At 39.4% G+C, this 57,136-nt stretch overlaps 1 protein-coding gene across 1 annotated transcript; it reads right to left on the minus strand.

Moving 5' to 3' along the window:
• Positions 1-1,110: 1,110 nt before the first annotated feature.
• ttc38 (tetratricopeptide repeat domain 38) lies at positions 1,111-47,968 on the minus strand. The gene is made up of 14 exons (XM_072552238.1): positions 47,836-47,968; positions 40,404-40,481; positions 35,775-35,856; positions 34,018-34,189; positions 31,384-31,557; positions 27,273-27,348; positions 24,397-24,516; positions 22,915-22,974; positions 19,180-19,218; positions 17,720-17,801; positions 14,268-14,433; positions 9,160-9,319; positions 6,741-6,814; positions 1,111-2,951 (listed from the first exon to the last, which is right to left on the minus strand). The coding sequence occupies exons 1-14, from the start codon at positions 47,863-47,865 to the stop codon at positions 2,858-2,860; spliced, it is 1,407 nt and encodes a 468-aa protein (XP_072408339.1). The 5' UTR covers positions 47,866-47,968; the 3' UTR covers positions 1,111-2,857.
• Positions 47,969-57,136: the final 9,168 nt, after the last annotated feature.

A 57,136-nucleotide genomic window follows, 5' to 3' on the forward strand; every position in this document is an offset into this window, starting at 1 on the left:
TATCTTGCTGCAAATGCTGCATGTATTTAGTAGTGTCCTTAATTTTGTCCTTTTGATATTAAATCCACATTGAAAGCATTTTTGATGTCAAACATTGTCTCTCCTATATTTTAATATCCCTAGCAGTTTTTCTATTTCTGGTAACTTCACTTTCATTAAACTTGGTTACCCATCAAGTTCCCAATCTCCTGACAGGCTAGTTTAACCTGTTCCAACTACACCATCAAATCTGTGTTTACTTCTGGATTCTCTGAAGCTCAAGCTGTGATGGATTGTGTGCTTGTGGCCCTCAAAGCTCCACTGGGCTAATCCGATCCTGCAAGTGTGAGACTGCTATCCTGGGAGTAATGACTCTCAGCTACCAGAGCCATTACAGAGTAGACTTTTTGAAGATAGGGAATACTGGGTGAAGATATGCCTGGTGAGAAAAGCATGAACATAGGCTGAGATGCATTACAATCATATCCTACATTTTACCAGGGCTATTACTGGATAGACCGTCCTGGCAAGGATCCTGAAACAAACACATCTAGCACAATAGTCCAGAAAAGGGAAAAATATTCTCATCTTTTGCAACTTCAGTGCCCAATATGGACACTGCCTTCTTCAAAGAGTGCTGTCATAAAACATGGAGTTGTCACCACTCCTGTACTACTGTGCTTTTAAATGGCCAACAGTGACCAACTTTAAGCTCACAATAGTCCACTCCTGTTCACATCACCCCCACACATGTAACTGAGCACGGAGGCTCCATTCCCAGCTCTCATTGGCCAGCCTTCTCATCAGGAAGCCAGTAATTTCTGGTTCACACTTGAATCTCCATGCTGATACAGGGAAGGGAAAATAAATGAGAATACTGCACACTTCCCATTCTATCTCCTTCATCCTGTCAGCCACCATTAAATTCATTCAACTGGGTTTCTCTCCCCATGGCAACCAGATTGTATGTGAAAACTGTGCCCACCTATTGAAACCATTGTACATTAAAATGTGTTGAATGAATGCTTTGTGGCAAAGCCTGAAGATGAATACTAACATCAGTTAGGAGCAAGTTGGATCTAAATCCAAAATTCGACAGTTAAAAAGCAAGTGCTTTAACTACAGTGAGTTTTTAAAAATAGGTTTAATGAGGAAGGGTTAGCAAAAATCATGATTTCCAAAAGGAATATAATTTTGATCAATTGTACAAAAACAAACTTACACATGAAAAAGTTTTCATAGATATTCTTCATTCATATTTATGTCAAAGCAAATTGGTTATAAAGCTAGAACTTCTGACAGCATATAAAATGACACATTTGTATTGGTGTTTGTAGAATTAACATGATAGGAATTCTAAACAATAAGAATCAGAATACATTTAAAATGTGATACAAAATATTTCAAGATCTTTATAGTCATAGAGTCAGACAGCCTGGAAACAGACCCTTCAGTCCATGCCAACCATAATCCGAAACTAGTCCCACCCATGTTTGGCCTGTATCCCTCCAAATGTTTCTTCTTCATGTACTTATCCAAGTATCTTTTAAGCGTAATAACCCTCATGATTTTACAAACCTCTACAGAGTCACCCTTATAGGTCATGTCGCGGTTATACAGGACATAGGTGAGGCCACTTGTAGAATACTGCGTACACTTCTTGTCACCCTTCTAATAGGAAGGATGTTGTTAAACTTGAGAGGGTGCAGAAAAGATTTACAAGGGTGTTCCTAGGACAGGAGGGTTTGAGTTAGAGGGAGAGGCTGAATAGGCTGGATCTTTCTTCACTGCAGTGTCAGAGGCTGTGGGGTGACATTATAGATGTCTATAAAATCACAGGGTGCCTGGATAGCTTGAATAGCCAAGGTCTTTTTCCTGGATGTGGGGAATCCAAAATGAGAGAGCATATTTTTAAGATGAGAGGGGAAAAATTTTAAAAGAACCTGAGGAGTAACTTTTTCACACAAAAGATGGTGCATGTAGGACATGATCTGCCAGAGGAAATGGCGGAAGTTGGTGCAACTACAACATTTAAAAGGCATCTGGATGGGCATATGATTAGGAAGTGTTTAGAGGGATATGGGCCAAATGCTGGCTAATGAGACCAGGTCAGATCAGGATATCTGGTCGGCATGGATGAGTTGGATCGAAGAATCTGTTTCTGTGCTGTATGACTGTATGAATAAGATACAAGAGGCATGATTTTATCCTATGCTTATAATAGTCCCCAGAACAAATAGCAGCAAACTGAAACTTATTTTTGAGCTGAACAGCAAAAGTAAAAAATAAAGGAGCCAAGCAGAATTTAATTTTGAAATTGGACACAGAGGACGAATGAAAAATACAATTAAATTCTTGATAGGAACTGGAGAAATACTCTGAATGCATCCATACTGGAAGGGGTCCAGATAGAGGAGTGATGTAAACAAAGAAATGCTAGACTGGAATCTTAGTTTTTGGAACAGGATCTTGCTGAGCAGTTACAGGCCCAGAAATACATTGAAAGCACAAAATCGATAGAGTGAATCACAGGCTTGAGTCAATATCATATTTTACACTCAAAAGGGGAGCATAAGTACGAAGCTTTCATGCTGAATCTGCAACATTACTCAAGGAGATGAAATGTGTAATTAATAATCTAATGGCAAATTATTTTTAAAATCCATAATTGGGTTGTCTTACCACTGTTCTCATAGAAGTGTTTTGTTTTTAACATCCATATTCTATCCATTCTCCTTCCCATCGTTTTTCCATGATACCCTCCTCCTGTTCCAATCACTCCCTCCCTTAATTATAATCCCTATAATTATTAGCAAATGGCTATTAAAGCAAGTTAAAGTAATTATCCCATTTGTATTGAATATGTCTTAATCTTGATTCAGTCCACATTATGCAGTGCTGTGGCTTTGCGAATCAGCCTTTCAGTCATTGGGGAGTTTGGTCGAAAAGCATCTCGCTCCAGGACGAGGCATCTATTGGTGAAAGAAAAACATTAAAAACCTAGAAAATTACAAGAAAGTAGTCATGAAGTTTAGAGGGAATAAATACAGATCCAAATTCTACTTCATGTGAATGCTCTGAAATTGAATAATTAAATAATAATGCACTTAGCATACTCATCTGAACTGCACCAACACCTCTGCTAAATCATTAAGACAATTTCAAGCTTGTTAAGTATTCAATGCTACTTCCCCCAGATGAATTTCAGAATTCATTTGTTTAATCCCCTGCATTTTCTGATAGTAGTGTGGTTTTCAGGATGATAATTCTAGTTTTTATATTCTTGAAATATTCTTGATGGTGAGCTCCTTAGACATATGTATACCCACAGTCCTGTAAGGAAAAGGATTACAGGATTTCTGTTGATCACCAGTGAATATAGTTTCAAATCAGGATAGTGAGGCAAGATGGGGAACTTTTAGGCTGTGGTGTTCCTCTGCTTGTGTTACCCTTACCTTCTACATGGTAGAGATCCCAAGTTTGGAAGTTGCCCTTTATAGATAGTGGACAGGCTTTGAGAAGTCAGAAGTGAAGTTACTCAAAGCAGAATTCCTCGCATCTTGCAGCCTTAGTGCACCATTGATTATTGTGATTTCCGGGTAATAGGGAATAGCAAAGTGAACTGTGTTTTTAGTAACAGATTACACAGGTTGTTTTTGGTGTTATAAAATAACTCCAGCCTCACTGACAAGCATATTTTCAAATAAACCTAAAACATACAACATATTTATTATTGTATGAGAAATTGTTTATAAAATGGTGTTTCATAATTTGTTGATTGCTTGGAAAACAGTAAGAGTTATTGCTAAGTAAACTAGAAAATTTTAATAGCATTCCTACTCCCAAAGGAGCAACTAATTCCAAATCATGGCTGACACTAGATCCATACTGAGCCATGGCAGGAGACTCCCAGGATAAGAGAAGAAATATTTTAGGGGTGATGTCCTCAAGATAGCTTGAAGAGATTAAACATCCCCTCCGATTCTTGTGACCAACTAAAATGGAGACAGTTCATTCAGTAAGATACTGAATTCATTAAAAGACTTTGTTGGGAGCTGCAGAGGCAAAGGTGTCAAGGGAACACACAAACCTCATCTGTCTGACCTCACAAGCACCACTTTCCCTGCATGTGACAGAGTCTGCAGATTGAGCACATTGAATTTACCAGACATCTCAGAATCCATTGGATGAGAGTGGAAGCCAGTCGTGCTCAACCTGAACCACTGCCTAAGAAGTCTAACAAATCCAGATAATAAATGTTACAAACCTGATGGTAATGGGTCTGAATTTTCACTGGTCTTGCACATTACGTTAGGCAAGTGTAAAGTGAAAACCTTGAGATATAAGCTAGGCCTTATTTGTGTTCCAGTCACTGCTCCAAGTTCCAGAGAGCCTTTGGAGGAAAACATCTGCCAGTTTCAAACAAGGTGATCTCTGATGGAGGAGTAAGTGCCAGAAGGAGACTCCTCGTTCGAGAATTCAAGCTGGTCTGCACTCTTAAGAGAGAAGGTGTAGTATTATGCCAAGCAGCAACAAAGCAACTTACCTGGGGGGGTCCAAGGCACTGCATTTTATTAAAGGGCCAATTTGAGCAGAGTATCGTTCTCTGAGCCATACTGCCAGTGGATAGCTGGTAAGAGCCACATTTTCTAACTACCATCTATATGCCAGATCGGTTTCTTTTAGAGATGCATGTCCCGGGTTCAAAAATCAAAGTTATCAATAAGTAAATTGTGATATTCTTCAGGCTGTTAGTCCTGTAGATTTTCATGATTAACATACAAGTAAATGAGTCAAGATTGTGGTGGTGCTGGAAAAACACAGCAGATCAGGCAGCATCCGAGGAGCAGGAAAATCGACGTTTCAGGCAAAAGCCCTTCAAGTAAATGAGTTGAGCAAGATGAACAAGAATGGATGAGATGCAAAGGAATGTTACTTTTCTGTGGTATCTGACTTTATCTTAAAGTGAGAAAAGATAATGCATTAAAAAGCTAATCAGTTGACTATTCTTTTTTAATTGATGGTGCTTCATTTGTCAGGTTAGGGTAATTGAAAGGTGAATCCATATAATAAACAAAAGCATAAAATTGCATTTACTTAGCACCCTTTCCAACCACAGGAAATCCAAGAATGCTTTACTGTCACTGAAACACTTTTGAAATGTAGCTAATTCTGTAATTTAGGAAACAGTACTTTGCATAAAGCAAGATCCCAAGGAGTAAGTAGCTCCTTGACCAAAAAATACCTAAAGTAGAGGTAAATCCCATGCCCCTTCCCCTAAAGCCAGCCAGGAAACCACCAGAGTTTACATTGTGAACTCCTGACATGGTAGAGAACTCAACTGGTTTCAGGTTGAGAGGATTTTCTGACACCTTTCCTGCCACAGACAAGGGAGCATGCCAGTGCGACAATGATTTTAAGAACGTGACAATTCTGTAATATGATTCAATATAATGTTGATTGACCCAGTTTGCACATTGCAATTTTTCAGTCCATCGTGCCTGCACTGTCTCTTTAGGAGACCTAACCAATCCTTCTCGTTCTCTTGTTGTATCCCACAACTCTGAAAATATTGTGGGAGAACACTCAGATGTTTTTGTGATGTTGATTGATGAATAATTCTTGACTTCGTATCAGGGATAATGCCTCTTCACTTCTAAGTACTGTCATGGAATCTTTAACATCCACATGAGCAAACAGCTAACATTTCAATCAACACCTTAAGTTGGTTGAAATCTAGTAATTTGACCAATCGAATCACATCACAGCACTTACACTTGCCTTTAAATAAGATATAATTTCGGGTCTCAGCTATTTCCTTGATATATTTTGAAGGGGTTTGGTCTGGTCTATACAATATGTCTGAAAAGGTTATATAAAAATCATTTCTTTGATTTAGTCGTGATCCAATAATAACTAGACAAAGCTATTTTCAATGAAGAGAAAGGGTAAATGAAGCAGCTTCAGTAGTAACTTTGAACAGGAAATTTCATATAAACTTGAGATGGAAATATTTTCAGAGTTGTGGGATACAACAAGAGAATGAGAAGGATTGGATAAGTCTCCTAAAGAGACAATGCAGGCACAATGGATTGAAAAATTGTGCAATGTACAAACTGGGTCAATCGTCATTATAATGAATCATATCACAGAATTGTCACGTTCTTGAAATCATTGTCGCACTGGCATGCTACTTTGTCTGTGGCAAGAAAGGTGTCAGAAAATCCTCTCAACCAGAAACCAGTTGAGTTCTCTACCATGTCAGGAGGTCACAATGTCAACTCTGGTGGCTTCCTGGCTGGCTTAATGGGAAGGGGCATGGGATTTACCTCTACTTTAGGTACTTTTGGTCAAGGAGCTACTTACTCCTTTGCGGCAATAACTGCTCACACAGCAAGGGTGCTGTCTGCCCTCACCAATCCACACAGCCTAGGGATGTCCAACTGACCCCAGCGTCCACAGACCCCACCTTTACCTAGCTGTGAGATCACACAACAATCACCTTGTCTTTCTCCACCTGCAGCTCCAGCAGTGACCACCAATTCTGGTTGCACCTTTTGATTGGTCAGCAGCCTTTGAGGACAGGTAACCATCTTTCAAAGGGACAAGAATTAATTGGCAGGTAATTGGCTGTTGTTGACCAGTTGCAGCCCATGTCCTAGTGAATCAGTAAGTTTACACCCCCATCTTTTCTTCTACACCCTCCCAGTTTTCAAGCCCGATACCAGAAGCCTATTGCCTCCATTAAATCTGGCACATACCTGGCTAGTTTTTGGTGATCTCTGCTGTCTGATTTTAAAGCAGCATGGATTAATAGCAGGTTAAAGACATCTCTCTGCAAAAAACAAAATTGTTTAAAAGAAATTAGATAATCTGCAGTCAAAAAAATCCAATTATCACAAATTTGTTCAAATTATATGACACAATACCATAACATATTCAGAGTTCAACAGCAGGAATTTAGTTTGAAGGTGGTAGCATGAATGCATTGTGCATTTAATGGAGACACCCTCTTGTAATGCTTTTTTAAGCCTTTCTTTGCAGCCGATCCTTCACAGTGGTGGGAGCAATCTCTCTCCATAGTGGCCAAATGCTCCTGCAGTTGCACCTGGCAAATACCTGGTGGGACTCTAAGCCTGCCTAGAGGACGAGATCTTCAGTTTAGCTATTTTGCATCAACCTGTTCAGATGTGCTATGATACCTCTTAAGCAGATGGGACTTGAACTCAGGTTTCCTGGCTCAGAGTGAGGAGCACTACCATATGCCACGAGTCCCTACTTGAAAATGATCTTCACAAAGCTAAACTGGTCCTTGCCACCTACAGTAACCTGGAGGCATTTTTAAGTGGGTTTAATAGGCCTAATTGACTGCACTGCGTACAGGCTGGTGGCCTAGCCCCGCCACTCTCTCAATCCCACAAATTAGAAAATGTGGTTGATGGCCAATAGCCCTGCTTTAGCAGCTGTCGGTTCCTTCCTGGTTTCAGCATGAATTAAAAACCAAGCTCCTGTCTCCAAAGGCAAGGAAGGGAATAAATAATACACAAAAATTCATGCATCTAATGCAGTAAAAATAAATTGAGTAAAAAGACCCCCACATCCTTCAATTTAGCTTGTTCAAAGAAATCTGACACAAAATTATTAATGTTATTATTTTTATTCTGACCAACCTCCTGCTAAGGAAGTTTGGTTTGTGAAATGCGTTGAAAATAATGGTGTGCAATACACCATCTGAAAGTGTGGTGAAGGCAAGTTCAATTGAGGCATTCAAGAGGGCATTGGATGATTATTTGAATATAAATAGTGTAGAAGGGAATGTTGAAAAAGCAGCACATTGGCGCTAGGTAACGTTGCTCGTTTGATGAGTGAATGGAGGCAAGATGGGTCAAATAGCCTCCTCCTGCACTGTAACACCTCTGTGAAGTAAAGGCCACTCCACAATGAGCATAAAATTCCAGCTAATGTAAAATTCTATCATCTAGTGGTAAATCTTACCTATATGATCCCTTTAGTACATAGCTGTGAAGTAGACCTGTCTCAGTGTACAGTACAGTATTTAAAACACCCTGATTGCTTCCTTAATATACTGATCCAGAAAACAATTATTATTTACATTTCATGAATGCATCATCTGTTCTTTTCATTGTAGGTTTTGCTTCCCAGTGCAGTGAAAATTGAAATCCCCCATTATTATTTTATCCTTATTAGACACACCTCTTCTGAATGCAGTGGATGTTTGTATTTGGATTTTCAAACATTGCCAAATGACAACTTTATTTATAAAATTAAAGGGGAGTAGCATAGTAGAGTCATAGAGATGTACAGCACGGAAACAGATCCTTCGGTTCAATCATCTATGCTGACCAGATATTGTAATCTAATCTGGTCTAATTTGCCAGCATGTGGTCCATATCCTTCTAAACCTCTCCTATTATTATACCCATCAAGATGCCTTTTAAATGTTGTTATTGTACCACCCTCCACCACTTCTTCTGGCTGTTCATTCCATACATGCACCATCCTCTGCATGAAAAAGTTGCCCCTTAGGTCCCTTTTAAATCTTGCCCTTCTCACCCTAAACCTATGCCCTCTCGTTCTGGACTCCCCCACTCTGGGGAAAAGACCTTGTTTATTTACCCTATCCTTGCCCCTCATGATTTTATAAACCTCTGCAAGCTTACCCCTCAGCCTCTGATGCTCCAGGGAAAATAGCCCCAGCCTCTCCCTATAGATCAAGCCCTCCAATCCTGGCAACATCCTTGTAAATCTTTTCTGAACCTTTTCAAGTTTCACAACATCCTTCCTATAGAAGGGAGACCAGAATTGCACCCAATATTCTATTTGGTTTAATCCACTTCGCAAAATCACACAAAAACTCTAAGACAAATCTATAATTCTTTCCTCCCCATCTGTGGATAATAGGAACAATTGGAGCTTTCAGGATTGAGATCAGTAAATTCTTGTTAGGTAGCTGCATCAAAAGATTTGGAACAAAGGCATCTAAGCAATGTTGATAATGAGCTGTCACATTATCAAATGATGGAGTAGGCTCAAAGCATAAATGGTCTATTCCTGTGCCATATATTGCCATCACTTAAACATGTTTTCAGAGCGGTTGAGATTGATGTGTAATCTGATTTCAGCTGATGTTGATTATTCTGAAAATATACCAGAAAATACCTGTGCATTACTGCCTCCAATGTTCTGAATCTGGTAACGAACTGGATTTAACAGATCCACAGTGCGACTGTAATTTCCATTCGCAAACTCTGCTATTGCCTGACAGATAGGAAGTCCCAAATCTTTACCAATTTGGTATTGATAGTTTTCACCAGGAGTTCTGAAAAAAAAATTCTACAATTAGTGGTCTGATGCATATGGCTCACTGCATTTTGTCTCATGTGAATTCATAATTTTCATTAAAATGTCAATTAGCACTTTTTCCAGAAATGGATTTAAGCAGCTTTTTATTGTAGATGAGCATCATCCAATGGAAATACACAGCCTAATGTGAGACTTCACCAAAGGCTTTCTTCACAAGCAAAACAAATTTGGTATCTACGTGAACTTTGCACCAATCTGATATTACTAGGAAGAAATGTTTTTCTCAAAGAAGTTACTATTTTCACTATTTTTAAGTTATAATTTGTTACTCTGTATCAGAGAATTAACATCACATTGATTCAAGTTTGGGAAACAAAACAGGCACGTTTGTAAAACTTTACAAGCAGGAGGGCTGCCCTGGTAAACATTCAAAAACAAAACTGTGGTTTGAACATCTCAGACAAAAATAAGCATTCCTTCTTTTGCTGCATTCAAATACATAGTGTTGTAAACTTGCATTTTTTAAAAAAATTTTGGTTTTTACAAAACTGGGGATTGAAATGATTAGGACCTACTTTAAACTTTGTATTTAAAAGGGTGGCTGTATGTTTTGAAAGCAAGTTATCTGACACCCATGCCAGGCATTATGTGAAGGATTGCATGAACAATAATTGATGGTTGAGTTATGGACGATTTGAAGCCAAGGGGTGTACAGACGCAGCTTTTGCTGGCAACAACATGATCAGTCTATGGACTGCGATAGGGTTAAATTTAGCATTATCGACCACAGAGACCTTTCTGCCTGCCAATAAATTTGTGATTGGTTCTCAGGTAACTGACCAGCCTGCAGCTGGGAACAAGTTACAGAGAGAGAGAGAGAGAGAGAGAGAGACAAGTATTCAGTTCTTCCCCAGCTCAGAAGCAGTCTCTCCGTTCTCACCAGTCAAAACTCACTATAAACCTGAAGAAAACAAGTTAATCTTTCCTACAATAGTTGCTGTAAGTTATGCCTTTTAATTGATAAGTAGGATTTTTTTTATAAGTTGACTGCCTTGTGTCTCTTACCAACCAGTGAACACATCCAGAGAAAGATGACAGAAGTAATATGCTGGCCAGCAGAAGAGTCATAAAGATCATCTTAACAACAAAACCCAGGAACAAAGACTATCAAAACTATCTTTCCAGTTTGGCCCTTCTGCCCATAACCCAATTTATCCTGTCTGTGTGTAAGGGGGAATTTCCAAGGTGATGAGAGTTTTAATTGGTGGTATTATAAGCTGATGATTTAAAATCATTTACATATAGCTAGAGTCTAATTATTGCAATAAATAATTATTCTTGTTCAGTTACAGAAATCTTGTCCATGCTTTGCATTAATCTGGGTCTGAAAGTCAGTTAAAATGGGGAACTTTACATTTTGTACAATTTTTAACTTTTCTGATGACTCCAGGAAATTTAACAATGCTTGAACATTTGTCTGGAAGTGAATTAAAAACAGGCGATGAAGATTTGGATGTGGTATTGGTCAGTAATACTGGTGAAGTAAAACACTCTGTTCTGTACTGCACTTAAGAATTATTTGGTAAGGCAGAGTTGTCCCTAACAATTTTAAGCAGACTTGGCAGGTGAGCTAGAGGTTGGATTTCCGGACACAGTTAGGAAGGCAGGTACTAGTTGGGCACTTGGGTTTAGAGGAAATACAAAAGAGACCAAGTAACCCAAGTAACCCAATGATTCCCAATATTGTTACCTTCAAAGTTTCAGACAATTAAAAATGTAATATCATTGCTGTATTGCCCCCTTAATGACACATCAATCACAATTAGAATCAAATTAGTTTTTCATTTCTTAATTGAATAAAGCGTTATGAACTTAATCACTAAAGTTAGTTGCCAATGTTATAAATAGATCAGACAATTAGTGCACCTGAGGGGCACAGTACAAAATGACTTTTACCTGCTGGTGTTGTAACAAAGCCATGCTTTATATCAAAACAACACTATCTATTTACTTGCTGAAAATCATTGATTTAGTTTTAGAAGACCAAAGCAGCATTCTGGAGACTTTAAAACAACAGCTATTAGGGATGGCTGGATGTTTACATGATTGTACCTCAGAAATTCTAGTGCCATTAAGATGGAGCCAGCCTGTCTTGAAAACTGCAGAGACAAAGTCCTTGAAAGAATGTGATTTGACTATCTCCTAACCAATTCATAAAGTAGTCAATCATTGAGATATGCAACTGGGCAAGACAGAGTATTAGGTGAAATCACCTCAGACAATGAATTCTGGCCAAAAAAGAAATTCATCCACCCATAATCTAATGTAAGTAATGGTCATGGAATCCATTAGCCCTGATCATATTCAGATAACTTGTCAGTTGGAGAGTTATACAGTATAGAAACAGACCAACTTGTCCATGCTGACCAGCTATCCCATTTGCCAGCATTTGGCCCATATCCATCTCAACCCCTCCTTTTCATATACCCTCCGGTTGCCTTTGAAACGTTGTAATCGTACCCACCTCTGGCAGCTCGTTCCATACACACATCACCCTTTGAATGAAAAAATGCCATTCAGATCCCTTTTAAATCTTAAACCTATACCCTCTAGTTTTGGACTCCCCTATCCTGGAAAAAAATACATTTTGACAGGCTCTAAAAAAACCTAACTAATCCATCCTTACAGTAACTTATGTGTGAATCTGAGTGCATGTATGTGTAGAGTACTAGATTACATTTATTAGATTGGGTGAAATCTGATAAGTATTATTCTCTTTCTTTTACTAAAACTTAACAAAGAAACCTGTCTCTGTATCTCTTTTACAGTCACAGTATTTAATAGTTAGAAATTGGCTGAATTGACAACCACATCCTTAGAAAAATAGTTTGTGGCCAAATTTGGGGTGGCATGGTGGCTCACTGGTTAGTCCTGCTGCCTCACTGCACCAGGGACCTGGGTTTGATTCCGGCTTTGCAGTGACCGTGCAGAGTTTGCACATTCTCTCTGTGTCTGTGTGGGTTTCCTGCGGGCACTCCAGCTTCCTCCCACAGTCCAAAGATGTGCAGATTAGGTGGACTGGTCATGTTAAATTGCCCATATAGTGTCCAGGGATCGTGTAGGTTAGGTGGATTAGTAATGGAAAATATAGTGTTACAGGGTAGAGCAGTGGATCTGTGTGGAATGCTCTTCTGAGCATTGGTATGGACTCGATGGACCGAATGGCCTGCTTCCACACTAAAGGGATTTTATGAAGGGTAGCCATTCTACTCTTTCTCACCTGCTAGTAACAACATTCTGGAGTCAAATCTAATTGTTTATATGAGGCATCTCACTACAAAATATCCTTTGTTGCGCATAACAGTAGCTCACTGAATGCAAATCTTTGGTTTTTCTTAGTAAAAGCCTTTCTTAATTTATTACAATTTCTCAACTATTTTCCTGATTATATCTTTCTTTTAGAAGCAGTTAATCAGTTTCTTGTGTAGATGGAATCATATAGCTTACACAATTATCTGTCCTGGAAAATTATTTGTCTATGTAGGTTTAACAATTTGAGATCTCACAGTTTGACCCTGTATTCCTACTCTTGATACCCATAATTGCTAAATCTGACACTTTATTGTAAGTTGCAGGGTCTAACTTTAAGTGGAAATAGTAATGTTCTAACAGGAAGAAAAATCCCACGGGCTGAGCTATTATCCATGTTTATTTTGAAATATTAAAGATAATGAGCAAACTAAGAGGAAAAGCAGTATGATTGTGCAAAGGCAATTGACAGATGAGAAGATTAGAGATAATTTATCAAAAAAAACAAACAATAAAGAAAGGAAAGTTAGAATAAGAGAAAAAGCTAGTTAGGAAGCTAAAAACAAATAATCAAGTTTCTATAAATATTTACAGAAGAGTTAAAAAGTGGGCATTGGTCCCATAGAAAGTGAGACTGGAGAACTGACACTGCAAACTAAGGCAAAGTCAGATAAATTGAACAGAGGAGTCAATGTGTCCCTGTGCATGAAAGGTTAGCATGCAGATATAGCAATTAATCAAGAAAGCTACTAATATATTGCCATTTATGATGAAGGAAGTAGCGAAGTTATGCTTCAGTTACACAGGGTACTGGTAAGACTTCATCTGAAGCACTGTGCATAGCATCGGTCAACTTATTTCAGGGAATATATAAATGCATTAATACCTTGAATAGATGGATTGTCATTGAAGGATTGATTAGACTGGCTAGGCTTGCATTCGCTGAAGTTTAGACAAGTGATTTGAATAAATCACATAAGATCTTGCAGGATCTTGACAGGTACATATGAGAGGTTCTTTCCTCTTGTTAGAGAATTTAGACCAAGGATCACTATTCAAAAAATTAGGAGTCAACCAGTTAAAAAGGAGATGAGACAAAATGTTTCTTTCTCAGAGGGTCTTGAGTCTTTGGAACTCACTTTCTGAAAGGTGGTGGAAACAGAGTCATTGAATATTTTTAAAGCAAAGGTGAATAGATACATGTTAAGCAAAGGAAGTTAAAGATCATCAGATAGGCAAAAGTGCAGATTTGAGGGAGCTGTTGGGTGAGCCATGATCCTTCCAAATGCAAAGCAAACTTGACATGCTGGATGGCTTACTCCTGTTCTTGCATTTAGTTTTCTAAAATGCTTTAAATTCTGACCCTCACAGTAACTATGTTAGATGATTACATTCCAGCATTTTGGTATTCAATTCTGTCCCTTGCTTTGAGTTGAAACAATTATTTCTATTCAAAATGTAAGAACAACAATAGACAATGTGCAAGAAGGGTTCATTTTCAGTGAATTACTTATAAATAGGTAAGATTTTCAGTAATATCACAATGTATCAACAGATTGGCATCCAGAGTCTGCAGTATGGAAATAACTCCCTTGAGAGAACCTATTCTCAAGCCTTTAAATGGCTGGAAGTGTCTGATATACAGGCATGCTTACTTGGAGAGTTCTTGCAGTGATGTGATGACCTCATTTGCAGTGTTAATCTCTTTAGCTCCAAACAGTGACATCAGTATATGGGCATCATTGAAGATAAGAATCTGGTCTTTGGCATGATCCTTGGTAACTCTAGCAAGTTTCTTCCATTGATTGTCAACATTAACACCTGTGGAAGACTGTACTGTCAGTGGAACAGGGGATTTGGCTTGTTCTTTCAGTCTTCATAATTGTAATTAATTACATGATCATCAACACAATAATACATGATTTAACTATGTAATCAGCAGTACAATAACATGTGAATAATTTTTTAAAAACATGTGAATAACAGAAACAAAAAAAAACACCCATTTAAACATGCTGTTCACTTCTGGGTGGAAGTGCTAGGTCTCACTTTAGACTCTCTACACAATCTGCAACACATTTCCCAATTTGAACAATACACTCTGCTGTCTTTCACATCTTTTCATATCCTGATTGTTTAAAGATCTTCATCAGGTCCCTTCCTAACTTCCCTTCTAAAATCTTCTCCTTTCCATCCTGACTCTTTACATTAATAATCTCTTTGTCTTTGGCGATTCTAATCCAACCCAACTAATTTCAAGATTTTACAATACATTACAATACAATACAGCACAGAAACAGGCACACCAAGCCTGTGCTAATTCCTAATCCTTATTTAGACTCACAACATAGTGCCAATGAGCAGTTTTCTTCCCTCTGTTTGCCTTCCATTCATCTATCAAGATACGGTTAAACATTGCTAATGTGCCTGCTTCCACCATCTCCACTGACAGTGCATTCCAGGCACCCACCACCCTCTGTCAAAACTTTTCCCTGCACTTTTGCCATAAACGTTGCCCCTTGTACCTTGAATAATGCCCTCTTGTAGTGGACTTTTCCGCCCTGGATTATCTACCCCATCTATGCTTATCATAATTTTGTAGACCTCTAACAGGTTTCTTCTCAGTCTCCATCTTTCCAGTGAAAACAGTTTATCTAATCTCTACTCATAACTAAAACCCTCCACACCAGACAACATTCTGGTAAACCTTCTCTGCAGCATCTCTAAAGCATCCACGTCCTTCTGGTAGTGTGGTTATCAGAACTGCATGCAATATCCCAAATGTGGCCTAATAGCTGTAACATAACTTGCCAACTTTTATATTCGATGCCCCGACTGATGAAAACAAGTATGCTGTATGCCTTCTTGATCACCTGTGTTGCTACTTTCAGGGATCTGTGGACCTGTACACCCAGATCCCCCTGCTTAGGGCTCTGCCATTTATTGTATAACTGACAACTGAATTTGATCTTCCAAAATGCATCATTGCACACTAATCAGGATTAAACTTCATCTGCCCTTTCTCTGCCATCTATTTATATCCCGCTGCATCCTTTGTCAATTCTCCTCATTATCTGCAACTTTGCCATTTTGGGTTTCATGTCCAAACTAATCAGACTATCTACATTTTTTGACCAACAATACAATTTTTGATTATTTTTAAATTTTCTTCTCCCAACTATCCTTTTATTTTTTTCTTTTGCCAGTGGACAAAATCTTTTCGTCTTAATTCCTTCCACCACAATTTGTGACTTCTAATTCTCTTACCTTGAGCACAGCATCCCCTTTCTGTCACCTAAATCAAATTGTTCTATGATTGCTTTTCTTGAACTCAATGTTGTCCACACAGCTTCCAACATTGTACACAGTACTAAAAGCACCTCCAGGAATGCAAACCAATCTGCTGAATTTTTGCTCTGTTTGGGATAATACCTAAATGTGCAATCCCAACTCAGGAAAGTGCCCTGGAACTTTGGAAGTTTGGAGGTGTGACAATGTAAACTTCAGAACTTTAATAACTTTATGGATTGGAAGAAACAGCAATAGTTCTTTCTGGAATAAATTGTTTCCCAAGATGAAACGAGGAACTGTTATGAAGGAATTAAAAGCAATTTGCTAATTAACCTTCCCTGGGGAAAAAGGAGTCAAAGTATCACAAACAAGCTGTTTCCTGTAAGACAGGAGTTTTACTGCTAGATAATTAGCTGTCTCGTGACAAATGGGCAATTAAGATTGCCTACAGAAGGAATGCCCTGAAGAATTTAACGAGTTAATTGCTGGACAGGCTATTTTAAAAGCTAACACTGAATATTACAAGGAACAGTAGAGCTACTTCTGAAAAGAAGGCAACTTACAGACTTGTGGTCTCCATAAATGTAATCAATACTCGGGATGAAATAATCTAAAAGATCGTCAATAATGTCATACTACAAACTTGAAAGAGACAGAAAATTGTATAAGAATTCAACTCCAGAAATCTTCAGCAGCTTCGAAGAACAATACTGCACAAGGATCCAAACTGGACACTTCCAGAATGACACAGTTGTTTGGAATCATGGCTAAATTCCACCATTAATTGGATAATAGCCAAGTTCAGTTGTGAGGCTTAACTTGCTTATTTGAGGGGTCTTATTTTGGTGTGACATACAGTAATGTTTACATCATTGTTTCAGTATTTGATTGTGAGATTTCTTAATATGTGGCCAAATTAAAAGTAACTTGCGATTTACCCACAACAGAGGTAATTTTTGGCAGATGAACATGGGAGTCATGGCCTCCCATTCTTGAAAGAGTCAGGAGTTTTTTTTACTTTCTGTCTCTCCACACATCTGTGGTTTCTCATTGCTCATACCATATTCTTCTCTCAGATGTAAACATGACAATCACTCACAGCTAACTATAAAATAATGTGCATTATTTATTTGAAGATCAGGCTACATTCAGATTAAGTTCACTAGGATCTTATTACAACTAACTCCCTTTATTGCTCCTTCAGACTACTCAAAAAGCCATTGGCCTAATTCATCATATCTGCCAACATGTGCAATGGTTGACAGCAGTTAAAGAGATATTTCTTTAAAGATGTATGTCATTATATTGCAACTTTGCTCAGGTCAACTTACGCTATAGCAGTTTTCATGTCCTTTCTACAATGGAGTTGAAAGTTGGGGCAATGTATCTATACTGCACAGAGTTCTCTACCCTTTGATTTAAAATAGACCAACAAAGGTTGCAATACAATTAAACCAGTAACAGGATTAACAAAAAGAGATGAAAATAACTTTCAATTTCATTAGAATAGCCAAAATTACAGAGTAAATATTAGAAAGTCTGACCAAGCCATTTATCAGTGGTGGTGTTTATAGCCAAAGAGACAGACAGTCTAAAAAGGAAATTTAGGTCTTCAGGCACAATTACCAATGATAGGGCAAAGTTGTTTTTTGTGTGGAAAGTGTTGCATGCACAGAGTCAGTCAAACAGGAAGTGTTATAAAGTGCTGGACGAATTATAGACATCAGCACAAGCAACATATCCCATGAATGGACTTCATGAAAAAGATATAAATACTGTATTTAATTTGAAGCTTTGAGCAAGGGATAGCATTTACCTTCCATTTGGAGTCGATACAACATGGAACTTGTGTCTATGATATCCAGCATTGATGCAGTTTCAAAACAGCTTTTGGAAACCTGTACAAAGTACAGACAAAACAACATCAAGAAATCATAGCTAAATACATGCAGCGGAGAGAAATAATAAACTAATATACTTGTAGTTACATTATCATTTCCACATCAAAACATTAGCTGTTTCACACAATAAATTATATTTTGAATTATAGAGGCTGTTTTATAAATATTGGAACAGATATTCTTTGCCTATTTCATCCCCTAAAATAGACAATTCACTTCCATCAGGTGGTACCAAGAAGTAGGGGAAGTGATGGAGGGATAGACCACATCCCAATTTATTTTACCTAATTTAAAGAATGATGGGTTTGTTTTCCTCTAAGTGCTCTCTGGTTGGGCGTAGTGCCTAAAATCAGAAGGGAAATGTAAATTCAGCAGTGAGCATGAAGGATTCCCAAGGGCCTTCTCTCCTTCTGCTGGTATTTGAATGGTTCATGTACTTCAATTGATCCTGAGACAGGAATCAAGGGAGTTATGCAGAGGATTACACAAGAGTATCCATCTGGTTGCTAGCAAACATCATCCCTGAGATCCATGTAAATCCTGCCTGACCATCCAACTTCCCCACTTCGTTATCACCCAAACACTAGGGCTACTCCTATTATAAGTGTACATGTTATTACATCACTAAGAAAGCTTTGGGAAAACTTTGGACAATGCACTGAGGATGGAGGACTGACTTAACTGGCCCAGTTGACACTATGTTTAATGGAACAATAAGAAAAAGCAATTACGAAACAGGCTTTTCAAATAATTGTTCTCTTTAAAACAAATCAATCCTGCTTCAAACAGTAACATTCAGCTCATAGTAGCGTTAGGTACAATGAGTAAATGGAATGGAAACTGAAATAACTTGCAATAATACTACACTTGCATAATATACAACAAGTATTAACATGCAAACACTATTCTCCAGATAGTGGTATAGTAATACAACATCTGTAAAATATCCTCTAACTGTGTTTCAAGCACAATGTGTACATTAAATGCTAAAGTATTCAGCAAACACTAATACCACACTAATCCTTGAAACGAAATGAACTAGAAAGCCTACACGTCTCGTAAAATGGTTTTCTGTTATGAATCAATGGATCCTGTTGTAGCTCAGTGAGTAGTTCTCTTGTCTCTTGTCAGAAAGCCCTGGGTTAAAGCCTTACTCCCAAATGTATTGGCTTTGAAAAAAAACCAAGCCACAAATGTAACGAAGCCAAGTGAATAGGTCTAAATAAATGGGGAGGATTAGTGGGAGGAAGTGTACTGACATATCAAATTCAAAACAAGATGATGATTCGTGTGAAGGTGATCAACCAGCATTGTGGCAACCTGATGTAGCATGGTGAAGGAAGGCTCAACTATTTGAACTACAGTTTGTACTCACACGAGCATCGTAAACTGAGAGTGCTGAATCATAATCACCCTGTGTGAAAAGAACACAATCAATAAGACTTACCTAAGAATTACAGCATAAACACAACATAATCACTGCTCATATCAAACACTCCAAGATAAGATATTGTACCACCCAGAACAAATAAAATACAATTCAGTTGCACGATGAATCTTGTTCCATTAGGCTTCAAGAACACATTTAAAATTCAGCTTCAGAAAGCAGTCCATATTTAATCAGTGCAGCATTTCTATTTCTTATGTCCCTTTATGAGGGCTGCAAGTACTGGATAGTGCTTTCGTCACTCACGAAGGAATATGGGACAGTCTGGATCAACTGGTGCAGACTGACATAAATTCATTTTATGTTGATGAATTTCATTGAATGCATTGACTTTTGCACTATTGTATTAACTCCAGACCAGACAGACTGTTTATGGATATCAGCTAGGTCACTTAGGACAGAGAATGGTGAGCCTTTGGAATTGTCTTGCACAGAATGTGATTAAGGATCAAGAGGGAACTCGATATAATTCTAGGGCAAAAGGGATCAGAGGTTATGGAGAGAAAGCAGGGACAGGCTCCTGAATGAGATGATCTACCATCATTATACTGAATGCTGGAGCTGCCTCCAAGAACCAAATGGTCTACACCTGCTCATACTTTCTATGTTTCTATACAACACTAAGACATATCGATGACAGTCCAATATAAATGAACTTACCTCACCTTTGGTAGCCATTACTATAATTACTATTATAACAGGAGCAGCAGAAAGCATAGCACCTATGTGCAAGTCTGATATGTTACAGCAGTATAAATAATTTGGAATTGTTAATAACATCTGTCTCAACAGCAATCCAATCTTTGTGGTATATGTTACAGAGGCTAAAATAGAGAGGAACACTCAAATCTAAACATACTGGCAGAGGACTATGACCCAAGAGACCACATCAACCTTTGTCAATCCCTATTTTTCTCCTGCTCCATCAGGAGGAGTTTGGACTCAGCTGACACAGATCACAACATTAAAGGTATTTTGCTCATTTCTTTCCATCATTGTAATTAATAGCTAGAAAGTTCATATTTGTCTCCATTTTGTGTACATGAACCCCTGCCAATGGACAAGGGTCCTGCAAAACCTGTCCTCAAGTGAAACTGACTTTATAATTCATCATAAATTTGAATGAACAAACTGGATTCCCATAACCATTCCAGTCTTCAATATGCTACATTGATTTTAACATAAAGGAAAGGCTGGGAATTTTGTGATGAGTAACTCACTTCTTGAATTCTCATAGCCTGTCCTCCAACAAGGCATGAGTCAAGACTTTGTTAGAATGCACTCCACCAGTTTGGATAATGCAACTCCAACAAATCAAGAAGCTTGACAGTCCAGGACAATGCAGCCTGTTTGATCAGCAGCCACTAAACTTTGACATTCACTCCCTCAATAACCAATGCGCAGTGACAGTAGTGTGTACTATCTACAAGAAGCACTGCAGAAATTCACCAAGATGCCTTAGACAGCACCTTTTTCATACCTAGAAGGGCAGTGAACACATTAGAACACCACCACCTGCAAGTTCTCCAAACCACACGCCATCCTTCTGACATGGAACTGTAACATTGTACCTAGACCACATGCACTGTAGTGGTTCAGAAAGGTTGTCTACCACCATCTTCTCAAGGATATAAGCATGGACAATAAAAGCTGGCACAGCCAGAGAAGCTGGGAATGATTACAAAAGTCATTGTGGCACAGTGGCTCAGTGATTAGCACTGTTGCCTCACAGCACCAGGGACCTTGGTTCGATTCCAGCCTTGGGTGACAGTCTGTTTGGAGTTTGCATATTCTCCCTGTGTCTGCATAGGCTTCCTCTGGATGCTCTGATTTCCTCCCACAATCCAAAGATATGTAGGTTTGCTGAATTACCCATAGTGTTCAGAGATTTGTAGGTTAGCTGCATTAGGCAGAGTTAAATGTAGAGGAATGCGTTTGGGTGGGAGGCTCTTCGGAGGATTGGTGTGGACTTGTTGGGCTGAAGGGCCTGTTCCCACACTGTGGGGATTCTAAGAAAAATATTAGGCTTGGAATTAGTAAACAGCATATTGTCTATTCTGCTTTTATTTCAAATTGGCTCCTCTTCAGATGTTTGTTTAAAATCGTTTTGAGTTCAAGGTCTGAGAGCAGGCCACTTCCACAGAGATCAGAGCTAGGACAGTGTATTACAGAGGATTACAGAGGCAACATGTCTGATTGTCTTTGAATACTTCATGTTGAAGCATTTTTTCCACTTGGTTTTATAAATTCCATTCCAGCACACAAAATGCTGACATTCCAGCAGGCGTGTGACTCAAATTAGGTCTGCTCTAAAGTTAAGACTTCTATAGGAGGGTCCGTGGAGCGTCTGCCCATTCCAAATACGGGCAATCTCAAATTGGAGGCTGAATAGAGCCTTAAGGTGGTGATTTCTTTTGTCACTGACCTCTTTAGCATCTCTCAAACCCTTCCCCATAAAATTCTTCAAAATGGCAAGCCCCATGCCCAAGCACATTAGACTCCTAGCGGGAGTTCTAACTAAAATATTCTAATAACTCTGTCCCCAGATTGACACTGTTCAAGCACAACCACTTCATTAGGCAGAAGATTAAGCATGCTTAAACTTATTTGACAATCAATTCAGCAAAGTCCACTGCATGAACTAATTCTCTCTTGTTATTTAACTTACCAAGATATTTTCAAACAGTTAGATCAGTTCTGCATCTGTCACTAATATATAAACTTTACTGAAGTAAAATCCAGCATGGAGAAAGTACAGCATCCTTTAGTCCTACAAGGCAGCAACATATGTATGCTGGAAAATCAGGCTGTGGATGTTAACTTTTATTTTAATTTATTAATTCAATGTAGATTTAGCTGACTGGGCCAGCACCTATTTGCCCACACCTACTGGTTCTTGAGAAAATGGTGGTGAGCTGCTTTTTTTGAACTGCTGCAGTCCATCTCCTGTAGTTAGATCTACAATGCTGTTATGGAGAGAATGCTGGGATGTTTACCCAGTGACACTGGAAGAACAGTAATATATTTCCAAGCAGTGTGTGCCTTGAAGAGGATTTTGCAGGTGGTGGTGTTCTCATGTATCTGCTACTCTGTCCTTCTAGATGGAGATGGTCACGGGTTTGGTAGGTGCTGTCTAATGAGCTGTCGAGTGGGGTGTATTCCATTCTGACTTGTGCTTTGCAGATGTTATCAGGCTTTGTGGAGTCAGGAGATGAATTACTTGTGCAGGATTCCTAATCTCTTACTTGTCTGAAAGCCACAGTCCTTTATATGACTAGTCCAGATCAGTTTCTGATTAATGGTAACCCCAGGATATTGATAATGGGGAATTCAGTGATTAAATACCATTAATTGTCAAGGAGTGATGGTTAGATTCTTTCTTGTTGGAGATATTCAAGCTTGGTATTTGTGTGGTGCAAATACTACCTGCCACTCTTCACCGAAGTCTAGATATTGTTCAGGTCTTTTGAATTTTGACATGGACTGCTTCAGTATCTGAGGAGTCAAAGAAGGTGCTGAGTATTGTGCAATCACCAGCAACCATTCCCACTTCTGACCTTCTGATGGGGAGGAAGATCATTGGTGAAGCAGCTAAAGAAGGCATGGCAATTAACAAATAAATACAAACGTAGGAAGCATCAAGTGTCCAAATCAACAACAAACCTTTTCAATGTGGTATAGTGCCCAATGCCAGTAATTATGACAGGCAAGCATATCAGAACCCTGTGAACAGATTGAAAAGACAACTGTGAAAACATTCCCATTGATATTTTATGCTTAGCCCTTACCACGATTCCCTCATAGCAGACAGTTCATCATTTCCCAACTAAGAAATGTTTCGAAGAACAGTCATAGTGGACTTGAAATGTTCATTCTGTTCCTATGTCCAGAACTGCTACGTTCATCCAGCACCTTCTGGTTTTATTTCTGATTTCCAGCATCACAGTGTTTTGCTTTTATACAGAATTCTCCATTGCCCTGGTAGCACAAACCTCCAGCTAACCTAGTAGAGTCATAAAGTCATACAGCATGGAAACTGACCCTTCGGTCCAACTCATTCATGCCGACCACTTTTCCAAACTAAATTAATCCCACTTGTCTACATTTGTCCTATACCCCTTCTAAGCCTTTCCTATTCATGTTTCTATCTAAATGTTTTTTAAGTGTTGTAATTGTACCTGCATCTACCACTTCCTCTGGCAGTTCATTCCACATATGAACCACTGTCTGTGTGAAAAAGTTGCCCCTCAAGTCCCCTTTAAATCTTTCTCTTCTCACCTTAAAAATATGCCCCCTAATTTTGAACTCCCCTGCCCCCCCGCCCCCACACCTTTGCTATTCACCTTACAATGTGCTCATGATTTTTAAACCTCAAAAGGCCATCCCTCAATCTCCTACCCTTCAGTGAAAAAAGCCTCAGCCTACCCACCCTCTCCTTATAACTCAAACCTTCCAGTCCCAGCGATATCCTGGTAAATCTTTTCTTAACCCTCTCCAATTTAATAATATCCTTCCGATAGCAGGGCAACCAGATCTGTACACAGTACTCCAAAAATGGCCTCCCCAATGCCCTGTACAACCTCAACATGACATCCCAACTCCTTTACTCAGTGCTCTGAGCAATAAAAGCAAGCGTACCAAATGCCTTCTTAACCACCCTGTTTACCTGTAATGTAACTTTGAAGGAACAATGTACCCGAACCCCTAGGTTTCCAGCAGTTATTCTTCAAGACTCATTGACTTAATCACAGATATTCTGTTTCTCAATTATCCCTGTTAATTATTGGGCTAATAACAGATACGACGTAGGCAAATGCTGTCACTCAATCTGACCCTATGAATTCAAATATACACCATTCATTAGAAAAAAAAAGCAAATGTGAGAACAACATTCCTTCCCTACATTTTCTCCAAGACACCAGAAACTAAGGTTGAAAAAGATAATGAGAAACCTACTTCCCAAACTTCTGCTAGGAAGTGTATATCAAACCCAGTGATTATGGTTTTCCATCTCTACAACGTATCAGAAATGTATGGAATTCATTCCCATGGCTCTCTGTGTTGCTGTACTAGCTGCTGACCTAATTTATATCTTTTCACGGGGCTTGATCAGGAACCATGCATTTTTGGTTTTCTTAGGTTTACCTTCCAGTTGTTTTCTGTCTCTTTCATAAACTTTAATCCATTGTTCACATCTGCACGCATCTCATACACATGTGCCAGGGAATGTGCAGACCAAGCATCACATGGATTCAGAACCAAGCCCTGATAAAAAGGACAAAGAGCAAGGGGGTAAAGAGAGTCAAAATTTACATTATGGAAAAAAAAATACAAATCATGCCCTTGAATTGGCGAGACACAATTGCACTTGGGTTTCCATCTTACATTTGTGAGTGCTATGGGAGTACACTTGATGATGAAATAGGCAAGCCTCCCCATTACTCACAGACAATCTTATATATTCCATATTCCTGTAAAATCTGGAGACTGTCTCCTGCCACAGAGAGGGTTGGAGATACTACACCATCTCCCCGAACCAGCCCCATTTTGTCCCTTTAAATGAAAAGGCAAAATAGGTGAACATCAACTTTTAAACAAATGTTAATCTATAGGGATCCATATCATTCTTATAATCTGGAACAGAAATTGGAAAGAAGGGGGATGAAAGTAAGCTATTTACCATCCCATAACAGAGCTCCTTGCTGAGTCCAAGCTTTCTGCATCTCTTTTATCGTAAACAGGTATGAAAAATGTTCCATTTATACACTTCATTAAAATGTTATACACTTACTTCCTGTGGTTTTCAGATATATTTCTATTCTTATTTTAGTCTAGAGGGAATTCTTGAGAAGGAAAGCATTTTTATTGAAAACAGCACCATTAAAGTGATGTGCAAAAGAAGCAACAATAATGAGAAATAAGTCTTTTTCTCACAGTGAGTTGTTAGGATATGAAGTGCATGGTCTGGAAATGTGGTGGTGGCTGTTTTAAGGAAGAATTTCAAGAGGGCACTGGATGATTATGTGGGTAGTAGTAGTGTACAAGGATACAGAGGGAAATGTAGAACTTCAGTACTTGGTAATTGAATCAGTCCAAGCACAATGGGCCAAATAGCCTCCATCTGCATCATAATAATTCTATGATTTGCCATTTAAATTAAATCAGTTTCCAATTTAATGTAGAAAAGTTTATTCAAATGTTGTGCCTTGTAGGTAGTGCAATCCCCTTTCAAATAAAACAGTTCTTCTGAGATACTGAAAGCAACATTGGCCATTGGAATGGCATGTGGGGAAACTGGCCAACTGAACTGTGTGGTGGAAATTGGGCAAGGCCAGACAGACAGATGTGCAAACCAGTTAATAGGTGTTAGTAAGACAGTGCAACTGAGATATTAAGTCAGGAAGCTTGCAGCATTCACTGTCAAATTGAACAAGCCAGACAGATATGCAAGTCATTCACCTTGATTGACTATTGAATGGATGGTTAATGAGTCAATCTTACAAGGTTTCGGATGGAATAATAGATCTGAGTTTCAGTATAACTGTTTTTGAGACAACTCAGTTCCTAGAGGTGGCTCAGTCAATATGGAAATTACTATATCCAATTTTGGCTTTTGTAACACCCTTCCTGAGACAGAAACGCAATTTACACTGAGTAACTAAATTATGCTAATTACACTGTTACATCAAATTGCTGCTAAGCCACCGTACTCAGAAATGACCTGAATAACTAGTCATAGAATTGTAGAGATATACAGCATGGAATCAAACTCTTCAGTCCAACTTGTCCATGCCGACCAGATATCCCAAATTAATCTAGTCCCATTTGCCAGCATTTTGTCTATATCCTTCTAAACTCTTTCTACTCATATGCCCATCCAGATGCCTGTTAACTATTGGAATTTTACCAGCCTCCACCACTTCCTCTGGCAGCTTATTCCATACACACCACCCTCTGCGTGAAAAAGTTGCTCCTGGGGTCCCTTTTAAATCTTCCCCTCACAGCCTATGCCGTTTAGTTTGGGACTCCCCCACCTATGCTCATGATTTTATCAATCTCTATAATGTCATCCCTCAGCCTCCGATGCTCCAAGGAAAATAACCCTGCCTATACAGCCTCTCCCTATAACTCAAACCCTCCAACCCTGGCAACATCCTTGTAAATATTTTCTGAACCCTTTCAAGTTTCACAACATCCTTCCTATAGGAGGGAGACCAGAATTGCGCACAATACTCGAGTTAAAAGAAGCCACTCAAATCAGAGGGGGATCTCACATACTCCAGAGAACATCAGAACCAAAAAGCAGGAACCTTGGGAGCAAGAAGTACAGCCTCAAGTCCAGTTTGACCAGTTGTAATCCGGATAGAATAGCTTTTTTTATCATTATTTGCTTCCAAAGCCAATTTTAAACTAGTGTGGGCATAGACATTTCAGAACTGTAAAGTTACTCAGGAAGTTAGAGGGAAAGACGAGTTTTGTAAAATTGTATATATAATATATATATATATATCCATCTTGTGTTTCAGCAACAATAAACCACCATTTTATTATTAGTGTAAAACGAGTCACACCAAGTAAGCAAGTAGATCAGACTATATGAAAACAAAGCTTAAATCCTTAAGGACGTAAAGGATTCCCCTTCAAATTTGCATGAACATTATTTCTCAAAGTTACATCCTCCTTTCCTCATTATGTGTCACTCAAACTCATTCATTCCTACTATCTCTGACTGTCCAACCACTCATGACTCTTCTGATAGTGTACTGGTCAATACATGCAGACGTCTACAGATCTTTTTGAATCAGGTCAGGTTTGGTGTCTACTGAAAGTTATGCTAGGATTTTGCACTAGAGAAATCTTCTTCTTCTATGCCCCATAAATTATTCTGTTAACTCTTTGCATGGAACACAATAAACCAATTTTACCACAATGGATCATCACCCATGTGGTGAATATGCTGTGGTCCTTTAAACAAATGCTGTATTCTTTTCTCTCTATCAAATAGTTTAGTTATCACTTACCTCTTTGGCAGTTTTCTCTGCCAGATCATAGAAGTTAGTTTCCACCAGCCCAAATGAGTACATCCCTTTCAAGTAACTAAAGAGGTTGAGAACACAAGGTTATTAATACAAATCAGTGGCCTTTATTGCTGACTTTTAATAAATGATTAATATGCTCTACCATGGTTGCTCTTCAGTTTACTTCAAGTAATGCATGTGTAAATGAAAATGCTGATGCAACTTCCCCCTTAGTTCACTCACTGCTAAAACATTTACCAGTGCTATTTTTACCTGGGGACTTGATTAGTCTAATACACTCCCAGCGCGATTCCAAAATTCTACCCTCAGGAAATCGGAGGTCACTCAAAACTCTGCTGGTTGTATCCTACTACACAACAAGTCCTGTTTTGGTCATGTGATCTAGTATATGGACAGCACAGTGGCTCAGTGGTTAGCACTGCTACCTCACAGTGCCCGGGACCCGGGTTCAATTCCAGCCTCGGACAACTGTCTGTGTGGAGTTTTCACATTCTCCCTGTGTCTGTGTGGGTTCCCTCCGGGTGCTCCGGTTTCCTCCAACAATCCAAAGGTGTGCAGGTCAGGTGAATTGGTCATGCTAAGTTGTCCATAGTGTCCAGGGATGTGTAGGTTAGGTACATTAATCAGGGGTAAATGTAGAGTAACTGGGTTAGGGAATGGGTCTGGCTGGGTTACTCTTCGGAGGGTCAGTGCAGACTTGTTAGGCCAAATGGCCTGTTTCCAAACTGGAGGGATTCTATGATATCCATCTGTTAACTTATAAAATTTTTTCTTATAACTTTCCCGTAAAAATGCCTTAGGACCTATGTTAAGGGCACTTTATTAATTCAAATTAACTGTTGTGATTCACATACATGAAATCTGGAAACATCTGTCCTACTTACAATAGATAGTTTGAGCTCAGCAAAACCTGAGATAGTTGCAGTTTTGTTTTGTGTCTTTTCAACAGACGTTTGAGCAAACTACACACCAGTGAGTTTGGCTACCACATGCACAGGCACATCAAAAGGGGAATAATTGTAATAAAGTCTTCTTGAATGTTTCTCATGAAAAATCAACATATGCACTTTACCAAACAGTGAGTGGTTGTGTAATTTGGTAGTTTACCTGCAGACACTCCTTGAGCATCAATTTATTTATTTTTGACACCAAGATAATGTCATAAAGATCCTATCCTGTAACATAGAGTCATAGAGGTATACAGCATGGAAACAGACCCTTCAGCCCAAGTTCTCCATGCCGACCAGGTTTCCTATATTAAACTAGTCCCATTTGCCTACAATTGGCCCATACACCTCTGAACCATTCCAATCCATGTACCATTCAAGTGTCTTTTAAATGCTGTAATTGTACTTGTCTGTATCACTTCCTCTGGCACTGGTAACAAGATTGGAATATTTACACAGATGAAATCATCCTTTTTGTTATTTAGCATCAGAAAGTGAGAAATACCAATTTCTAAAGAAATGGTTCCTACTTACTCCATTTAAAAAAATAGTAAACTAACTGGAGGTGTCAGTAAGTTCAGTTGGTTAGTTTAACAGATTGTACTTCAGAATAACAGCAACAGTGTGACTTTGATTATCGTTCCATCCAAAGATGTGTTTTCAAACAGTGGACAGATGAATAAAAGAAATACCTATTTCAATTAAAACGAAATGATTCAAATTTATGGATTATGGATGGTGAATAGAGGTAGCTATTAATGTAAAGAAGGAACAGAATAGGAACATAGGAACAGGACTTAGCCATTGTTGTGGTTCTGTTCGCCGAGCTGGGAATTTGTCTTGCAAACGTTTCGTCCCCTGTCTAAGTGACATCCTCAGTGCTTGGGAGCCTCCTGTGAAGCGCTTCTGTGCTGTTTCTTCCAGCATTTATAGTGGCCTGTCTCTGCCGCTTCCGGTTGTCAGTTCGAGCTGTCCGCTGTAGTGGCCGGTATATTGGGTCCAGGTCGATGTGTTTCTTGATAGAGTCTGTGGATGAGTGCCATGCCTCTAGGAATTCCCTGGCTGTTCTCTGTTTGGCTTGCCCTATAATGGTAGTGTTGTCCCAGTTGAATTCATGTTGCTTGTCATCTGTGTGTGTGGCTACTAAGGATAGCTGGTTGTGTCGTTTCGTGGCTAGTTGGTGTTCGTGTATACGGATCGTTAACTGTCTTCCTGTTTGTCCGATGTAGTGTTTTGTGCAGTCCTTGCATGGGATTTTGTACACTACATTAGTTTTGCTCATGTTGGTTATCGGGTCCTTTGTTCTGGTGAGTTGTTGTCTGAGCGTGGCTGTTGGTTTGTGTGCTGTTATGAGTCCTAGTGGTCGCAGTAGTCTGGCTGTCATTTCAGAAATGCTCCTGATGTATGGTAGTGTGGCTAGTCCTTTGGGTTGCGGCATGTCCTCGTTCCGTTGTCTCTCCCTTAGGCATCTGTTGATGAAATTGCGAGGGTATCCGTTTTTGGCGAATACTTTGTATAGGTGTTCCTCTTCCTCTTTTTGTAGTTCTGGTGTGCTGCAGTGTGTTGTGGCCCTTTTGAATAGTGTCCTAATGCAACTTCGTTTGTGTGTGTTGGGGTGGTTGCTTTCATAGTTTAGGACTTGGTCTGTGTGTGTGGCTTTCCTGTAAACCTTTGTGGTGAATTCTCCGTTCAGTGTTCTCTATACCATCACGTCTAGGAATGGGAGTTGGTTGTTCTTTTCTTCCTCTCTAGTGAATCGGATTACTGTGAGTGTGGCGTTGATGATCCAGTGTGTGTTCTCTATTTCTGTGTTTTTAATTATTACAAAGGTGTCATCCACGTATCTGACCCAGAGTTTGGGTTGAAGTTGTGGTAAGACTGTTTGTTCTAACCTTTGCATTACTGCTTCTGCAATGAGTCCAGAGATCGGTGAGCCCATGGGTGTTCCGTTGATTTGTTCGTATATTTGGTTATTGAATGTGAAGTGTGTTGTGAGGCACAAGTCCAGTAGTTTAAGTATGCCGTCTTTGTTGATAGGTTCAACGTCCTGTTGTCTGTTATGTCTGTCCAGCAGGTTGGCTATTGTTTCTTTGGCTAGGGTTTTGTCGATGGAGGTGAACAGTGCCGTTACATCGAATGAGACCATAGTTTCTTCCTTGTCTATGTGTATATTTCTGATGATGTCCAAGAATTCCTGTGTCGATTATATAGATTGTCTGGATCTGCTGATCAGGTGTTTCAGTTTCTGCTGTATTCTTTGGCCAGTTTGTGTGATGGTGTCCCTGGTAGTGATACTATGGGTCTGAGTGGGATGTCTGGTTTGTGCACTTTGGGTAGTCCATAGAATCTGGGGGTGTTGTTGCTTTCAGGTTTCATTCTTTGTAGGTCAGACCTGGTTATCTGTCCGTTTTTTTGTAGATTCCTCAGTGTGTTGTTTATCCTATTGGTGAGCTGTGGGGTGGGGTCAAACTCCCTCTTTTGGTAGGTGTTGGTATCTGCAAGTAGTTGTTGTGCTTTTTGAACTTAGCCATTCAACAAAACTCCTCAACCCTGCCTAATTCTTTTTCCAATCGAGGGTTGAACAGAAGGAGGGCAGAACCTGAAGAAAACATTCAGTGGGTCAGACAATGTGAGGAAGGAAGGAAAGTTGGTACTTCAGGCCAACTATCAAGATAGCTGCAAGATCAACTCCGTAGTATTCTTCTTCTCAAATATTGCCCGACCCACTGAGTGCTTCTTGCACTTTTTGCTCTTTTTCAGATTTCCAGCATCAGCTGAATTTTGCTTTTGGTTTAGAGCCTGAAGATAACCCAAATTAATTAAGAAGTTGAAGATGAACCATCAGTTAGAGTCCAGACAGTCATAAGTTTGTGCACTTGTAGACAACTTTAATGGAATATATTTGACAGTTTGATTGATTGACTTCTGTGTGTTAATACTGATGACTGCTGCAGAACAACAAAGACTATCTACCTTTGGGGAGGCTGAAGCATGAATGATTGAATTTCAAATCTAGTCTCAAACGTTGGAGATATATCCACATCCTTTCTCCCAGTAACATCAATGCACATGGATGAGTAATTCCTAAAAACAAAGCTACAGAATATTTTTTGACAATATTTTCTGATACATGATGGAATACGTACCCATAAAGTGGCATTTGTGGTGTCCAATGAGGAAGGGCCCGTGCAAGACAATCTCTTAACTGTTGTGCGAGACCCAGATAAAAGTAGGTATCATGAGCCAGCTTCAATGCCAATATATCGGTTGGCTGATCCAATAAAATCTCTTCCCACACCTTACATGCCTTTGGAAGAGCCCTAAAGAATTTAAAAGGAGGTAAGCTTAAACATCATTACGATCTTTTATCGAGATAAATTCAGGATATTAAAGACAGTTTGAATTGGATAATACCTCACTTAAAACTTGACAAATGCACTAGTTTTCACAAATGTTGTCCCAAATACTTAAATGTGTGAAATATTAAGAAATGCAATTTTATCCATATTAATTTTCCCAACAAAAACTTGAAAGAACTTTCCAATTCATACATCTCTCACTAAACATTAATTAAACAATGATTGAACCTCAAGAAGGGGAGTAGAGACAACCCTGGCAATTATAAACCAGTGAGCCTTACTTCAGTTGTTGGTAAAATGTTGGAAAAGGTTATAAGAGATAGGATTTATAATCATCTAGAAAAGAATAATTTGATTAGGGAAAGTCAGCACGATTTTGTGAAGGGTAGGTCGTGCCTCACAAACCTTATTGAGTTCTTTGAGAAGGTGACCAAACAGGTAGATGAGGGTAAACCAGTTGATGTGGTGTATATGGATTTCAGCAAGGCGTTCGATAAGGTTCCCCACAGTAGGCTATTGTACAAAATGCGGAGGAATGGGATTGTGGGAGATATAGCAGTTTGGATGAGTAATTGACTTGCTGAAAGAAGACAGAGGGTGGTGGTTGATGGGAAATACTAATCCTGGAGTCCAGTTACTAGTGGTGTATCAAAAGGGTCAGTGTTGGGTCCACTGCTGTTCATCATTTTTATAAATGACCTGGATGAGGGCGTAGAAGGGTGGGTTAGTAAAGGTCGGTGGATTTGTGGATAGTGACAAAGGATGTTGTAGGTTACAGAGAGACATAGATAAGCTGCAGAGCTGGGCTGAGAGGTGGCAAATGGAGTTTAATGCAGACAAGTGTGAGGTGATACACTTTGGTCGGAGTAACCGAATGCAAAGTACTGGGCTAATGGTAAGATTCTTGGTAGTGTAGATGAGCAGAGAGATCTCCATGTCCATGTACACAGATCCTTGAAAGTTGCCACCCAGGTTGACAGGATTGTTATGAAGGCATACAGTGTTTTAGCTTTTATTAATAGAGGGATTGAGTTCCGGAACCACGAGGTTATGCTGTAGCTGTACAAAACTCTGGTGCGGCCACACTTGGTGTATTGTGTACAGTTCTGGTCACCGCATTATAAGACGGATGTGGAAGCTTTGGAGACTGTGCAGAGGAGATTTACTAGGATATTTCCTGGTATGGAGGGGAGGTCTTATGAGGAAAGGCTGAGGGACTTGAGGCTGTTCTTGTTAGAGAGAAGAAGGTTGAGAGGTGACTTAATAGAGACATATAAAATAATCAGAGGGTTGGATAGGGAGAGCCTTTTTCCAAGTATGGTGACAATGAGCACGAGGGGGCATAGCTTTAAATTGAGGGGTGATAGATATCAGACAGATGACAGAGAGTAGATTAGATTAGATTACTTACAGTGTGGAAACAGGCCCTTCGGCCCAACAAGTCCACACCGACCCGCCGAAGCGTACCCACCCATACCCCTACATCTACCCCTTACCTAACACTACGGGCAATTTAGCATGGCCAATTCACCTGACCTGCACATCTTTGGACTGTGGGAGGAAACCGGAGCACCCGGAGGAAACCCACGCAGACACGGGGAGAACATGCAAACTCCACACAGTCAGTCGCCTGAGGCGGGAATTGAACCCGGGTCTCCGGCGCTGTGAGGCAGCAGTGCTAACCACTGTGCCACCGTGCCGCCCAAGTAGTAAGAGTATGCAATGCTTTGCCTGCAACGGTAGTAGATTCGCCAACTTTAAGTGCATTTAAGTCGTCATTGGACAAGCATATGGACATACATGGAATAGTGTAGGTTAGATGGGCTTCAGATTGGTATGACAGGTCGGTGCAACATCGAGAGCCGAAGGGCCTGTACTTCGCTGTAACGTTCTATGTTCTATAATATTTTACTTCAGCAATTACTGGCCTACAGGAATCAACCACTTAATTGCAGCTACATCTATCATCATCTATTATAATTGATATCAAATGATAGGACAATAGGACACTCCTGTTAGTATAAAGAAAGAAATCATTTCACTTTCCAATGAACAGCTGCTGACTCTATTTTAAATCATATTTGATTTACATTTTATTAAGCTCTACGTGATTATCCTTTAACAAGATGCAAAGGAATTACTGATTTGCCCAAAATAAAACTTAATATGTTACAAGCTGAACTTTTCATAACTATTTTATTTTTATGATGGTCGGACTGGCCGTGGAAAATTGCCTGATGCTGATGGTTGTGGGTGGTATAAATTATGCTATTTTATGAAAATCACTCTCTGTATAAAGCTGATTAGCCTTTTGAATAACTGGACTAATAAAAATGAGCACTAATAACTGATAGTCATGAGCTCAAAAGAATATCCTCAATGTAATTAAATTGAAATCATACCTTACATAACTCTTCTTACCCTTTTGAAAACAGATCCAGTGCTTCTACGTGGAGACGTTCCCGTTCAGTGATCCCTTGTGTCTTTGCAAGTCCAACCATCTTCTTGACTGCAGTATCCAGGTCTTTATCCAGCCGAATAGAGTTCCCTGTACCAGTCAGTTCTATTCCATTTATGAGGACATGCCCCATTACTGGAAGAGAAAGGAGGGATAGGACAATGAGTTGGATTTTCCCCTCCCCAAAACTAACTGAATGCATTTCAGGAGGTCCAAACTGGAGACATGCAAAGCAACAACTTTATACTTTGATTTTATTTATTTATTGTCACCTGTATTTTGTTACAAAATACAGTGAAAAGTGTTGTATAGTGTCACCACTCTTCAGCGCTATCTCAAAATACAGAAAAATAAACCAAAACATAGAAAAGCAGAAACATAAAGAAATAAAATTCAATCTTACAGTCCTGCTTGTTAGGTGCTCAGTCATGGGGTTGGTTATCAGTTGATTTCTGATGGACACTATTTTCCTTAAGGCAGGAACCAAGACAGCTTATACCCTAATACTCATTTAATATGAAGTCACAGCAACCAAGTAAATGACTGCAACAAATCCAATTTGCCCTGACATCAGTATTTTTGTCAAACTGGGTTGCTGCCTGAGAACTGTGGAAACTATGCCCAGCAAGTTGATGCATGAAGTTTAGGGAAAGTCTGGAGAGGGAGCAAGGAACTTTTTCACAGAAATGTTTAAAAGCTTAACAACTTTAAATGTTGCAATGAATTAATTTTTGATGATTTATATATATATTATTAATGGTAATGCTTGATCATAGGACTCTGTCTGAAAAAGCTACATGATTATTGATCAGGATTCTCTGAATGTTCCCATGCATTTGAGTACTTTACCTCTTCTGGGTTCAACACTATTGAGTCTGGTTTAAATGGGTAATTTGAACACAGTGGTTTGAGATTTACAGTGGTTTAAAGTTTTAAAGAGATCTTTAAAGTGATTTAATGAGATATTCTCAGACTTAAGAAAAGACTGAACAATTGCTCAATATTTCTGACTGAAACTTGAGCATTTAGAAAAGAAACAGGTTTCTAGACAGCTAGGCAGGGAACTGCAATTAATCCAATGTATTGACTTTGTTGAGTTCATTTATTCAGCTGCGTAATGTAATCCCATTATGTACAAAATGACTGAATTACAGTAAACTATAAATGGATTTAGCTCAACAGGTGTTCTTTATGTATCTATGGTTTTGTTTAATTAATAGCCTTATGAAAAAGCTATAGGAATTATTGTTTTGAATATCTGTTTGTATATTTTAACAGATTAACGAGTATTTGAGATGAGAGAATGTTGTTTTTCAAGAGGAGATTCAATGGCTGTATGGTTGACTGATAATTATATGTTGTTTAAAGTAGAATGTATAAGTATTCTATTTCTCACCTCCTGTGAGGAGGCTTTCTGGTAAAAATTCAGGCCTGGAGTTCAATTTGTATTGTTTACTAGGCAAACCTCATGAAGTCTCACAAACTTACAGCCACAAAGTGAATGAGACCTTGCCAACCTTCAGACCTTTATAAAGCTAATTACTCATCCAGATCTATTATTTTTAAGTCTTTGCTTGGTACAGCATCGGAATGTCACAATCATAATATTTACTCATTGGATTGTCTTGTAATATCTCCCTTAAAGTTTTCACCCCATAACCTCAATCTCTCTCAAAAAGCTTGGGACTTAATGAGTAAAGTAAATTAATTCTTTACTTACCAAAATCCGGATCTGCAGCTTGCAACCGAGTTTTACAACCCTCAATTCCTCCAAGACTTGGGTCGTTAGTCCAAGACACCCACTGGGGAATAAGTGGTGAAATACTTATTTATACATACCAATCATTGACAACAATACTTCTGTGGCACAACAGTTAATATTGGGCTAGATCAGGACCAAAGTATTCGAATAGTTATGGAATCAATGCAATTCCTTTTTAATCAGTTCTTGGTTGGACTTTATTTTTTGGGACAGTTGGACATGAGTGGTGCACAGTTTAGGAGTATTCAGGAATACTCTCTCCTGAACTGGTTGGTGCCATTCCAACACTCAAGAAGCCTGATACCAATGAGGACAAAGCCGATCACTCGATTGGCAATCCATCTATCACCTTCAGCATTCACTTTCTTCACTGCTGACACAGTGGCAACGGTATATATCATGTACAAGATGCACTACAGTAACTCATCAAGGCTCCTTCAAAAGCACTTGCATGAATGAACTAGTTAATTAGCTTTAAGTTGCCACTTACACCTACAAAAGGTACCTAGGTAGGCCTTCCAATGCCACAATGGATGGCATCAAGAAGGATAAAGGCAGCAGATGCTTGCGAATATTACCATCTGCAAATATCCCTCCAAGTGACACAACATTCTAATGCAGAACTATCACACTGAACCTTTATGGTCATTGGATTTTAAAAAAGCTTTTCTAACAGTATTGTGGCTATCCCTACACTCCAAGGGCTGCAGTGGTTCAAGAAGGCAACTCATCACCACCTTAGTCAGGGCAATTAGTGATTTGCAATACCCACATATACTGAATAATTATATTTTAAATGTTCTTTAATGAAATCCTCAAACTGCCTCAACTTGTGGCATGCCAGCTCTGGGCTTACACTCACAGACACATTTTGAAGCTAGATGTATGTGCTAACATGAAACTTTTTTGTGAATAATGGCTTGCTGCTAACCACAAGGCCACAAAGGCCCTGTTGCTCCAGTAACATTGACAGCAATCCATTAGTGTCTGGTACTAAACTAGGCCCCAGTTCAAAAGTTATATTCTTCCACAAAAAAGGCATCCTTCAGAAGAAGCGTTGCCACTAGATGAAACCACAATTGTTTGATGCTTTTAATTCTGCTTCACTGCTTATTTAAATTAACCCTCTCTCAATCTCCAGGGGATTAAACTGCATTTCGGACATTGGCTTAGATTTCTTCATGGGATGACACTCTCTTCTTAACACTGTTGCAAAAGTCAGAATCCCTGCTTTTATTTGTAAATTCTGCTGTGATCTCCCACGTGTTAATAATTGCATCAATACTGGATCATTCTGACTGTTTTTGCTTACAGCTTAATTGCCTTTGCTCAATTGCCTTTGCTGGCTAATCCACCCAATCTGCTCACCTCACTGGCCTTGTGGAAATGAAGGCCTGTTGTGTGTCATACCCATTGTGGTAAGCAATGAAAAACTTTTCTGTCCTGTGCTGCTTCTTGCCATCCCTTTCAGATGGTCTTTATTTATTTCAGTTTCCTCAAAGTGACCCTATTTTTATTTCATTTTTCAAAATTTTTGAGAGAGAAGCACTCATTTTATTTTTGTTGTTTATTGTGATCTTTATTTAATGAATGGTGCTGATACATAAGAATTCTTTCAGGTGGTTAACTTACATTTATATTTATGTAACTTTGTTAATTGACTTCTGATTAGTTTAATTAATATATCTCAGGAAGGAAAGTGACCATAAGAAAAAGGCCTGCGAGTGAGTGGCCAATGACAAAAAGATTTGAAAATTTTTTGAGGAAATAAGCGATGTACAAAGTCATTGCAGGAGTGAAGAACCAAAACACTACAGTACTTTGTATAGAAGAAAGAACTACACCTACTGGAAACTGAAACAAATATAGAAAATGCTGGGAAATCTCAGCAAGTCTGGCAGCATCCATGGAGAGAAATCAGAGTTAACATTTCAGGTCCTTTAGTACACTGTTTTAATTTATTCAATTCCCCAAGAGGTATCATTGCAGGTGATGGCAGCAATCTATGACCAAGCCACTCCAGAATATGTGAAAAATTGAGTATTGGCCACATTATTTTTCCACTTCATCATCCCAGGTTTGACAGTTTAGCTGAACAGAGGATTCACAGTCAAAGGAGATAGAGCAGTCAAAATCTGAGATTGGATGAACAGCTCTGTCTCTCTCGCATTTACTGTTCCTCCATTTACAACAAAGTAGTCCGTTCCCCTCTCACAGACTGACACAAGAATGCTGTTTTTTTTATCAGTCCTGTACAAGCACCAGGATATACTTTTAAAATCATGGATTTCTGAAACACCAATGTTGCAAAAGGCAGAGACTTCTCACCCCAATGAATGTCAACTTCTCTCAAAATTGTATTTTCTCCCATTTCTCCCATTCTGTATAAGATTGCTAAAAAGTAATAAATTAGCTCCTTTCACAACTTCATTTTTATCAGCCTTGTTTTATAAAAAAAATTTGTACTTACAGTCATAGAAATATACAGCATGGAAACAGACCCTTTGGTCCAAAGTGTCCATGCTGATCCTAAATAAATCTAGTCCCTTTTGCCAGCATTTGGCCCATATAGAGTCATAGTGATGTACAGCATGGAAACAGACCCCTCAGTCCAACCCGTCCTTGCTGACCAGATATCCCAACCCAATCTACTCCCACCTGCCAGCACTTGGCCCGTATCCCTCCAAAGCCTTCCTATTCATATACCCATACAAATGTCTCTTAAATGTTGCAAGTGTACCAGCCTCCACCACTTCCTCTGGCAGCTCATTCCATACACGTTGCACCCTCTGTGTGAAAAGGTTGCCCCATAGGTCTCTTTTATATCTTTTCCCTCTTTCCCTAAACCTATGCCCTCTAGTTCTGGACTCCCTGACCCCAGGGAAAAGACTTTGCCCATTTACCCTATCCATGCGCCTCATAATTTTGTAAACCTCTAGAAGGCCACCCCTCAGTCTCTGATGCTCCAGGGAAAAGATCCCCAGCCTGTTCAGCCTCTCCCTATAGGTCAAATCCTCCAACCCTGGCAACATCCTTGTAAATTTTTTCTGAACTCTTTCAAGTTTCACAACATCTTTCCAATAGGAAGGAGACCAGAATTGCACACAATATTCCAACAGTGGCCTGCCCATTCTCTAAACCCACCCATCCAGATGCCTTTTAAATGTTGTAATTGTACCAGCCTCCACCACTTCCTCTGGCAACTCATTCTGTACTCCCACTACTCTCTGTGAAAAAGTTGCCCCCTCAGTTCCCTTTTAAATGTCTCCTCTCTCACTGTAAACCTATGCCCTCTAGTTTTGGACTTCACTACTCTGGGGAAAATGCCTTATCTATTTACCCTCCATCCCCCTCATGATTATATAAACCTCTGTAAGGTCACTCCTCAGCCCCCGATGCTCCAGGGAAAACAGCCCCAGCCTGTTCAGCCTCTCCCTATAGCTCAAACCCTCCAACCCTGGCAACATCCTTGTAAATCTTTTCTGAACTTTTTCAAGTTTCGCAACATTCTTCCTAGAGAGGGAGACCAGAGTTGCACGCAGTATTCCAGAAATGGCCTAAGAAATGTTCTGTACAACCACAATATGACCTCCCAACTCTTATACTCAGTGCACTGACCAATAAAGGTAAGCATATCAAATGTAATCTTCACTATTCTATCCAACGATGACTCTACTTTCAAGGAAATGTGAGCTTGTATTCCAAGGTCTCTTTGTTCAGCAACATTCCCAGGACTTTACCATTACGTGTATAAGTCCTGCCTTGATTTGCCTTTCCAAAATACAGTACCACACATTTATCCAAAAGAAACTCCATCTGCCAATCCTTGGCCTCAGCTCTGATGAAGAGTTATCTAGACTTGAAATGTTAACTTGCTCTCTCTCCATGGATGTTGCCTGACCGACCGTGATTTCCAGCATTTCTTTGTTTTCAGTGCATATTCCAGCATCTGCAATAAATTGCTCCTAAATGGCAAGTATTGGAGACTATTCAGTCCCTTTATCCACTTTGTCATTCCACTAGATCACTGCTGATCTGATTTTGACCTCAACTCCACATTCTCATTTATCCTTGATAATTACTGACTCCCTTGAATTCTACTCAGCTCTTCTGACAATCCTCCTTGTCTCTTAATTGTAGTTTTTCTTCCCTCTTAAGCTTATTCTACTTTCTTGCTTCTCTGCACTGCTCACTCCAGTGTACCTCCATCCTCCAACCAACTCTATTAGACCATTTCATTTTTCATATAATGTTCCAATTTCAATCATCAGCCTGAACGTTCCCTGATTACTGTATTAAAAATGAATATGTGAATTTTGCTACACAATATGGATTAGATGTACTGAACAAAAAGTATAATCACTGATGGGATGAGGTGGGTCTAAACGGGGATCGGGAGCAGAATGTGGGCACTCATGTGAAGCACAAATACCAGCATTAATCAGTCAGCCAAATGGACAATTTCTATGCTGTAAATTTTGTTTAATTTTGAGTTTTGAAACTCCAGTTTTGATTACTTTTGAGTGTGGGAGTGCAAAAGATAATAGTCAATGGATTTAATACATTTTATTAAGGCTGAAGCCTTACCTGTGACAGAAAAGCATCATACATTTTGCAAGCCTCATTGCTGGTTGTGGAAAGGGGCAGACCAATATCCTGCCAGGCCTGGGAACAAATCAAAGTATGACATTACTAAATCAATTTTATTGCAAATATGAAGCAAAACTGTTTTGCAAAATAGGCAAAACTAAACATTGAGATGTCTGTGTACACAACAGTCGGCACCTGGAACAAATACAGAAAATGCCAGAACCAGTCAACAGATCAGGCAACACACGTAGGGAAAAGGGAGTTAATATTTCAGGTCAATGACTCTTCATCAGACTGGTGAAAGATAGAAATATAATACTATTTTATTCATGGAATGTGGCTAGGTCTCCTTTGAGCTAGTGAAGAAGGGGAGGGGAAAGATAAACTGAAGGAGAGGCCAGTGATAGGGTGAAGTGCAGCAGAGATTAAATTACAAAATGTTCAATGATACAAAAGCCTAAAGGACTTGTGATGTAAAGAAACAAATATTATATCCAGGTGATGTGTAAATGTTTCATAACAGCCACCCACATGCAATGGGAAAGCAATAAAGAAAAAGAGGAAACTTAACCAAAAAACAATAAACTTACTGGGGGCAGAGGCTATGATTTAAAATTGTTGAATGCAACATTAAGTCCAGAAGGATGTAGAGTGTCGAGCCAAAAGGTAATGTACTGTTCATCAAGTTGATGATGACCTTCATTGGAACATTGTATCAGGTCAAAGATTGAAAGGTTTGAATGGGAACAGTTTGGTTTAAAATGAGGATTTTATGCAGTATACATTTTAGTTTAAAATTCAGTTATTCTGGTATTTTAAGAAACTCTTTACAAACACATGTATTCTGCCAGCCAATCAAGGCCAAGACACCATTTCATGAATAACGCAGACACAATTTTAATTACCCCACATTTAATGCCATTCACCAAGCAAATTATAAATAGCAAAAGCCAGCAAAAGTATCAGAAGGCGCATTGAAATTTTGCAGTGATTAAAGAATAAGTGATTAGTAATCATTGGTGAAGGAAGAGTGATTTCTTACATTCTTCTGATATCCTTGTAGTAACTGTCAGTGTTTAAAAGTGGAATAATAAATGTGGTGTGGAAAATGGTGAGGCAAAATACATCCTAAATCTTATAAGTTAAACGAGTCCTTGGGTTTTAAACTGCAGAATTTATGAGTAACAGCTTATTCTTTTAAGATAAGAAGCACATTATGACACACCTCATTGACACCTGTTTAAAGCAACATCTGCAAATAGAATATCAAACTTTGAAAACAGAACATAATGGGGGTGGGTGCGCTTCGGCGGGTAGGTGTGGACTTGTTGGGCCGAAGGGCCTGTTTCCACGCTGTAAGTAATCTAATCTAATCTAAAATAAAATATTACAGCACAGCAACAGGCCCTTCGGCCTACCATGTCTGTGCTGATCATGATGTTATTCTAAATTAATCCCATCTGCCTGCACATTGTCCATTTGTCTCTTTTCCCTAGTAATCAAGTGTCGCCTAAATGCCTCTTGAATGCTGTTATCCGCTTCTGCCACCTCCCCTGACAGCATGTTTCAGGTGCCTACTACCCTCTGAGTGAAAATCTTGCTTCAAACATCTCTTCTGAATTTGTCTCCCTCATCTTAACCACATGTCATCAGTATTTGACATTTCCACCCTGGGAAGATGACTTGGACTATCCACCCTGTCAATGCCTCTCATAATTTTATATACTCCTACCCAGTTGCCCCTCGGCCTATCTATCAAAAACAAATCCAATTTTGTCCAATCTCTTCTTATAGCTAATACATTCCAATCCAGTTGACATCCTGATAATCTTCTTATGCACCATCTCCACATCCTTCTTATAGGCTGGCAACCAGAACTGCACTTAGTACTCCAAATGTGGCATAACTTAAGTTTTATAAAGCTATGACATGACTTGCCAATTTTTATACTCAAAGCCTTCCTTAACATCTTATCCACATGTGTTTCCACTTTCTGTATATTAGTATTGCTTATGGTCCTGCCATTTACTTTATATTTTCCTGTTGTATTTGGCCTTCCAAAATGCATCATCTCACATCTATTCAGATTAAACTTCAGGTGGCAAGGGTGCAAAATGGACTCTGAATGAGGGATTTCAATGTCCACCATCAAGAGTGGCTTGACAGCAGCATTACTGATTGAAGTGGTTGGGTCCTAAAGGATATAACTGCTAGACTGGGTCTGCGGCAGAGGTAAAGGAACCAACAAGATGATAAATGATACCTGACCTCATCCTTACTAATCTGCTGGCTGCAGTAGAATCTGTCCATGACAGTATAGGTATAAGTGACACCACACTGTCCTTGTGGAGATGAAGTTCCGCCTTCACATTGAGAATAACTTCCATCGTGTTGTATGGCACTATCACCGTGCTAAATGGGACAGACTTTGAACCTATCTAGCAGCTCAAGACTGGGCATCCAAGAGGCTGTGTGAACCATCAATAGCAGCAAAACAGTACTCCAGCATAATCTACAACCTTGTAGCCTGACATATCCCCCAGTCAACCATTACTATCAAGCCAGGAGGTCAACCCTGGTACAATGGAGAGTGCAGGAGGGCATGCCAGGAGCAGCATGAGGCATACCTAAAAATGAGGTGTTAACCTGGTGAAGCTACCAAACAGGGCTGCTTGCATGCTAAACGGCATAAACAGCAAGTGATAGACAGAGCTAAGCAATCCCACAATCAACGGATCAGATCTAAGCTTTGCAGTCTTCCACATCCAGTTGTGAATGGTAATGGACAATTAAACAACTCACTGGAGGAGGAGGCTCCACAAATGTAATGTTCCATGTTCCACATTCTAAATCCAATCCAGCCTATTACCCCCCAATCAGTCTACTCTCTGTCATCAGTAAAGTGATGGAAGGAGTCATCAACAGGGCTATCAAGCAGCACCTGCTCAGGCAACAACCTGCTCAGTGATGCCCAGGGTCACTCAGCTCCTGACCTCATTACAGTCTTGGTTCAAACATGGTCAAAACAGCTGAATTCCAGAGGTGAAGTGAGAGTGACAGCCCTTGACATCGAGGCTGCATTTAACCGAGTATGGCATCAAGGCGCCCTGATAATACTGGAATCAGTGGGTATCGGGGCAAACATTCCACTGGTTAGAGTCATACCTGGCACAAAGGAAGATGGTTGTGGTTGTGGAGGGTCAGTCATCTCAGCTCCAGGATATCTCTGCAGGAGTCCCTCAGGGTAGTGTCCTAGGCCAAACAATCACCAGCTGCTTCATCAATGACCTTCTCTCTGTCATAAGGTCAGAAGTGGGTATGTTCACCGATGATTCAGTGTTCAGCACCATTTGCGACTCCTCAGATACTGAAGCAGTCCATGCTCAAATGCAACAAGATATGGACAATATCCAGGCTTGGGCTGATAAGTGGCAAGAAACATCTGCACTACACAAATGCCAGATAATGACCATCACCAATAAGAGACAATCTAGCTACCACCCATGACATTCAACAGTATTACCATCACTGAATTCCCCACTGTCAACATCCTTAGGGTTACCATTGACCAGAAACTCAACTGGACTCACCACATAGACACAGTGGCTACAACAGCAGGTCAGAGACCAGGGTTACTGTGGCAAGTAACCCACCTCCTGACACCCCAAAGTCTATCCACCATGGACAAGGCACAAGTCAGGAGTGTGATGGAATACACCCCACTTGCCTAAATGGGTGCAGCTCCAACAACACTCAAGAAGCTTGACACCATCCAGGACAAAGCAACTCACTTGGTTGGCACCACATCTACAAACATTCAATCCCTCCACCACCAGCACTCAGTAGCAGCAGTATGTACAATCTACAAGATGCACTACAGAAATTCACCAAAGATCCTTAGACAGCACCTTCCAAACCCACAACCACTTACACCTAAAAGGACTAGGGCAGCAGGTACTTTGGATAACCCATTCCTATTTGCACCTTCTCAAGGGCAAATAGGGATGGGCTATCAATGCTGACCAGCCAGTGATGTCCCAGTCCCAAAAATGAATTTAAATAAAGTTATCTCGGGACTGTGACTTGAAAGAAGTTCTGGGATTTGCATGTTAATTACTCAAAGTCTGTATCCCCATTCTAAGTAATTAAAAACCTAACAGCAATCTAGGTTTGTTCAATATTTCACATCAGTTGTATGACACTTTGATCTTTTACTATAAATTCTGTGTCCTATGATCCTGCCCCAATAGCTACCTGACGAAGAAGCAAGCACTCTGAAAACTTGTACTTCCAAATAAACCTGGTGCTGTGTGATTTTTAACTTTGTAAGTAAGATTACTCTTCCTACTACTAGTTGGTGTTATTTTTCAGGAACTTAGTGTATGATAAATAAGAACACAGAACAGAGCCCTAAATACTGAAACTATGGGCGTGGTTACCTTCTCATGGCCAGAGGTTCTCTATAGTTTTTGCTTCTGAGATGTCCCATGTTACAAAAAGTTCACAGGCCACCCCTGACACAACACAACAATTTTTAAAAAAATTAATAGATTGCATTTTTGATGAAAAGAATGATGCTTGATACACTTATTTGGGGGTTCTACACTTGCAAGGTATAAGAAGAATTATTTTAGAAGGGACAAGCTCAGAATATCACAGACTATAGACAATATGAGAAACCATATATCCATAAATGGGTAGATGACAATGCTGACCATCCAGTTTAAAGTTCAATCTTCAGAAAGTCCTTAGAATTGACTGGAATGGAAGGTTAACAGGAAAATGAGTTAATGAGCCATAGGGTACCTTCAAAGAGGTGATCCGGGTACAGTCACAGCATATTTACTCAAATGGGAAAGGTAATAACAAACAGATCCAGAGTTTCCTGAATGATAAAGAAGATAGATATTAAGGTGAAGAAGAAAAGGTGTGCTTTTGACAGCATATGAGAGAGGGTCTGTGTGAGTGTGTGTGTCTGTAGGAGAGTGTGTGTGTGTGTGGCTGATAACCAAGGTCAGTACCCATGAGGATGGCCTCAACCTGGACACTGGATTCATGTCACACTACAGGTGACCCTGTTGCACTATACACACACACACACACAGACAGACGGACACATACAGTCACTCCCTCACACACCCTCTCACAGACTTATACCCCTTTACACTCAAATACACTCTCTCACAGACATTCATAACCCCCTGCGCCCACACACACACACACACACACACACACACATATAAGTTTGTGGGGTGAATTTGCACTTGCAGAATTACATTTTACTTTGCTCAAAAACTGCATGAATCCATGTAAGATTCTGTAAATCCGTTTTTTAGATTAGAATCAGTCTGATCATTGTGGCACAGACAGCCTCACAGGGAGCTTAACCCTTCAATACATTATCTGGGCTGACATGACACCAATTGTTAAAGTTCACTTGGAAATGTAACTTTTTAAAAAAAAAATTGTGATTTACATGTGAAAGAACTGATACTGACATGGTCATTCTAAAAGATGAGAGACTTAAACAATTCGGGTCTTTTTCAATATATAATTTCAGTTACATCACACTGGAAGCTTTTCCTATAAATTCTGCGTCTTACAATCTTATTCTCCACAACTACCTGATGAAAGAGCAGCGCTCCAAAAGCTAGTACTTCCAAATAAACCTGATGGACTATAACCTGGTATTGTGTGATTTTTCTATATTAGTGATCTGGGTCTTGGTATGCAGGGCGAATTGTAGGAGCAGAAAGACTGAAGTGTATATGCACAGATCACTGAAAGTAGCAGGACAGGTAGAGAAAGTATCAAGTAAACACACAGTATTTATTGTTTTATTAAAATGAGTGTGGAGTAGAAAAACAAGGGGAGGATGTTGAAACTGTATATGACACTTGTTAGATCTCAGCTGGAATACTCTGGACAGTTTCGGTTACAACATTTTAAGAGCTGCGGGCAATGAGTTCATAGAGAGAAGGAACTGTCCTGAAAATCATACAAACTACAGAGCTTGTGGAAAAGACATGCAGAATAATGAACCAAGACAGTAAATACATTATCAGAGCCAGAACAACAGGGAAGAAGTTTTGAACTGAACAATGTCTGAAAGTGAATTTACTGGTCTGAATTGTAAATTGGGAAAATGTTAACCATTTTGATATCTTATCTAAAATAATTTATTTCAATGGAATGATCCACCATAACACTTTCGATTGGTTTAACTTCACTAGAAACTTTCCACTACCACTTCTCCACTATTCTTTACAAATGATATACAGAGCTCCCGTGTAAAAGGCTCATAAAGCAAGAAAAGTAAAACAGAGGTGAAATATTGTCCTAAAACCTTCGTTCAGCTTTTACGTGTAGACTGATTACAAATCAACTTGCTTTGATTTTGATCACCGTAAGCCACTATCTCAAGCTACTTTTCTGACAAAGAGATCTTTCAGCAGATCAAAACTACTGAAACCATTTTCTTTCCAGATCAGAGGTCAGCAATCTACAGCTTTGAAGCTGCATGCAATTCATGAAGGATTCAAGTGCAGCTCCTGACTTAGAGCAATCAGATCCAAGAAGTGCTCATTGATTTGATTTGATTTATTAATGTCATGTGTACCTAAGCAGAGCGAAAGTTCTGTTTCTCATGCAGTACAGACAGGTCATAACATAGAAAGATCACTGGGTGATTGAACAGAACAAAAAATACTTTGTGTCACAACACAAAAAAGAACGGAGGGAGACAATATTTTCTCGGTTTTCGTTGACAACTTAAATGGAAGACAAGGGATTTGGGACTCTTTTGAAACAAAAACACAAATGCTGTATCACTATGTTATATCATTCCATTGTAGAATTATTCACTAAGAAATACTTTATGCCAAATATTCCTCTTGATTCAGAAATTTGAACAGAAATTCATAACTTTGCCCCCACCTTGTTATTCATTATTATTGGCATTTGACCAACAGCGTTGTGGCTCTTAAATTTAACAAAAATGCAATATCTTTTTTAAAAAATACTTAATATTGATATTGCCAAACTTTGTGCTGTGCCGCATCCTTTCCCGCGAATATCTCCGCTGTTACAATTATCTTAGACAGAAAAGAAAATAATGTTTGACTATGGCAAATCACCAGCGACGTAAACAGAACACATTTAAATGGTTGACTATGTTCTGGCAAAGGTATTTAAGTTACAGTACTACATGCAGATTTCAGATTTGGCTTCAAATAGCTCCTTTACTGCTATTCTCTTTGTGAACGTTCCGCTACTTATTCTGGAAGACGTCAACACTTTTCCGTCCAAAACTCAGACTTCTTGTGTTCATTGAATGTTGTAAAACACATCTGACCCTAAAATATGGTGCGGCCTTCTAAACTAATGTAGCTTTCTTTCCAAGCAGTTTATAGCTTTCTCTTCAATTTACCTTGCAGTCCCTTAGATTGGAATGCACCATCTTCTGTTCTCAATTGACTTGTTCGATTTCCTTGGAGGAGTGTCGTTTACCACGATCTACCAGCTGCTCTCAGCTCCGAGCAAACCGAAGTGTGTGAAAGAAGTCTGGCAGGCTGCTTAAATAGATTACTCTCCTCACCAATAGTTGGTGCTATTTTCAATAACTTACTGCTTGGTAAGTAAGAGTAGAGAGAGAGGCCTCAATTCTGAAAATATGGGCGTGGGGGTATTATCTTGGCCAGAGGTTTACAGTTTTGCTTCGGACATACACTTTTCATGTTTCAAAAAGTTCACCAAATTTACACAACACAACTTTTTTCTTTGAAAAATGTTTAGTGCATTTTAATGAAAATATAGATACTAGATTCACTCATTTGGAGCTCTACACTTTGCAAAATATAAGATTTATTTAGAAGGGACAAGCTCACAATATCACAGATTGTAAATAATATGAGAACATAAATGCACAGATGATTATGCTGATTATCAGCTTAAAGTTCAATCTTCAGAAAGTCCTTAGGATTGACTAGAATGGAAGGTTAGAAGGAAAATGAGTTAATGAACAATGGTATTGCTTAAAAGAGGTGATTCAGTTACAATTAGGCCATTCTTCAAATGGGAAAGGTAATACTACACAGACCCCGAGCTTCCTGAATGATAAAGAAGATAGAAATTAAGTTGAAAAAGAAAGTGTGCTTATGACAAGTGTCAAGTAGAAAGTAAAATTGAGAACTGAGGAATATCAATTCACAGGAGAAGTGAAAAAGCAAAAAAGAAAAGCACATAGGAATTATGAGCAAGGATTGGCACTCAACACAAACAGATATCCCTAAGTCCTCTACTGCAATTAAAATATTAAAAGAGTGGTTTTAAAAAAGGAGTACAGCTGATTCAGGATTAAAAAAAGGATGAATACCTAGATAGGTGGAGATAGAGCCCAAAGAGAGAAACAAAGTTGGACACATAAAAGAATGGCCAACCTTTCCCCAATATCCACTACAAACCCACTGATTCCCACAATTACCTAAATAATAGATTCTCATACCCTGCTTCCTGTGAAGATCCCACTCCATTCTCCCTGTTCCTCCATCTCTGTTGCATCTGTTCCAAAGTTGCCAACTCCAACAAGGGAGCATCTGAATTGTTCACCTTCCTCCTCAAGTGAGGTTATCCCAGTACTTCTGTTGATAGGGGCTTCAGCTGCATCCAACCCATCTCCTGCACATCCGCCCTCACCCACTCTCTTCCCTCCCACAACAGCAATAGAGTTCCCCTTGCCTTACCTACCATCCCTCCAACACCAACATTCGGGGCTCATTAGCTGCCATTTCCACCACTTCCAACGAGATATCACCACCAGACACATACTCCCCTCCCCTCCCTTGTCCGCCTTCTGCAGGGACCGTTTGTCCATTACACCCTACTCCATTCTTCCTTCACTCCCAACAGGCCCCCACAGCCCCACAGGACTTTCCACTGTAATTGCAGAAGGTGTGCAACACTTGTCCATTTACTTCCTCCCTCCTCAGTATCCAAGGGCCTAAACACAACTTCCAGGTGAAGCAACAGTTTATTTGTTCTTCACACAAACTAGTCTACTGCATTCTCTGCTCACAATGTGGTCTCCTCTACATTAAGCAAACGAAGCGTAGACTGGGTGAGCACTTTGCAGAACATCAACATTCTGGCCGCAAAAAAAAGACCCTGAGCTTCCAGTTGCCTGCCACTTTAACACACCACCTGTTCCCTGGCCAACATCTCTGTCTCAGGCTTGCTGCAGGGTTTCAGTGAATGTCAGCACAAGCTGAAGAACAAGATCTCATTTTCCGAATGGGAACCTTGGAGCCATCTGGACTCAGAAGTGAGTTCAATAACTTTAGGGCTTGAGCTTTCCCATGTCTTTACAGCAAACCCCACATATCAGACCTTGTTATCACATAGCCTGCTATTACACCCATCCATTGTTAGCCACCAACAGTTCCCCCATTAACAGCTATTCACCCTCCTTGTCAGATTGTTATCAACTCCTTTGTCTGTCCAACGGTTTTTCTCCCTCTTTGGGCTCTATCCCCACCTATCATTTACTCCTTATTCCCTCCCCGCACCCTATCTTCTGCATATCAACTCACATTTTTCTAGATACCAGCAGTCCTGAGGAAGGGTCACTCAACCCAAACGTTAACACTGATTTCTCCCCACATATGCTGCTGGACCTGCTGTGTTAAATGAATACTTTGCATCTGTCTTTACCAAAGAGAGAGATGCCACACAGATTATTATAACAGAGGAGGGAACTCAGGGACTAGAAGGATTCAAAATCGGTCGGACAGAAATATGGTTTGTAGCAGAGTTTTCCAGGGGTTGGTATTAGGGCCCGTCCTTTTCCTGATATATATTAGTGATCTGGATCTTGGTATTTGGGTGAGGGAGGACGGTGCAAGAGTATAGGGATCCGGGTGCATATGTGCGTATGTAATAGATCATTGAAAGTGGCAAGACAGACAGAGAGGGCAGTAAATAAAGTATGTGGTGTTCTCAGGTAAGCCCAAGGATTTGGTGCTCTGTTGAAAAAAGCATGTTGAATCAGCATGTTATATCATTTTATTTCAGAATTAATCCCTAATAAATACTTTATGTTCAAATGTTTCATCTTGATTCATGAAGTTGAAAAGAAATTCACATCCGTCCCTGTCTTATTCATTATTATTGGCATTTGATCAAGAGCAATACAGCTCTTAAATTTATTTAAAATGTGCTATCTTAAAAATGGCTCTTAATATTGCCAACCTCTGTACTACTCCACATCCTTCTCACTATCACTGCTGTCACATTTATCTTAGAGGTATTTATAATGTATACAGACAGAAAAGAAAACAGTGCTTGATTCTGGAAAATTGTAGCAGCATAAACAAACTTTTTTAAATGTCAACTATATTACTGTAAAAATATTTCAGTACTTGCACGCAGATTTCAGACTTGGCTTTAGATAACATCTCTTCTTTTACTACTCTTTGATTAAGTGGACATTCTACTGCTTAATTTTAAAAACATTGACACTTTTTCTCCAGAGCTTCACAGCTTTTTAACTGGCATTCTCTCTGTGTGTGCTCTTTGAACACTGTAAACTGCATCTGACCTTTAGCTGTGGTGCAGCCTTCTGAGCTATTGTAGCTGTACTGACAAGCAATCCTTCTGTTTTTCTGCTTCCTTTAACCCTATCTTACAGTTTCTTGAATTGGAATGCACCATCTTCTGTTCTCCTTAATTAACGTGTACAGCTTTCTTGTAAGAGTGTGTGATCTATCACCACCTACAAGCTGCTGTCATCTCTGAGCTAACCTTAGTTTGAGTAAACAAGTATGGCAAGCTGTTATTACTCTCCTCGCCGTTAGTCAGTGCTATTTTTCAAGAACGTAATACTTCATAAATAAGTGCACAGAGCAGAGACCTAAGTTCGCCAATTATAGGCATTGTTGTGTTTTCCTACAGAGGTTCTCTATAATTTTTGCTTCTGATACACCTTTTCCATGTTTTAAAATATTCACAGAAACCCCTTACACAACACAAAAATTTGTAAAATGTATTTAACATATTTCTTTTTTGATGTAAAGCTGCTAGGTTTGTTCAACTGGGGCTCTGCACATCACAAAGTACAAAAGTGTTGAAGAGACAACATCAGAGAGTGAAGACAATGCTAGAGCACATATAGCTACAAATGGACAAGTGAAGATGTTGGCCACCAAATGCTTAGTTTTCTGTTATGTCTTCAGAAAGGTAGCAAGATTAATGCATTGAAACAAAAGAATATCCATTGCACAGAGCGAGACATTCAAGAGCTGTGGGCAAGAACTTAAGTTCACAGACAAAAGGAAACATGCCACAAAAAGTTCAAAGTGCAGAGTTTGTGAAGTAGATGTGCAGAACAATGAAACAAGATGACAAATATGTTATTGAAGACAAAGGTACATGGCAAATAAAAAGTAAAAAGAACAAACACATCCATACCCTTGAAGAGAATGCTGAGTTTCCAGCACAGAATGGGCATAGGAGCCACAGACCAGTAGGAGATGGCTGGATGTAACAGTTTCCAGATGAAAGAAATTTATGCAATCCTTCAGATTGGTAAAAGAGAGAGAAATAAGTCACAACTGCTTTGAGAAGCTGAAGGGTTATTTTGGAGCACAGAGTAATATCATCAAACTCAAGGTACATCAGAACTTCTTTCCTGGAAATTAGAAAGAAAATGTTAACTGAAGGTAAGAAGCTCCAAAACCAAGTATTGGCCTCTTTATGGTGTATGGTGGAACTGAGAGTTGACTGTTCAACAACCTATGAAGGACACAGTAAGGAAAGATGTTCACTATATCAATGTTCTATGTCACTGAAACAGTTGGTGCTGTGAACATGACATTGACCAGTTGTGAAAAGTGCAACTTTTGTCAGTAAACCATGAGGTGAAGGAGGCATCACTGAGGATTACAAGTAGCACATTCATTGAAAAGCACCCTCTGATCACATGTGGAAATTGTGGCACAAATACTCCAAGGGTGTTATGATTAGGTAGAACTTCATCCTGACTCTTTCTCAACAGAATTGTGGGTCTCCCTAACCACATGGACTGCAGCGGTTCAGGGAGTCAGCTCACTCCATCTTCTTCAGGGTAGTTAGAAATAGGCAATAATTGCTGGCCTCACCCACGTCCCTTGAGCGAACAAAAAATATGGTTGGATGTATTAAAGATTTTGAGAATCACATCACAGTGATGAAACCAAGACTAGTTCCTTTTACAGCATCATAAATTGATAATGAATCACAAATCTCAAGGAACCTACATGCCAATTTGCTCTGCATAAGTAATGTGCAATTCTTTTTAAGCCATTTAATTTGATTTGCTACATTTTCAAGTTATATAAAGAATGACTACACATCCTTCTCCTCAAACTTTGGTAGGGCCTGTACAAATGTAAACATTTCCTTACTGCATTTTAGATTATGGCTAGGGTTTTTGTCATCATAACTCTCTTCTGCATTAGAAGTTTCTTTTTAAATTTCCATCCTCCTAAGCCAATATTCTTAGAATCAATTCCCTTTTTCCATCCCAACACTTTCCCACAGCCCCATATAACCTTCTCCTGCAATTGCACAAGGTGTAACACCTGCCCATTTACTTCCTCTCACCTCACTATCCAAGGCCCCAAACACACCTTCGAGGTGAAGCAATCCTCTACCTGCACTTCATTCAATCTAGTCTACTGCATTTGCTGCTCACAACATGATATTCTCTACACTGGGGATACAAAACATACACTGGGTGACCACTTTGCAGAATGTCTACATCCTGACCACAAAAAAAAGACCTTGAGCTTCCCATTGCCTGCCACTGCAACATACATCATGTTCTTTGGCCAACCTTTCCATCTCAGCTTTGCCGCGGTGCTCCAACAAAGTTCATCTCAACGTGGCAGAACAGTACCTTATTTTTGGGGGGGATCTCTGTAGCCTTCTGGGCTTAATATCAAGTTCAACAATTTTAGGTCTTGAGCAGCTTTCCTCATGTCTTTTGCCTAACCCCACACACCAGGCCTTGTTATCACATAGGCTATAACCACACATATTGTCCCCAGTAGCAGCTATTCATTTTCCCAGGCTGACCTTTATCCACTCCTTCATCTGTCCAACTGTTTTCCCTCTCTTTGGATTCCACTTCTTATCTCCATCTATTACTCCTCTCCATCACCAACCCTGTTGTCTGCATAAATACCAACCTTTTCCTAGCAGTTCTGAGAAAGTGTCACTGGACCAAAATGTTAACTCTCCTTTCTCTCCACAGCTGCTTCCAGAACCGTTGAGCTTTTCCAGCAATTTCTGTTTTTGTTCCCTCTCTTTATCCTTTTCTCTGTCTGATTATCTAGTTTCAGCCTCTTAAATATTCTTCACCTCTCTTTTTCCTCAAGTTCAAGTTGTTTCATCTCCAATTCTATCCTTTTTAATTCCAATGTCTTTTTCCTTCTTCATTTCTCCCTTTGTGTTCAAGCTGCTTTATTTGTAACTTAAAGCAACAACTGATGACATATGGCTTGGATTAACTGGTCTTTGTTGCATTTTGACAATCATTTAATGTTAATATTTTAAATATTTTTACAAGCTAGATCTTGCAAGAAATTCCACCATTAGCTCCTTCATCAATTCTACAACCTTAGCCTGAGTTAAATCTTGTAAACTAGTCAGGGATATCTCTTCTAATAAATGCAAAATAATGCATATTCCTCCCTTTGCAGGATAGTTTTAGTTATTCCGTTGTCATTTTTTTAACAGCATGCAAAATCTGCTCTCTGTCATTTTGTCATGGTATCAACTAATCTTACTCCACATCCAATCTCAAATTATCTGTACTGAGAGATCTCAGACGAGCCCTAAACCTCTTGTCAGCATCCCTTTGGGAAGAATGCAATGGAAATCAATTCTATTAGTCACCACAATGTCATCCGCACAGACAATACAGTTACTTGTTGGTTAAATTGTCTGATTTTGACCACTATCTAAGTAAAAGATAACTCATGCCAGGTTTCCTCAATAAACAAAAAAACACAGAATGTACTTAGAGTAACAAACCTATTTAACAGTCGCAGAATGAATTATTTGGTGTCAATATGCAATCTTAAGCCATACCACTTTAAATCCAAATTCACATGCATTAATTTACAATTAACCCAGACAATGCGGACAGTTCTGCGCAAGTGTCAAGTGTAGAAAACATAAAATGAATAAATTCTGCATATCAAGAGTCCAAATTAATAGGGTGGACTGACAGTTCTTGACATTTTTGGCAATGATATCACATTGTTGCCAACTGTAGAAGCTCCTAAGTTTGGTTGCTGGTCAGTTGGAGCGAGGTTTTCACTTCACTTAGAAGTTCTCCTTTTCACAGTCTTTAAGCGCTATTTATTTTTCACTCACAGAGGAAGAGAGAGACTTGTCTTGGCTTGCAGAATTTCTGAATATTTGAGTGCAAGGGCCCTCTTAGTTCTATAAAAAAAACTGCAACTTAATTTAGAAAGCTGTTGATGGGCAGATGTTTTTAAACCAAAGACACCTGGTGCAAGCACGGCTCACAAAAGTATCCAATCCAGCTTTTTCAAATATTACATGCTCTGTGAGGCCAGTAAGTGAACAGTGCACTATTGTGATTGTAACAAGGTCAGCCAAGTAGATCGCATAGAATATGAGTTCCCTGAATGGGCTGTTGATCCGGTCCAATTATAGGAGCCTGGAGTGACAGATAAAAAGAGAAGTGTTGGACATTCTGACACTCAAAGCTGCTCTGAGGGAGCTGGAACAGTGTCAAGGATTCTCCATGTGTAAATAAAGCGTGACTTGGTAACAGGATACTGGCCCATGTGGAGTTATTTCACACACAATTCCAATTTTCCTTCAAGTTGTAAAATAAAATGAATACATTCTCTGCAATACTGGTACACCAAAATATCAAGGTTGCTAGAAAATCATTGAATTTGTCTTGATATGCATGCTGTATATCTCTATGACTCTATGGTACCTGTTTAATTGGCAATATCATCATCCTTGTTAATTTCAACATTTGCTATAGTCTGTGGAGGGGTTGGACTAGGAAAGGAATCAGTTCACTACTCTACATAGTTGCAACATAGTTGAGAAGTTTGATAGTTTTATCCAGTACAAGTTCCTTCATACCTCAATAGAGTCATAGAGTCATAGAGATGTACAGCATGGTAACAGACCCTTCAGTCCAACTCGTCCATGCCGACCGGATATCCCAGCCCAATCTAGTCCCATCTGCCAGCACCCGGCCCATATCCCTCCAAACCCTTCCTATTCATATACCCATCCAAATGCCTCTTAAATATTGCAATTGTACCAGCCTCCACCACATCCTCTGGCAACTCATTCCATACATGTACCACCCTCTGCGTGAAAACGTTGTCCCTTAGGTCTCTTTTATATCTTTCCCCTCTCACCCTAAACCTATGCCCTCTAGTTCTGGACTCCCTGACCCCAGGGAAAAGATTTTGTCTATTTATCCTATCCATGCCCCTCATAATTTTGTAAACCTCAATAAGGTCACCCTTCAGCCTCCGACACTCCAGGGAAAACAGCCCCAGACTGTTCAGCCTCTCCCTGTAGCTCAGATCCTCCAACCCTGGCAACATCCTTGTAAATCTTTTAGGAACCCTTTCAAGTTTCACAACATCTTTCTGATAGAAGGAGTCCAGAATTGCACGCAATATTCCAACAGTGGCCTAACCAATGACCTGTACAGCCGCAACGTGAACTCCCAACTCCTGTACTCAATACTCTGACCAATAAAAGAAAGCATACCAAACGCCTTCTTCACTATCCTATCTACCTGCAACTCCACTTTCAAGGAGCTATGAACCTGCACTCCAAGGTCCCTTTGTTCAGCAACACTCCCTAGGACCTTACCATTAAGTGTATAAGTCCTGCTAAGATTTGCTTTCCCAAAATGCAGCACTTCGCATTTATCTGAATTAAACTCCATCTGACACTTCTCAGCCCATTGGCCCATCTGATCCAGATCCTGTTGTAATCTGAGGTAACCTTCTTCGCTGTCCACTACACCTCCAATTTGGCTAGACAGACAGCAAAACTTTGACAGCTGGCTAATGCAGAAGATGATGAGTGATCAGAGTCATACAAAAGAAGATTCAACAATCTTAAGACAAGTCTCATGGAAGGAGACAAGTTTGTTATTATTATGAAAGAATTGAACCTATTACTTTGCAAAGAATTGAATCTATCACGTTGCTTCACAAAGAACACAGAGCAGCTTTGGTATAATAGTGGAGCTATAGTGTTGACATCCAAGACTCTAATATCAGTTGAGATCAATTATGTCAGCATTGAAAGAGAATTTTACACATGTCTATTTGGGGGCAAGTGCATAATTAAGAGCAATCATTGTCCACTGAAACAAATTTACCAGAAACTCCTGTGTAAACCCCCAGCAAGATTACAGAAGTTTCTCTTGAAACATCAAACTTACAATGTCACCCTGAAATACACAGAAGAGAAGCAGAAAGAGAAATAGTTCTCGTAAATGCCCTCTCTTCAGTTGTCAGTATGGGAGATATACAGAAGCAAAGATTTAGGTATAAAGATTCATCACTTAAAACTGAGTTAAATTAGAGATGGGACCAACAAAGACAAAGAGTTACTGAAGCTTGCTTAGTAAGTGATCCAAGAATGGCCCAATAAGATACAGTAAGCATAACCAA

This window comes from Chiloscyllium punctatum, chromosome 32 (genome assembly GCF_047496795.1).
Source record: "Chiloscyllium punctatum isolate Juve2018m chromosome 32, sChiPun1.3, whole genome shotgun sequence".
NCBI lineage: Eukaryota > Metazoa > Chordata > Chondrichthyes > Orectolobiformes > Hemiscylliidae > Chiloscyllium > Chiloscyllium punctatum.

Bases quoted from the DNA above. Each gene is read 5' to 3' on its own strand.
- ttc38 (XM_072552238.1), bottom strand. From the start codon at position 47,865: ATGGTGCATTCCAATCTAAGGGACTGCAAG. The intron at 19,219-22,914 runs GTTTGTTGTTGA...CTTTTCACACAG, and splicing joins CACTATACCACATTGAAAAG to GGTGATTATGATTCAGCACT. The intron at 17,802-19,179 runs GTGAGTACAAAC...TACTTTGTACAG, and splicing joins TCTCAGTTTACGATGCTCGT to GTTTCCAAAAGCTGTTTTGA.